Below are 72,089 nucleotides of genomic sequence, written 5' to 3' on the forward strand. Positions count from 1 at the left end.
CATTTACACTTACGACTAAAACCTCAGTCACAAACACGCAGAACAGCGGTCTGCACATGCCGACAGTTCATCAGGTCAGTGTTGGACTGTTCTCCTACAGCCCGGAGCTGCATAGAAATATGAACAAGTCCAGGTCGGACAGCTGCTGTAACAAGAGGAGAGGGGCACGACACTGGCTGCCGGTCCCTGACCTGTGCATGCCCTGTTATTTATGGCTCTACTGTCGTACAGTTTGTATTGTGTGTGCAGCCCCATCGCCAGGATGAAACGTTGGCAGTTAAAGTTCCTGCAAACCACAGACACGTCCATACGTACCTGTCATAGGCTGGGAACCGTGCTGACGTTTGTGAAAAACGTTCACAGTGCGTGTTTGTGACCTGAATTACATATCGGTGATGGTGTTTCGACATTTGTAAGGGTGACACCACTCGACACCTCAGGACAATTTCCAGTCGTGTTTGTGGCGATGGGAAGTCGGACATTTTGTGCCGAGTTTGTAGAGACACGTGGCGAAATGTACTTTGCCAACATCTATTCTTTCGATCGTGTGTCTCTTAACCATCAGGCTTTTATCTTTTTCTTTTCTGCCTTCATTATGCGGCTACAATTAGCTTTTCTTTCTCCCTCCGACTTCACCGTTGTCCTTTTTTATTCTCCTCCAGTCAGGAAAAAGACTCCCACACACTGTCCACTTCACTTGCAGTTAAGTTTACTGACAACAACGTTTTTGTCAATAAAAAGTGGACAGCGTGTGGGAGTCGTTTTCCTGATTTTGTCGGCCTTCGGTCTTCTCCTACGCACCTGTCGACCTTAAGGTGTGCAAAAGCTGCACTCTATTCTCTCTCCAGTAAATTTTGTTGAAGAGGCCACTTGTTTACTCGGACACTGTAGTGCGTATCACCCTTCAAATCTCATGTCCTCTGCATCTCGTCACCATTCTCTTTGCAGCCTTGACATTTAATCATTCCCTTTGTCCACCGACCACCGACCTCTTCTCCGATGCATCCTGTTAAAAAGGAATACATTAAATAAACACGCTGTATCTTATCTGATGATCGGCCACCAAATAACAATAGCAGAGGGTGGCCCGTTGAGATAGCATCAGCAAATCCTCACAAAGTGCGAATACGCCTTGCCTCCCAGGGCGTGCGGCATGCCAACGCTTGATCAACAGCCTTGCCGCTGCAAGTAAAGAAGCCAATTAACTTCCTCTGTCACCTTCCAGCTAAGTGGAGGCATCGCTGAAGGGTGTACAAATTGCAGCCAGGAATCTCATTTCAGATGAACTAACACCTCAGGCCCTCTAGAACAGCAAAAAATCCAATCTGGAGAAACATGATGACTTGCACTTGCTGCTCAGTGTTGGGTTTGGCCCATCAAAGCTGTGAGGGCTGGACAGCAGCAGCACCGGGGAGGATGGAGGTGTCAAGTCAAAGCAGGTACAGTAGTTTTAAAGGAACAGTTGGGCGTTTTTGGAAGATACACATCCTGTACAGAGGTTGGTGCGTAAAGTGTTTAGCTTAGCTTAGCATTCAACTCAAACCAGCAGCCTTAAAAGCAACACCTTCTCACAACACCTGTCTTACTTGCTAGCTAGCAGGCTAGGCTACTGTACATAAAGAATAAGTACCTACTGTTAAATATGAAGCTAGAGCCAGATGACAATTAGCGTAGCTTAACATAAAGATTGGAAGCAGCTAGCCTTGCTCTGTCCAAAGTTATTGCTAAGCTCGCTAATTAATACGCTAAGCTACATGTTTTTCTTACTCATATACAAACAGAAATGTAACACGAGTCTACAGACATGCTAGCACCTCTGAGAGATTATAGCTTAATTAGGCTAACTGGTGCTTGGAGCTAAACGCTATCACCAGCTTGCTAACACACTCACAATGACAACGCTAACATGCTGATGTTTACCACGTTCACCGCCTTAGTTTAGCATGTTGACACATGTTGAGCAAATGACACTGTTAGCCACACTTGCTAATTAGCACCGAACACAGAGTGACGCTAATGGTAATTGGAATGACATTATATTAGCAGGTTATAGCTTAAATATGTTACTTAAGTCTTAGACCAGTAAAAATACTGACTTGATGGTGGTGCAAGATATGGAAACAGCGCTGCTAGCATGGTTTACAATTAGCTAATACTGTTACTCAAGTACAATTTTGAGGTATTTGCATTTACTCCACTACATTTATTTGCTAACTTTAGCTACCAGCTCTCAAAATGCTGCAACCTTTAAGGACATCCTTTACTGCAGGAGGAGTTCAGAGGTGATCAGACAGTGATGCATCGTCAGTGTGCAACGCTCGTGGCATTTATTTTTACTGCATGTTTTTACTGCATGTTTTTACTGCGGCTAAGTAGCATCTGTCTGCTCTGACTCTGAAGGCCTCGCTAACTGACACCCTGACACAATGTCACTTTCTCCTCTGCAGCTGTCTCACTAATTTCTGCAGTGACACCAGGTCCTTCTCACCATTGCACTCATCTTCACCTCACCCTTGTCCTCGAGAGAACAAACCGACAGGAGCGGCGGATGACATCACTCTGACATTTCCGTTACTGTACAAGTGGGATGGAGAGCGCCGTGACATTCACACTTCCTCTCAAATCTAGACGGACGTCTCACGTGCGCTCTTTTGTCTCTCGATCTGAAATTGTCTGTCGGTGTGTCACTTTTTCCGCCGCCTTCGCCTTGTTTACATTCTGTCACTTCTCTCGGTTGCCCACTCGTCGCCTCGCCTCGCTCTATTTTTTACCTCGCAGCCGGTCGTCCTCTGCGCCTCCAGCACCTGTGCCCGCCTCCTGGAAACCCTGACAGCAGAGACAGGAGCTGCACGGGGCCAATTTCCTGAGTGCTGCTCACCACTGGCACTCATTTAATTACTGCAGAGACAGAGGTGGGAGGCTGGGCCTGTCAGAGCTTAAGCCTGGATCAGTGTGGTCCCTCTACTGCCGTCCTAGGGGATGGCGATGGGGGGGGAGGTTGGTACCTGTCATATTCTATAGCTTCTATACGGGCCTCAGCTGACAACCACAGATTAGCTTTCTTTGTTGCAGTCCTGAGAGGCTCGCCAGCCATATGGCCAGAATACTGGATGAAAAGCTTTGATTTTCAGTTTTTTTCTGTCTTTCTTTCATTGCACACACACAAACACACACACACAGACACACACACACACACACACACACACACACATCTGAACCTTTCTTGTGGACACCTACTGGGACTAAAAATGGAGTCAAAGAGGAAGCGAAACGTGTCTCAGTGGGAGTCGTGGCATCATGTGCAAAGCCTTTAGCGTCAACATGTGCAGGTAATTGATGGGCTCTGGATCCAAGTGGCTCTCTAATTTAACTATATTAAAACAAATTTAATTGGGAAAATGGCTGATTTATCCAGTTACGTGCAGTTTACCAGTGTTGTAGACTAAGACCAGAATGTTTTCCGAACCAAGACTTTGAGGGTTTGAGACCAAGTTGAGACAAAGACCAAGGCAGGACAAGACCAAAACCAGACTGAGACCCACAAAAACAACAATAACTAATCAAACAAACCAAAAAGGAAGTTTGATTGAGGGTCGTATTACAGTGAGACACTTACATATAAGTATAAATGTTGAAAATAAAAGACTTTGACGAATGTGGGTACTTTAAATACATGTTAAATGTACTTTTGATACTAAAGTACATTTATTACTAGATGATTACCTTTAATACTCACGTACATCTAATATCAGATACTTTAAGACTCAGTAATATTTTAACATGGCATCTTTTAGGTCCTTTTTACAACACTGCCTGTTACCATGGCAAACACCAGGTAAGTGACATGACGCACCTGAAGTCATAATTTCCGTCTGGGACCCCCACAGAGAAGATCTCCACGCTTTTCTCCTGCGAAGGACAATGAACCACTGATTCAGAATAAATTGAAAATAAGAAGAAAAAGCCCTCGACAGGGAGAGAGGGTTATTAAAAAAGCAGTTGTTTGGCTTTTTAAGATTTTCCAATCAACTTTTTTGGTCTCGGGGGCCACATGACATTCCCGGTAATGGCAGCACATCCTAATTGAGTCTTGTTGAGTCTGTACGTGATCGCGTCCGTCCCCCTCCGCGTGCTTTGATTCATCCCTCCCGCAGGAATCCTCTCTGGGACTTGTTTCCTGACGTCTGAATCGAAAACGCACGGCGACGGGATGGGAGCGGGACATCACCATGGCAACTGAGACCACGTGCAAACACAAAGTCTTCAAGCTGGTTGGTGTCGAGCAGTGGTTTGACAGTGAAACGACAGCCGCTGCCTTTTTTTTTTTCTCCCCCTAGTTTTTTGTTCAACCTTCAAACTTCAGCCTGACACCAAGAGTGGCCTGTTTTCCCTTAAACACGTCAGCCTGTCGAGTCTTCTCGGTGTCGCGTCCTGCTAAAAAAGTTCAGCAGATTGAAGGAACTTAAGAGCCATTAACGCCTCCCTCTGCAGACGCACACGCTGTCACCACGCACATTAAGCACACCTCGGAGACCCTGTTGGGCCGAGTCCCAGACTCAACTCAACGTGTCCGGACATAACTCAACCCAAACGTACCATCCTGTGAACTAGCCAGAGCACAGCTTGAACTTATGTTGGAGTTCAGCAACACACACACACACGCTCACATGGAAAATAAATCTATACGTATTACATTTTCCCATCTTCCTGAATCCTCTAATCTACACTTGTCAGAGTCGGCGATCACAGAGCGGTCGCAGCTCACAGAGGACGAATGTGAAACTTGAGCTGACTGGCTTTTATTCTTGTTCGCCGCCCACCACCCACTTCAACCCCAGCCATCACACAGACTAACCTCAACATGCCCTGGCACGTCTCCTGACACTGAGTCGAACCAGATATAGACCTAACTTTCATCTGGTGAAGCAGAATATGAAGTGTTTTGTTTTTTTTTGCCAAAGGGTTTGTTTTTACTTGGTAGGGAACCTCCATATATGGTGGCAGTGAAGCACAGTCAGCTTGTTTTGTTGATACTTTCATTATTTTTAGTTTACAAAGACGAAGCCGGCTCATGAAAAGACCAAAAACCAACAATGTCTGGTAAATACGTTCTGACCTTTCCTGTGACAGTCACCCCCAGAGTCCACTGGTCCATACTGAAGATGGAAATCTTTAAAGGGGCAGTGCGTAGCTTTGTAGAAATGCAAACACTATTAATGAGGTGAAAATACAAACTCAGAAATGTTTATTTTTTTCCCATACGCTGTTCTCAGAGGAAATTAAGGTCCCCAGAACTCTGTTTGAAGCTAGAAAGGTGGCAGGGTCAGCCACACATAAACAAAGTAAAACAGTATGAAGTAGTGTTGTCCTTTCAGGTCAGTTTGTTTATTCAGTCATGAAAACAAAGAGAGTTTGTTTATTTTTATTCCTTAACAAACTAAATAAACAAACAAAAAGAGAGTCTGTTTATTTAGTTTGTTAAGGAATAAAAATAAACAAAAAATCAGTCAGTTTCTTCCCCAAAACAACATAGTGCACCTTTAAAGGTAAACGTAGAATCAGTAGGATTTGTCCGAGCTATTCGTAAATGCACCAGAAAGATAATTTGTGGTTGAGTCTCATTCCCAGGACCTCAAATACCAACAATTTGGGTTGGTAAAGTGTTGTAAATAATTGATAATTCACCTCAAAAACTAAAATAATGAGCCCGTTTTGAAAAAGTTATATAGTACAGATATCTGAAAAATTACATTAACATTAGTCCATGGATCCATACTGAAAATGTAAGTATTTAAAATCAGAAAAACAACAAATATATACTTTGAGTGAACACAAAAAACTTCCCAAATTAGCTGAGCACTGTAGGTTTTAAGTAGAAAGATAATACTAGTTCTTTGGTCTTTTCCCTGCAATTGCTGACAGAAAAAGTATTATAACCCCCTAACTTATCCTCTAAGTGTCTGAGTAAGCAGTGGTTTCATGAGAGAAACAGTGACTCAGTCCTGGTTGTCCTTTCCCTGACAAAAGGTCAAGCTCTGACAAACCACCGCGGACACACACGGATCAACCCGGCATGAATGCACGTATCCTGTATCCTCCTGCATCACATACGTCTTATCGTGCGCCCAATGCTGACATCTGTACTTTCACTTCCTTGATCCGAGTTAATGTTTAGCCTCTCAGCTGGCTGGCAAAGGCCTGAGGGAAATACCGCAATCAATAACTGGTATTTCCTGTTTTTTTCCAAGCGCTCTCTGACATCTTGCAACAGGCGGCCGCTGACTTATCAGCCTGCCAGAGGGCCAAAAAGGTCACGTCTGAGTCAACCTGTGCAGTTTTAATAATATGCAGTCGCTAATTGTGGGTGAGGACGGCTAAATTACTCACTGATGATTTGTCTTTAGGTGCATTATATGACTCCTTTGTATTTTACGGTGTAGCTTCCACTAAATGACGAAAAGCGAATAAATAAAACTAATGACATATTTGAAAGTCTCTTTTTCAAACACAAAATGACGCTCATTTCAGCTTCCCACAGGTGAAACGCTGGATGACTTTGACTTTCTTCTTCCTGACCCGCTTCAATACCGGCTCCTATTTAAGTATAGACGTATTTTTTCATTGCTTTTTTCGTCAGGATAACAACAAAACACAGCGTTGTGAGCAGCAACATACAAAGAGAGGACACCACACCAGAGTTTGAAAAAAGGAAATGATTTTTATTTACAAAATCGACCAAAACTATGAGAGTTTGGAACAAAGGGATGAGGGGAAGTCTGGACGAGTCATGCTGCGGACTGTAGGACGCAGAATTTCCCTCTTTAAACTAAAATAGTCTTCATGAACTAGACTAACAAACAAAGCCGGGGAAACAGGACGAGCGACTTCCATCCTCAAAAGAAAAAACTAAAGATCTCTAAGATCTCCTGGGAGAACTCCTCCGTTAATGTATGGCAGGGCTATCCGCTTGAGTTTTCATCAGCAGTGGCAGTCGTTTAACAATGAAGACAACAACTCCCATCATCCCTTGCTGCTTACGACATGTGTTTTGATCGAGAGACCCCTAACGGCAGAAATTACATACTGTGTCTTTAACGTATGTTGTGAAAGACATTCCCCCGTATATATACAGTACTTATTCGACTTTTCCAACTTTTCCAGCAGAAGAAGGGAGAGAAACGTACAAAGTAAAATATGTTTGACTTATTGAAATCGTTACAAACTCTTATATATAAAACGTTAACAATATTTTCCTGGGAAAGTGTTCTGCATGCGTGACTGATCCTGTCTACAGACAAACAGGACGTCCATGACGGTAGCAGCACAGATACAGCGTGGAAAGTCTAACAAACCCGTAAGTCACATCGAGGCATCTCAGCTTCTGGTCACGACAGCCCCCGAATTCACGTTTGTAGACTCTATCTGTTCACATCTCGAAGCAGGGAGCTGCACACTTTGCGTTCAGCACGTCTACACTTATGGTCTTGCCCTGTGAAACTATAGCTTGTGTCATGAATAGCAGCTCGCAGCAGAAAATGACAGCTTGCGTGGGCCCGGACTGGATTTGATCCCGAGCTGTTTGAGGCTTTTTAAAGCGTGAGTCATGTCGAGGGCTTTAGGTAGCACAGTCACTGACTCTCGCTGACACATGTACACTCTTGCTTTCTCACTCTGTGTCTGTCTGACTATTTCATTTTAAAGCTCTGAGAGAGGGCGGATCCAGGTTGGCAATGTTCCCTTCAAGTTAAGACACGGTATACCGACGAGAGTCAGTGATAAAAACCTGTGTGTGTTCCTTCTTATCTACCTGAATGATAAGGTAATCATACACTTTCTATTGGTGTTTGAAGCTACACTGCGTGTAATCCGGTTATATGGCAGACAGATAGGCTTCTTCAGTACACAAGGGAGTGGAAAATGAACATGGCGACTGTGACTTAAGTTGATTTTGTTTTTCTACCCGCTCTTAAATGAGATTATTCGGGAAAAACAAGCAATATTCCTGAGAAAAAGCCAAACGAACACAGAAAACACGGCTCCTGATATATGACAATAAGCATAATGTCTGCTTTCATTTTAAAGGAATAGTTCAACATTATGGGAGATGTTTTTTGTTTGTTCTCCTGCTATGAGCTAAATGAGAAGACAGACGTCACTCTGGTGTTTGCACGGTAAACACAAGGATGCAGCCAGTTAGCTTGGCTTAGCTTAGCATATATGCTAGACATCTTGCCTGACTCTGTCTGCACTTCTACACCTTCATGCTTAAAGGTCATATTGATAACATTTTATGTAGGCGTTTAAAAAAACAAAAAACATCTACAGTATCTCTTCTCCTTAAAAACATTATTATGATTGTGAATTAGGCTAACAACTCTGACAGCTAGTTCCAGCTTCTAACAAGGTTTGTGAGCCAATAGTACAAGGCCCTAGGTATCACGTGGTATCCGTCAGCAATGTAAACGTTAGCTAGCTAGCATAATCAATGTCAATGTTTGCTAGCGTTAAGAATATTAACATGAGCCAGCATTAGCAACAATAACATTAGCTAACGTCAGCGATGTTTACAATAGCTAGTTTGCGTTAGCAATGTCATTTGCTAGAATTAACATGAACCAGCATTAGCAACATAAACGTCTAGGTAGCGTTAGCAATGTTAATGTTAACTAGCTAGCATAAGCAACGTTAGCTCGTGCACAACCTGGCAACCACTTGAGGGGGCAGATGATTTAAACAACAGCAGTGTTGTAGCATGAGTGCAATTTGATACATCTGTACAAAAAACACATTGTGTATTTATTTATTTACGAGGCTAATTTAGAGCCTCTATAATCATTTTTCACAGTCTTGTGTACTCAATAACGCAAGACTGTGTTCTGTCTTATGACAGTATTACTCACAGTGCAACTCGTGAGTGTATTTCCAAAGATGTCAAACTATTTCCTCATCGCATCGCACCATTTAGCTGCTATAGAAAGGTGTTGAAACCCTGATTCCTGTGGCCTCGATCTGAGCTATAGTATCCTTGAATACTGAATGCTCAACCTTTTCTCCCTGGCAGTCACTTTCTCTCTAAGTGTCCATTTCAGCAAAACAAAATAAAAACTAACAGCTCCCCTTTAACTAATCAGAATCAGATATTCACTCGGGGAATAATACAACATGGCATTAATCTGTGCTGAGCTGCAGCGCGCAGGATGCCACAGTCGAAATCCTCACACAGCAGAGTTACATTCAGTATGTGTGAAGACTCTGTCCCAGATAAAGCGAGAAGAACATGTATGTAATATTCATCGATTCATGTTACATATTTATAACTCACACAAATGTGCTGCAGTCAGACACTGTGCTCAGGCTGTGTGTGTGTGTGTGTGTGTATTAAGACTCGGCCGTGCTGCGTTGAAACTTTGCCATGCCACGAGGGAAAGTCAGAAAGTCACGGCACGAGACCAGCAACGTGCCACATGCAATATGCCACATACGCACCAGCCAGTCAGCGCGCGTCCTCTCTCTCTCTGCGCTGATCAAAACGCAACGTACACAACCTGCAGGACTTTGAAATTGGGTCACGTCTGTTAAAAGGGGGGAATAATTGGGCAGAAGATTGAATAAGTCACACAAAATGTGGTGCGAACAAAATGTGACTCATCCTGCCAGGAAGAAATGGAAATGTTCAATCTGATGGGAACGCTCCACCAAAAATCTGTCAGCCCCGCTAGCAGCTCTACGAGGCTTAATGTAGGCACAGTGGTGCTAACATGCTCACAGTGACAATGCTAACGTGTTGAGTAGCAGGTATAAAGTTTACGATATTCTCTATATTAGTTTAGCTGTTTGCTTGATTGTTCTGGTGGTACAGGAGCGACCCAATCAGCAGAAACAAGTTGGTTTTCAACTGAGTAAGGTCCGATTAGGTTTAGGCACAAAACCCACTTGGTTAGGGTTAGGAAAATATCGTGTTTTGGCTTGAAATACCTGATTTTGTTGCCACAAACATGGCCGGAAAGTGACCCTTTTCTTTTTCAAAATATCCATATTTGTTGCCAGGAAAACAGCTACAATGTGTCCCAGCATCTCCTTAAAAACACCACAAACAAGGCCTGAAAATGTGTCAGGTTTTGTCACTTCAAAGACAGCTGGAAGATGTCCTGAGGTCTTCTCAAAAATAAGCGCTTTTGTCACCACAAACATGGCTAGAAATGTCACACGTCTTTTTAAAAATGTCCATTCTTGTCGCTGCAAAGACAGCGGTAAGATGTCCCAACATCTTTTTTAAAAATACCCCCTACCTACACGACTGGAAAACGGCCCGATGTCTTCTTAAAAGTACTGGTTTTATCACTGCAAAGACAGCTGACGCCTCTTTAAAGATATCTGTTTTTGTCGGCACAAACAAGGCTGGGAAAAGTCCCAACTTCGCTTTAAAATATCTGTTTTTTTCTGCTGCAAAGACGGCCTGGACGTCGGTGTCGAACAGTGGTCTCTTCTGGCTGGCAGCCAGCTCATATACATGTAACCTGAACGTTATATTATATATATTGTATGATTGTTGATATGATACATACGACAACAAATCTAACGTATCTCTGGGTTGAAGAAATGTACAATGCCAACATTTTGTCCTGGGCCTTTTCTATTATGCAATGGCACAAGCTGAACATCCTTAAAAGGAGATGCAGGACCTCAGCAAATAAGTTATATGCAGCCAACGAGGTGTATCTTACATCATGATCTTGCAGTCTGGAGCCCAGACGACTGCAATACGGCAAGGTTTGAACATACGGTAACTCCTGGTAGGATCCTCATTACAGTACGTGTGAAAAGCTTCCCTCCGTGACGCGTTCACATACACTTTGTGGCTCATATTTGAAGGTTGAGAGTTTGAAATTCACTAATTCATCAGTTAAGCTGCTCAGTTCACCTGTAATTCACAAAAACAAGAAGGTGTTGAAGGGAACGTTCGGGAATCACCTTTCAAAAATGGACTGGTCTTGGCAGGCCCCTCGCTATCTCAAATGTCACCGCTATAAATACACACACAGAGGCATCAGCACACGCTATGTGGGGTTTATATTGTTCAAACTCATGGAGAGACAAGCGATGTACGAGCCCCTCTCTGATTACTGAGGAACTGAGTCACCTGGCCGTGGAGAGCTTCATGTGCGAGTGGAAAAAAAGGGGGGAACTGAATAATTTGCACATCAATATGTACGGCAGCGGACGGGTTTAATCCTTCCGACTTAAAGCTGGTTCGCGCTGCGTATTTTGTCTTGCCAAGCACAGAAACATGAATAACTCAAGATGTTTCTGGAGAGCTAGAAGAATAATGGATACTGTGGCTGCAGGAAAACAGCCATACAGTGCTTATTTCTCAGGGCAGCTTTGCTCGGGAGGATCCCATCTGGTTTTAAGCCGGAAAATGAATTAAGTAAACACAGAATGAAGTAGAAGTAGGAAAAAAAAACTATATTGCAGGAAAGCAATTGTAGAAAAAAAAAAAAAAGACGGTTTCCTGAGGCGCTCGGCGTGCACGTCGCTCCATTTTTTGTGAACGAGTCAAGGCCAAGCCACAGCGCACAGAGCGAGAGTCCAGCGGTGAGGGGAGGCCGGGGGAAGCTTCCTGCCTGATTTAACATCAGCACGGAGAGAGAGCGAGAGGGAGCGCATCATGGAAAGTTTGTGGTTTCCTCTGATGAGTCTCTTCCCGGTGACCGAGGATCAAAGTGGGCCGGGCGTCGAGAGTCTTTTCTCCCGACTTTGTTTTTCTGAAAAGGTGATTACCGCATCTGAGCCACACCCTTACACTCACGGTGACATCACTCGTCACGTTTCCATTTAGGCTTCAGGCGTTTTTGACAGTCTCGGATTGACAATCCACAACTTGTTCTGGGTGTTTTTCTTTTTATGTTGACTTTGTTAGGAAGCACATCATCAGACAGCTGCTCCCCCCGTAAACAAACAAGATTAGGCTGCTCCAGTGACAACATACAGTAATAATGTTTGCTATTGAGCTTATCTATCACTTAGAGATGGTCTTTTGTGCAGCGCTGTGGAAGAAAGTGTTTGCATTGCTTACTTTCAGTGAAGGTAGCAATAGAAAAACCTCATCCTGCCTCAGTCCTGCATTTAAAACACTGCCGAGTATTGTCAGGGGGAATGAAGTTAAAGTGTGACTTGTTAACTCTTGTGTAACAGCAGCCGCTGTGGTCATATGACAGTTATACAATAATGCTAAATGCTTAAACATTGTTTTAACAGTAGCGCAAGTGGGGGAGAGGCAGTTTGCTAATGTTAGCTAAAATTAGCCACCATAAACCACTGGTCATACCAAATGAGGCCATAATCCCTTGACCCAATAGTGTCAGTTACACAGCAACATAACTAAAGTTAGCTAATATTAGCTAACATTAGCCACCATAAAGTCCTGATTCAGTATTGATAGGCTACGACAACACTGACCTGGTTTGCAAATATTAGCTAACATTACATACCATTATAAAGTGCTGATTTAGTAGCTTAATTATACTACATCTACCATAAAGTTTGCTAACATAAGCTAACATTAGCCACCATAAAGTCCAGATTTAGTAGCCTAAGTATAACATCTACCCTAAAGTTAAATAATGTTAGCTACCACATAAGGTCCAGAGGCAGAAATGGTACAACATTGACCAATTTTGCGAATATTAGCGAACATTAGCCACCTTAAGTCCTGAATTTAGTAGCCTAATTACACTAAAACATCTACCTAAAGCTGGCTAATATTAGACACCATAAAGTCCTAATTTAGTAGCCTAATTATACAACAACATCGACCTAAAGTTTGCTAAATTTAGCAAACCTTAGCCACCATACGGTCCTGATTTAGGAGGCTAATTATACAACATCTACATAAAGTTTGCTAACTAACATTAGCCACCATAAAGTTCTGAACTAGTAGCATAATTATACTACAACATCTACCTAAAGTGGGCTAACATTAGCCAACATAAGTTCCTGAGTCTTAAACTGCAACATATCCTTTTCTAAAATTAGCTAACATTAGCCACCATAAGGTCTTGATTTAGTGATTGGCCTATACTACAACATCTAATTTTCTAAAATTAGCTATCATTAGCTACCACAAGGTCCTGATTCAGTACTGCCATTTACACTACAACATACCAAAGGTTGGCTAACTTTAACTAGCATTAGCCATCATAAAACCAGACAAGTTTCATTTGTCTGGCATGTTTCTTCAAGTATCCAATCAAAAGTAATGATGCACAACCTTAAAGCAGCATTTATTGTTGTACCTGGTCAGGTGGAGCTAATTTTAACTACTGTATAACTATAACATTGGGTAGTTTAATCTGTGAAAATGCCCCATAACACCTGAAATGCTCTTAGTTTCCTCCATTAGCCCAGTACAACTGATAGTCGAGGTACAATCAGGTCTCAGGTTTTACTACAGTGGACACAAACATGTCCCAGTGGGTCTGTTATTGAGAAATCCCAATTATTTTACTGTACAAAAGGGACACGCTTCAGCGACAATGAACCTGCGCTGGTATGATAAGCCGGCTCCTGTCCAAAAAGACAGATAATTATCTGTGGATGTTTGGGAACGTTACTCAGATCTGTGTGTGTTTATGTGTGTGCTGGGAACCTCAGGGGCGTTGTTTTGTCTCGTGTCTGGACGAACACAGCCTCTGTTGGTTTAGCTTTTGTGTGACCCGCAGATGTTTGGTGTCTTTGCTGGAGTGCGTGTGTGCGTGTGTGTGTGTGTCTGTCTTTGTACCCTCATGCAGGCCGGCGTCCAAGTATGTACGTATACAAGCGTGTGTGTTCGCCGCCGTGAAAATAAGGACGTGTTTGGAAAAAACTCTGCCCACGCTAGCGAGCAGCCAGAGTCTCTCTCTTCATAGCCCGACCTGACATTCTTTCCTGCAGTTCACGTGCGGTTTCGAGATAAAAGCCTCCATTCATTAGCCTAACTGAGGGCCCGACGTAACGACAGGATACCCCACCCTTGTCTGGCAACAACCGGGGCCGTGTTTTACCCGGTGCTACATCGAAAACAACCAGCAGTACGGGACGTTTTCTGCTCTCTGTGTGGGTCTGTTTCAGGTGCACAGGAGTTCTTGCACTTTGACTATATCAAGTAGTAGCAGGGAGGTTCGGGGGCTTTCCAAGTCTAATTACTTGTCACAAGCTCGCTCTGTTGCTGCAAGTACTTTCTTTCTCTTTCTCTTTTATCCTATTTGACTTTTATCTCCGCTGCAGCCAAATCATAACCACACACCCCCACCCCCCCCACGCGCTGTCAGTAATGAGGCATTTGCCTGTCCACAGTTGTGTGTGCGGTACAGATGTGCGCTGTCGTGCTCGCTTGCAAATCTCCTGCTCGCTCCACTGCTGCTGCTGCTGCTGCTGCTGCTGTACTCCCAGGAGGACGATCCTGCCGGGGAAACGGGGACAGAGGCCGACTTCCTTCAGCAGCTACGACTGTGTGGTGTATGTAAATCACAGCCACACACGGGTGCCAACTTGTGTCACCTGGACATATTGCGGTAAAGGCGATATTACACTCAAAATACAAGTTAAGAGCGAGCAGCTGTCGGGGTCGAAACGTGCACAAGAAGCTTCTCAAACCACCTCTGCAGCATAATTAACGTACCCGCAGTCCCTCCCTGTCCCAAGTATTTAGTTTTACCCCCGAACACAACAAGACAAAAGGTTTTTCCAGCAGCCGTAAATACTCTCTCGTTGGTGAGCCCGACGAACGCGCCCCCGGCCCTTTAATTTGCCATCTGAGGCTCTGATTGGCTCTCGGGTGCCTCGCTAAAACAGTTATTTCTTCTATAAACAATACAAGCTAGCTACTAATGAGCTTCACAGATTTGCGGGTGCGGATAATGATCGAGATTATTGTGCCGTTACTAGAAGCCAAACTCTGGCAAAAAATGTCAAGATTGAGAACGTTTTTATGGCTTTTTTTCCCATCGTGGAGCTGTTTCTTTTTTATATTTTGGTTTGTGTCTAAAAACAATATAAAACAAACATAATGGAAATATAGCATCTCTAAAATAACTCATCTCTTAAAGGAAAGTCCAACTTTGGTGCAGTCTTTCACATTGACGGCCGATTTAGTGGCTTTAACACTGAAATTAACAGACTTTTAGTGACTTTTTGTCTTTGGATTGGAGTCAAATATACACAAATCGTTAATTATAGAAGTAATTGGTGAATAAGTATATGTGGACTTCTGCACTCTCTACACTCCCTCACCTGCTCTGAGCATCTAATACTGCCTGAGATGAGTTTACATCGGAGTTGATTTAAAGTCTTCTGGGTCTCAAACAGACACTGAAGAATATCTCAGGCGTCTGTATGAGTTGCCGAGGGGCGTGACGAAATGTCTGGCGAGCTGGGAATGAGATGGGCCTGTTATTTTTCAAACGCAACTACCAGAAAAATAAAAAATCCAGCAACTTCCCGAGCCTCTGGGAAAATGTTAAACTCTTCAATCCTCATACTTCATATGTTGTTCCCAACTTTATTTATACAGCACTTTAAACACAACACAGTTGATCCAGTGCTTTACAGCACGAGAGAGACACAAAATAAAAGAAAGGAGACAAACAATAGAAAAAACTAAAATATAAACACGACCTGACGCTCCGCTCTCGTACGGCAGCTGAACGTTACGGCGTACTGGGTCAGCAATACCTTCCCTGTGTGAAAAGTCGCAGCCTGCGTAGATGTGAAGATCTCTAGATGAAGTTAAAGAGATGTGATTTGTGGAAAATGAAATTATCAGCTGTGCTAAACCACAGCGTGAGCAAATGTTACGCATGGTGGTGTGTGTGTGTGTGTTAGCTTGCACGGGAAGAAATAGAAATGACCAGGCGCTTGTGTGACACACCGAAACTCACCACTGTTTCATGAAATAGCACAGCGGTGTGTAACTGTGGGCGAAACTGTGAATGCGAGGAGGGGTTGGGGGTTTACACATGTGAGGACTTGTATGGACATGCCTGTGTTAAAGAGGAGACCTATATTTGACAAGAGAGGGAAGCGAGTCTGCCAGACATTTAAACTCAAAATACTCTCAAGACAGCTGAGGTGGTCAGTATCAAGATGGCCGTGTGATTAAACCACCAATCACTAATCATTCCCTGTGTTTTGCATTTGTTTCTTTACACCTCCAGGTCAGCGGTTAAGCCAATCAGTGTGGTCCAGGTCCGTCTGATTGCATCACGATCGGAGCACTCAGCAGGTCATCGTCGGCTGTGTCTCCAACAAACAAAGCAAACAGCAGCCTGTACTTTTCCACTGATTTTAATAAGCACGTAGGGACCGGGGCCTCTGAAAAGACAGCAGATTTCACTGCTTCCTGTTCACCGCGTCGCCTCCTTGGTGTTAAACAGGGTCGCACCAGAGGGGGCCCTTTCAGTCGACGGAGAGGCTCGAGAGTCCTTCCTGTTTTCTACGTGAAGAAAACAATCGCAGATCGCACGAACGCCGAGAAAAAGAAAAGCGGCGGAGATAAGCAGGCGCTGAGGTGACACACTGAGTGAAGGCAGTGTAAACAGCCTGTCTTTGCACACACACACACACACACCTGCTCTCTGGCCTCACCGAACCTGAACACAAGCAGCAATAAAGTCCCGACTTTGAACGCACCGTACCATAAACAATGGAGCAACGTGTGGGGAACAAATGTTGTTTACAAACAGACGTTTTAGCTCCGAGCGAGATCTTGCAGAAAATGTGCACCACTTTCAACAAAAAATTACATTCGGGCCTTTATTTAACGTGTTTCATGAATTTGTGATATGCATCGTCACAAGGCTGAAAACCTGGCTGCCTTTCTCAGCTCATGACCGGCTGATGTTTTGGAGACAGCGACACGAACGTGTGGCTTTTGAATTATTGAAGTCTACTTTGATTTTTTACCCCCACTGCCCCTAAAGGGGGATAACTCAGACTACTAAAGCATCACATTAGCTAGACTGTGTGATGTGCTTTCTATTTTTATGTGTTTTGGGGGCCTTTATTATGGAGATCCAGCAGGAGACAGTAGATCTGAGATAAGATGGTGTGAGAGAGACGGGGGATGACATGAAACAAAAGGGTCAGCGTGGTGAATCATCAGGGCGCCAGGACGACCTGTTGAAAGGCTACTGCAACCTAGAAGTATTCTTTAATATGTAAAGAAAGAGAGTTTAACAATCAAGATAGATCTTTAAAATTCAAAACCTGTCCTAGAGCGCTATTTAGATGATTAATTACTAATTCTTCACTTTTATCTGTATGTTATTGCAGATTTTAGGCAAGCCAGTTAAAGGAAACTTCTTTCTAAGATGCCAAAATGTGACATTATTGCTTATCTTATCCGTATCGGCCTTGAGAAGCAGGTCATTAGCAGTCATTGGATTCAGCTGGGGAAAAAAAAATCCATATTGTGCATTCCTATTTCATAAAAATATGTCAACTTCAAATTTTAAAAACAGAAAAATGAATACTAGATAGGTAAAGATTATGTAAAAGTTGTAACGATGCACATTTCAGGATCGGTTTAAAGCTGCAGAGAACATAAAAAAAGACCTTATCTGGATTCATGAGCGCCAGCGTTGGAGTAAATCTGGTTTATTCTGAGACTTTATTACAGCTAGTAAGTAAATGTTATAAAAATAAAAATAAATCAAAAATATATGGCGGACCCTGCCACCCTTCTAGCTTCAAACAGTGTTCTGGGGACCTTTTGTGAATGCTGCTTCTGTGTCATTAGTTTGCACCCTGGAAACACTGCCAGTTGTTCCCAAACCACTGAGCGACTGGATTTTTTTGGATAATTAAACTAAATGTGACTTCATAAGCCTGTAGTACTGCGTTTTCTCCTCGTTTAATATACTGAAGTTGCATAGTTTTGGTCGTATTTCTACAACTAGTTGCTGCTCCAACTTCTTCGACCTCGACCGAGTGAGTTTTTTTTTCTCTCTTTGTTGACGTTTGGCTTTGTTTCCAGTCCCTTTTTTTTCTCCCTGCCCCCCGTATTTCCGACGGGCAGTGAAGGCAGCGCGGTTTCATGCTGTGCACCTCTGTTTATTTTCAGAGCGGTGACGTGAACGCCGCACTCCTCCTATATGTGGCTCGTCAGACGGACGCCGGCTCCTGATTGGTCAGCCGTTGTTGCTGTAGCAGCTCGTCTCGAGGCTGTGGGGGATGGGGGGGCGGGGGGAGGGGGCGCTATAAAAGCCCGCTCCGCCGCTCCGAGAGCCTCACTCTGGAGGAGGAAAGTGAACAGGGCGGGTTGGTCAACGTGGCACCAAAGGACCCCCCCTCCGACCCCCTGTATTTACCAATAACAGGCGTCTGTTTCCCAGCACTGAACCGTCCTGGCACACGGACTCCGACAAAAACAACAACTTCCCTCTACCTCGACTTAAATAAATGCCAAGAGAAACACCAACACAAGCGCCAACAGATACGGATCGACCAGAAGTGGAGACGAACGGTCGGACGGCAAACACGTAAAAAACAAGAAGAAAAAAAAAAGCAAGAAACGAGCGCGGATCGTCGCCGTTGCCTTTTCTCAATGCATACCCTTTGTGCCCGGGGAACGATGAAACCAGAGATCACCGCCGCCGTCGGATTTCTGTCGAGATTTCTGAGGGTAAAAGGACACGTAAACGATCGACAGGTCCAAACATTCAGCCAAAGCTTACAGGACATTTTGGCAGGTAAGAAAACCACCAAAACCCTCTTTTCACACCACTCGCACCGCAAACGACACGTTCACGATTTGAGTTTGGGGTTTATTTTAGCGTAAAATGGCGAAATTGGGCTTTTAATCGGCCTGAGAACGGGTCAGAAGAAGCCTTTCTTTGTTCTCCCCCAACTATCACTATCAGCGATACCGACGCGCACCGCTGTTCGCGCACGTCAGCGAGGAGGGAGGGGGGGGAGGAAAAAACCATCAACGTATAAACACGACGAGCGCTTAAAAAAGGGCGATTAAAGGGATAAAATTGGATGTATTTTCGATTAAAAAAAAGCTGAATTAGACGGCTAAGGTGAGCTACTTTTGTTTGGTAGGAGACGAGGAAGAAGGGGGGGAGGGGGTGGAAAAGGGACGCTTGGCTCGAACAAGGAAGTGCGCCCTCGGTCGATGAAGCTCTCGGAGAAGTGAGCAAAACAGCCCCCAGTGAGCTCAATTACGTAATGCGGCTTGATAATGAAGAGATGTGCAATTTTTTTTAGGGCAACCTTCAGCGATTGCGCCACAAATCTAACCGTGTTTTTCTTATTTTTTGTACGTGTGTGCCTAAATGAAAAAAAACCCCCATGAAATTGTGAATTAATGATCTTCTTACACAATCTTTTGTAAACATGTAGCTGAGAAGATAAAACGCATTTTGCCACATTTCCCTTTGATTTTTAATGGCAGATGCTCAACACATTAACTCGTTTAGATTAATAGAAATGCATTTGCATAGATGCGCTATGTAGTATAGGTGAAGGAGTTTTAATCTAAAGTGAAAGATCCTCATTGATTACTATTTTTATTTATTTTTTTTATACCTAAGAAAAGTAAATAAACAACCTCTTTGTTTTCATGACTGAGTAAACAACCTTTGGCGGACCCTGCCACCATTCTGGCTGCAGCTTGTTTATCCAGTAATGGCAAAAAAACATGTTATACATCTAATTAATATTAAAGTAATGACTTTGAATTTCTACATACTGCCCCTTTTTTTTTTAAACTTATAGTGTTTTTACGGGCACAGTGCTGCTCGGAGCTCGCTGCTGTAAACACATTCCAGTCTTGGGCCTCTAAAGCTGCCATACATCTGCCTGCCTCCATCTCCCGGGCACATACAGCAGCAGATGACCTACATTTCCTACATAAGGAGCTCACTTATGTAAAAGCGTGTCTTTAGTTTGCAGGCCGTTTCAGCAACGTGTCGAAATGTCCAGCAAAACAAAGCAGCTAGCCAGCGCTAGCATGCTAAATTGTGTGTTTTTTCAAAGGGAAAATCTTCGCGCTAACGATCCCCAAAGCCCAATTCGACGTCGTGTTTGTAAACAGACAAAAGTTGGAGCTGAATGGCTGCACAGGGCCCCGAGTGTGGGGGAGGGGATGTTTTGGTGGGAGCCTATAGGAGGACATTAAAGGCGGAGGAGGCAGCGCAGGGTAGTCGGGGAGGAAATGAAGGGGAAGTCCAGTGAAACAAAGCCTAACCCACCCTGTATTTAGACAACATAAACATGAATTATATCGAATTAATGTGAATTATGAGGTTTAATCTGCCACGTGCAAGACTCGATTGTGAAACTGCTGTCGTTAACAAAACTACACGATTGATTCTGATATCATTTAAAAGCAAAAAAAATGTTTAATGTATGTGTGGAAACGACATTGAGTACCCCGTGGGGCTTCCTGCTACCAAACTAGGCCAGCCCAGAGCTCTTTTGTGCCTGGAAACGCCACAATCACTCACTATTGTGTCTGCCTCCTGAAAAGCCCCACTCCTCTTGTTTGTGCCGAGAGCAAGGGAAGTGGAGGGAGATCAGATTGAAATCGTAGTTTTGTAGTTGTACTGAACAGGGTTTTTGATGCTTTCGGGTTTATTAGCAGCAGATTTACGCTTCCAGGAAATGGCTTCGAATGGAAAAACACCCATGTAACAGTGGTGTTAAAGGTCAGCTACAGTGAACAACAACCCAGTTTCATTAAACTCTTAAGGCTAAGCGCAAACTCGTCTGCTTGCTTTTTCCGTTTCCCATTTCCTCTCCCCCTCCTCTTCCTCCCGTGTGCCCTCGTTTTTAAGAATAGGCCCCGCTGAGCTGATCCTTTCCCAGCTGCTCCAGGGTTAGTCGGTGGCTGCCTTTGTGGCTCCGTCCGAGGCTGAAAGATCATCCAGCCCCTTGTGTTCTTTCGCGAGTGCCAGCCCCCTCCATTACTGATAAGACATGGGGGGAGGGAAGGGAAGGGGTGTTATTATCCTGTGAATGCATACAGGTGGCCTCTGGGCCCCAGCCTGAATGCTGGCCCACTTCACTTACCCTGTTTTTCACTGGCCACAATGAAATTAGCATGAATGGGAATTCAATATGGACAAGCCATGTCAGAGTAAACGAACAGAACAAAAACAGATTTTGAATTTCAACGTAAGAGGCTTTTTTTTTTAATATCCCAAAAAGTGAATTCTCCTGGAAAGAGTGAGCCATATTTTACTTCCTCACACACCCAAAAAAAAAATCAGGCAGCCAGGAGTCGATTTTCCTCTCATCATCTCGACCACGAAAATGCCTGAAGCGTTCAGAGAGTGGCGTCACTCTGAATCACCAGTTTCACTGCGTTTAGTAAACTTCCACACAGACAAGAAAAATAGGATCCTCTCCCTTTAAGAGGAGGTGGAGCCCGGCGTCCCAGATGGCTGGCTGGGACTTCGACACTTTCGGTGTGTTTTTGTTCAGCCAGTCATGGGAGACTTTGTGACACTGACGACGGCGAGGGGAGGGATTGGGCAATTCAATGGGCCTCTTTTTGTCACGTAAGCCCAGGGTGCCGCTGGCCGCCTGTTTATGGCCGCTTATCAGGGCTGTAACAGGTGGTGATGTTTTTCTTTCCTTTCTTATTCCCTCTGCACACAACTACACCCTGTACTTTAGACTTAATAGGTACAATACAGTGATTGTTTTTTTTTTTTTTAAAGGTATAGGCTTATTTGACATTTGTAAAACATCCACAGGAACAGGCAGTTATTAAAAAAAATACATAAAAGGATTATGAAGTGTTTCTTTAGCAGATTTTTTTCATTTTCATTCAGTCTGAGTTTGTTGTCTTTTTAAGGTCAGTCTGTTTATTCAGTCATGAAAACATAGCTTGTTTATTTAGTTTAGGTATAAAAAACAGCCAATGAAGATCTTTCTCTTCTTGCCCATAACTACACAGTGCACCTTTTTTATGTTGCCTCGTGACAAAAAAAGCAATACGTGTTATTAAGAACACCAGGCAGTAATGTTTTGTTTGAGATTAGATTTATCTTAGCCTTCAGATTGATTTTATTAAAAGAGAATATAATAAACAAGGATCTCGCATATTAAACCTTCATAAACACATTTGGTTTTTATTACTTTTTATGATGTTCCCATCTTGACAAACAGTTTTGATGGCCAGATTACAGTATGTTTATGAAGTCACGTGGACTCATCAATGTTTCAACCTTTGTTCAGACGTCTATAGTCCACAGTGTTTCTGCTACTCAGCTCTTTAGTAATATATTTCTATTTGTCCACTCTTGTCTGGGTCTTCATGACACATTACTAGATCATCACTCCAAAGCTAAACTCTCCCTCCATCCTCTTTTTTTTGTCTTTGCAGAGCAATATAAGCACCACTGGTTCCCAGACAGACCCTGCAAGGGTTCAGGTTACCGCTGCATCCGCATCAACCACAAGATGGACCCACTGGTGGGGCAGGCGGGCCAGCGCATCGGCCTGACCATCCAGCAACTCTACCTGCTGCTGCCCAGCGAGCTCACGCTGTGGGTGGACCCCTTCGAGGTGTCCTACCGCATCGGCGAGGACGGCTCCATCTGCGTCCTGTACGAGTCGCAGCCCTGCCCCCCAGGAGTACCGGCCGCCGCCATGGCCGGCTCCCCCTCAGGAAACAGCGGGCCGATGAGCCCCATGGTGGACAGTCACATCAGCTGCAAGGAGGAACTGATGGTGCTGGGCAGAACCAGTCCCTCCAAAGCCTACAATATGATGACTGTGTCCAGTTAAAGAGGCACACCGTCACCCCCGGCCTACTTTTTTTTTTGTTCAGGGTCACGTCATGGCTGGTCAGATCATGTGGCCAGGTCAGGGTGAGCCTTTTTAAAGCTAAGAATATGAAATGAAATAGTGAAAGAAGAAAAAAGCAAAAGAGAAAAAAAAGCAGAGGATGTGGCCTATCGTCCAGGTGATGGAAACCTTGTAGGTTTGATATTTTTTACCCTCTCTCCCCATTATCATCTGTTCTGTTGTGTCATTGGATCAGCTGGGCACTCCGTTTTTTCGAGGAGAGGCTTTGTGGAAATGGAACTGTTGGGGCAGCTAAACCAACCAACCAGGAACCCCTATGGAGACTGGCTCCGCCTACCCTCCCCCTCCCCCCTCTCGACTGTAAACAACATGGTGATCAGCTCCATCTCTGAGGGGGCTCTCATGGACTTTGCACTTTTCTTACTTGTGGTTACTATGGGTACATGTTCAACACCGCAAAAACACCTAAATTGTAAGGAATTTTTACCAGGAACTACCCCTCGAATTTCAAAATCCAGAGGTTTATTATGTGTTTTTGTTTCCTGGGTTTGATTGGGGGAGTCGAAGTGTAAGACTGAGCATTTTCGCAATCCAAGCTCAAGGTAAAGAAACGCCCAATGACAGCATCTCTATTTTCTATATAAAAACACCTTTTTGGACCACAGGGAATTTTCTTTATCTTGTAGCTGGAAAATAAAAACAGAGCTTTCAGTCTTAACTTCTGCTCCTCCCTCGTCTACCATCAGCACCGAGCTTCAGAAAACCCTCATCTCGACCTTCTCGCGGCCTGTATGTAAGTGCAAGTGGAATGTGTTGTGACACCTGTTACCTATGGATACCAGTGTGTCCTGTTGCACTGTCGCCCTCCCATCACCCATGTATGTGTAGCTTTCCGGGGCGGGGGGAGGAGGGAAGCGGGGACCCGTCTCCTCACACCTTTCCCTCAGTTAATGAATGTTGTTGAAATTCACAATCAAGTTCCCGTGTTTTTTTTTTTTTTTTTTTTTGTCCCCTTTCCCTTCCACCACTTCGTCATCTCCTGCATCACCAAAATTCAAAGTGTAGCATAAAGGGGGGGCCTCTGTAACCCACTTTTCGGTCATGTGGCCCTGTTAGAATTGACATTGAATGCACTTTGACGTTAGATTGTGTGGGATGTGTACTTTTTTTTTTTTTTTTTTTTTTTTTTTTGTAGAGAAAATCGCCTGCATTCCATCCATTCGAATGTCACCTTTTCACACCGTTTTTATTGCCCTCCTCATTTTTTTTTAGCCGTTTTGTTCATACTGTAGCTCCCACGTTGAGATGGACTGATGTCTATTGAATCGGGAGCGTGCAACTCTGGATTTCAAAAACCCTTATTTTTACACTGTATTTGAACATTTCAGAGCTGTTTTGACTTTTAAGTGGAGAGTATTTTCTTGGTGGTATGTTGGAAAACGTTCTGTCATCCGTTCATATGGCACTGTTCGCTCTGGCAGGATGCGGAGCTAAGCTGTTTTCCCCCCTCAGACACACAGACGGTGATTTGTGTTGCTGATAGAGGAAAGAAAGTTAGCCTGAAAGGTCTGGACTAAGTGATGACTGTGTGAGGCTTTGGCCAGAGGGAGGTCTGGAGCGCCGACTGTTCAGAGATCAATTTTAACTTGAATTCACAAACACCAGGCCTTGTCAGCCTTCTATTTTCATTTAGCTATTTCCAAGGTCTTGCAGAAGGGAGAGACTTCTCCTCATGTGTGCATTGGAGGTGCATTGCCTTACGGAAGACCTCATTGTCATGAATTATGAGCCATTTGTGATTTTAAACGTAATATCAGGCTTACGTGAGCCTGCCTGGTTTCAACCTGCTGCCCAGACCCTCGCTGGAGGCGTCCCCTTTTCCAGCCTGGCAGCTTCAAATCCTCCCCCCCATCACCTCTACTGGGGTTCGGGGGGGGGGTTAGAGTGCCTCAAGTGCCACATATCACCCCTCAGCTCAGACCTCCTGTTCAGCCAAGCCAGCATGCTGCTAGCTGACCCCCTGTGGATGCAGGTAGACTTAATGTGACACATATCATCATCCATCACCGTGGGGAGCTGGGTAAGGAAGGCAGGGACGGGGGGGGAGCTGGTGTGAGAGAGGAGAGGGGGGCCAGGGCCGGACTCTTTTGTCCAGGGCAGCTAAAATCCCTCCAGCCCCCCCACCTCTGGACTTATTCAACATCCCCCACCCTGACCAGAAGCCCTGAACGCTCCCTCAGCAGTGATGGATTTAAAATAAAACAAAACCAGCACACGCGCTTGGCGTGCTCAAGCTGCACTAGGGGGGCTAGTGAGAGATGTGGAAACATGGATCACAGATGAAGAATTGAGGGTACGAGGCCATTGTTTTCTGTTTTTCATCTCACTGGATCGCGCTGCGCCTGATTACTGAGTTTGAGTGGCGACTTTGTTTACATGCATATGAAAGGATGTGATGGCTGTCTGACGTACCCCCAACTCCACTCCAGGTGCGGCGGCTGAGCGGTGAACAGCGAGCCGGTAGCAGATGCTGGGGCGGCTTCGGGTGTCGCTCGGGCCTTAGCCGCTGGCCAAATCTGTCACGGCAGGCTGGTTCACCGCTCATCTACCAGACCTATGGGTGTTTAAGCTCCCCTAAGCCTGAGAGGATCATGGGTAATAGAGCTATAGCCTTTGACGCACTGCAACCCCCTAACCCCCCTCCCCTGCTCTCTGCTGATACTCCCTTCAGCAATCTGTGAAAAGCAGTGATTCCACGTTGGCCAGATGGAGAGGAGCTCGCTGGGACGGGAGCCCAGAGCTTTGGTTTCCACAGTGGACACCAGTTTTTAAAATCTCGCTGCTCCATTATAGCTTTTTATGTCATGAGATTTCATGAGATTGGTCTATATTTCGGTCACGAGCGGATCGTCTCGTCTCATCTCACTCTTCTCTCGATGTATTTTATGGTCACACTGGTAGATTTTCTCATATTTCCACTCTGCCATCCCCATTTTCTCCTCTTCATCCTCTTTTTAAGAGGATTTTTTTTTTTAGTCTGGTGATCTAACCCACTTTTAACAGACCTTGTTTTTAGAGCTCCCAAAAAAAGTTTTAAAAAATTAAAACCCAAATCCCTTTTTTCGACACCTTCTCAACTGAACTACCACCACCCGAAAAATGGTTTCTCAGTAATGTCGATTATTTAAATGGCATCCATTCAGCTTGTGCGCACATAGGTTACAGAATTGAGAGTGCTTTTGAGTAGTCAGAGGTAAAATAGCACATTAAAATGCACTAAATATGTCAAGTTGAAGTCGTGACATTTTTTTTTGAGACGCGAGGAGTCTCTCCTGGAATGTATTGCCAAACTCAGGCCTCGGACATTCAATAAATACCCTTGTGGAAAAGTTGTGCATGTTAAGACATGAAGCAGGAAGGGAACAGCAGTTTTGTTGTTGTTGTTGTCGTCAAAAGTTGTCATTGATTAGTTGAATTATTGCCACTTTCACATTTGAGGTGTTTTTACATATTGTAGAATGTATTGTAACTGTACAACAAATGGTAGAGTACATAACATTACACATGGGAAGTGCCAATAATTGCTATCCAGAGGTGTTTTTAGATGTATTCCTTTTTTGTATTTCATCTTTTAACATGGATAACGCTTTTTCGTAAGTGAAGCCATTTTGTGATGGGAGTGTTGGCAAGGACCAAAGTTGTTTTGGTAAAAAAAAAAAATTAGTTTCCATGATCTGTAAGTGTAGACGTATCCTTTGTTTTTTCTTTCTTTTACTTTTTTCTGTTATTTTTTTCCTTTTTATTTTTTTTTTCTATTTACCTACAAAACCAGAAAAAAAATAGACAAAAAAATCCGAGCTTACCCAAGAAGAAAAGCTGTCTATCTTGTGATCTCATGTCAGTACATCTTTATCGTGTTCAGTTTCTTTTCCTTGGGTATGTTGTGATGAACTGCTGTAAATTTGTACAGTTCATGTAAATTGATTGTGCGGAAGTTGTACAGATTTCTATATTTTGGAAGAAAAGTTTTTTTTCTCTGTAATAAAAGATTTCCTATCTTGGCATCATATCCACGGTGAGCTGTGTCATTATTTACTCAGTGATTTACAAATCTTAAGCAAAGAGACGCATTAAAGGTGCATTGTGTAGTTTTTTTTTGAAGAATTTCAAAGTCAGGATTATAATATTTACAGTATTAATGAGGTTTTTTCATATTTATTTCTTCCATAACTGAATAAACAAGCTGTTCTTAGATGAATATAAGGTCCCCAGGACACTTGTTTGCAGAGATTAAGGTGGCAGGGTCCGCCAAATATAAACAAAGTAAAACAGTATGAAGTTGTGTTGTTCTTTAAGGTCAGTTTATTTAGTTTAAATCATGAAAACAAAGCTTTAGGCGTGAAAAAACAGCCAATTCCTGTCCTGACCTCTGACTTGAGGTGTACCTGCAGGTTGATCCGACACTGTATCTTTAACATTAAAGCCTCTCTACACTCTGCTGTGGCTCCACCGGGGCCCAGACTGGAATTTGACCTCCAAGCCTTTGAGAACCATCTGTGCCAAAAAGGCCTTGCGAGGAGATCAAGTCAGCACTTCTTCCTGCCTCTTGGGACGGTACACTGCACTTTATGTATAAAGGGATTTTTAGGTCACATAAGCACATTAACCCTCCGCACAGCTGACTCCAGCTCTGTTTTCTCATAATTCGATAAAGAAATGGTGCCATAGTTTGTGTCTGCTTCGCTGACGTGTTGGATGACTGTCGGTAATGTTGATGTAGCTCCATATTTTTGGGAGTAACTGTGGAACATTTCGTAAGCCCGGTTCTGCTTCTCCTTAAAAGGCCTGTCGACTGCCCCTGATTGGCAAATCCAATCACTTCCAGTCCAAATGCACATGATGTTTTCAGACATTTGGAATAAATCTCTGCATACCGCTCTCCGACCAAATGGAGAGCTGCCTCGCGCTTCCACCTCTTTTAATGACAGGAAGCGACAGATGGTACCGTTAGCAAGGACTCTCTTTAAAAAAAAAAAAAAAAAAGTGCTAACTCTGCCAGGGCACCGATATGCACAATACCGCTGCACTCGGAACCAGCTGACTCTGCAAAACCCAGAGTTTGGATTAAGACTGCAATCCTTTGCAGCACTCTGAATCCCCCAGGTTGCTTAGCAGCAGGCGGAAAAAGAAAAACATTTGGCTCGTTTTGACACGCGGACAAAGGAGGGAACGAGATGAGCTGGTTTAGCAGGAGCCGAGGGCGCGGAGGGCACCGGGAGGGAAGGTGACTGCCGTTCAAGTCGGGTTTTACCTCTCCAAACACTGGCCTCAGCAGCTGGGGAGTGTGGGTATTGTAGTCTGTCGGTGCCACAGGCATGTTCGGCCTCGGTGGAAGCAGGTCAAAAATTCCCAGGGTGTGTCTGACTATATGGCGCAGCGTGGTTTCTTCTGAGTGAAAATATCATCTGGGGGGAAGAAGTGAATAAGAGAAGCATCCAACAATAACACAAAAGCACAAATGATCCAGATTTAACAGGATTTTGCAATCCTCCCTGGACGGGGTTTTGCAATGACTCATTTGAGCAAGTTGTTTTGACACGCATTTGCAGAAGTGGATCGCAGAGTGTGTGCTCGAGAGGTTTTCACATAAAGCAAGGCTGGATGTATGCAGGCCTGATGATGGAGCTTCATTTTAATTGTATGTAAATTAAGAGATATAAGACATCGGCGTATGATTCAGATACTATTGCAGCGTGTGTCAGAACGTTATCAAAGAGTTGCACTGGAGTTTCAGGCCGGCACTGATGAAACAGCAGTGTAATCTGCCCTCCCCTCGCTCTCACATAGCAACACAGGTCACCGTGTAGAGATGGTTCAGTTAGGTGGAAAGATCTGGAAGGTATGGCAGATTACCACTGAAAGACAAGAGAATGACTGTAGTCTGATGCTAAGATAATTGCGATGTTGGGTAATAGTGAATGTTGTGGAATGATAAACAAAGCAAAGTCATTTTTCCACTGAAGGGTTCGGCTCAGCCTGAATCGACTCGCTTCTTCGTACCAGGTACTGAAATCTAGGGTGCTTTCCACTGCGAATGGTAGACTTTCCCTTTTTCAGCAGGTTGGAAACAACATGCAGGAGATTTAGTTTGTTCTAGGCTGGGTCTTTAAAGGATAAGTTCACACAAAAATAAAAAAAATTCAGCCATTATCTACTCAATCTCACGCCGATGGAATGTCAGGTGAAGTTTTGTAGTCCACAAAACATTTCTGGAGCTTCACAGCAAATTAGAGTTGCAGCGTTCTCCTCAACAACTGAAGTAGCTGGAGACTTAAAACTTAAAACATTAAATGTTTCCTTACAGCTTGTCAAATGTAATCCAAGCCCGAGGATCCCTCGTGTGACCTCTTAAGACAGGGTGTGCGCTAACGCTTTTAGCTTAGCAGCTACAGTGAAGATTTCTAATTTCTAAATGTCTTTTTTAAAATCAATTTGGGTCTCTGGAGACTACAAACGAGTTGTATGGAGCCATTTTATGTTTTATTTCAGTTGTTTTTTTACGTTTTAAAACAAGTCCCCATCTACTTCAGTTGTTAAAGAGAATGCTGCGACGCCATTTTGCTCCGAAGCTCCAGAAATGTTTAGCGGACTACGAAACTTTATCTGACTTTCCATCAGGATGAGGGCGAGCAGATAATGACTGATGTTTCATTAACCTAGGATGTACATTTCCTCCAGATGATATCAATGGGATGGTATTTTTGATATGTCTGCACATGGCGTGGTTTTGCAGGTTGCCATTTTCAAAAGTCTGGGTCAAGTGAGTACGAAAATTGCGGTCGCTAATGAAGATAAAGTTACGATTCTCTGAACGATCAGCGATCTGCAGTGTAAGTCTGAAGTCGCCTCGTAGTATCGGCTCAACACGCTTGGAAACTTGACCGCGGCGATACCAAAAAACACAGCAGGTACTATAAACAAAGGAAAAAGAAAGCAAGAGGAGTCGAGCTGCGCCACACGGTGGAAACGCTACTTCACTGACCTGAATTCACTGACGTTAACAACTGACTCGATTCCTACCGAAGCGTCGCATATTCGCATGTTTTGACAAAGCGCAAACACGTCAGCTTACTCTCTCCTCTGCGTCTGCGGCAGCAATAATGTACACCGAGTCTGAATGTCGTGTACGAGCGATATGTTGCTGTCTGAGAACAAAGCCGTGGTGAGTGACAGTGCGAGCTGGTGTGTCTGCTAACGGGGGGGGAGGCAGGCAGACATCTGGGACCCGCTTTACTGCCAGCAAGATGACAGGCTAGACCTCCTGCAGAGCGTGTGTGTGTTTATGCTCCCCTGCTTAAAGGACAAAAGCTACGCCGCAGCTGCATAAGTCACACAGCCCTCTTTTTTTGCGAGTGTAATGCGCCTCGCACTCCTCACACTGAGGGCTTTGTGTGTATTTTTAGGGGTGTAACTACTTCACAAAAGTCAGGTGCAGAGGTGAAGAGCGTTGCCAGGCGTCCCCCGGGACAAAGAAAGTTTGATTTAGCTGCTTTACTAAAAAAAAGTCCAACAGCTGAACGCTTTCCCTGTGAGTGAGTGAGGACAAACTGGAAAGAACTTATCAAACGTGTGTCCGTGGGCAAATATTTTATGATCTGGAGAACCACAGCTGTGTTTTTCCACTCGATTTGTATCCTTGTGCGCCCTTTGGAGAGCGAGTGCGTCATTCAGGAGCCAAGGACAAGTTGATTCCTCTTTGAAACAGATCCCTGCCCTGCCTTTGCGTGGGTCTCCAGGGTATATAGGCTGTACCAGCTATTGCTCCCCGTTTCCCCCTCGGGGCACTATTCATCCTCAGCGCTGACATCTGCTTTGCCCCTGCCGCACACGCCCTTCCCACCAGCATCCATGCGGGGACAATGAAACGAAAAACAGGAGACAGTGAGGACAAAGACTTCCAGCTCGGGCCGGCAATGTTACTAAAGCTTGGGTGGACTGACGGAGGGAGGGAGGGGTGTTACGGGAAGAGGTTAGGATAGTGTGACAGCTAAACAGAGGAAAGCTTTTGTGCCGGTGTCAAATAGTGACTTTTGTTTCTTCCTGTAATCCAATCAAAGCTGGGACACACTTATCTGGCATCTGTAAATGCTGTTTTCTGCATATGTTCTGCCTATACACAGTGCCAGCGTGAATAAATAAGCTACTTCTGGCGTATGAAATCTATATGATGGACTGGTGTTCAGGGTTCAACTTTGGTGACCTTGTCTCGACAGGGTTAGGGTTAGGCTAAGCGCTAGGCTAAGAGTTTAATTAATAATTAATAATTTAGCCCCTTTTCACACACATTGTTAACCCAGGGTTAGCCTTAAACCAAAACTATACCATTCACACTGCGTTTCTGCTTGCCCTGGGTTAAATATCCGTTGAAACACACAGCTAATGCTAACATTTGTGTTACTACTCTTACTCTTACAATAGCACCTTTTATTTTTAATTTCAGAGGCTAACGCTGCTCCAGAGGCTAAAGTCATGGTTAGCCAACTTTGCAATAGACTTTATTCACACGGCGGCCATTTTACCCCAACATAACGCTCATTCGGCCATATTTATAGACAAAAACAACATATGTCGTAACTCGTTAGCTAACGTTAGCGTTCAACAACTTCATAGCTAACAGTCCCATGTGATTTCAATGTGTGTGTTTCACTTCCAGGTTTAGATAAATGTCTCTGAGACGTGCGTTGATATTTCTGAATTAATTTACGCCCGTCTCAACTTATTGTCCTGTTAGCAACTGGGTTGACGAGCTTGCTAACAGTTAGCAAACTGCCAGGTAGCATCCTACGTCAGAGCGCTTTCTTTTCCCCCTTCAGTAACTTTTTATTTGATTAAATGTACAATCTGGAGAGGTAAGTAAACAGAGGCTTGGAGAGCAGCTGTGACTGACTAGCACTAGCATGTTTTTGAGGCTTTGCTAGCGTGATAGCTCGCCAGCTACAGCAGCTATTTCGTAATGTGTGTTTTACAGCTGTCACTGGGCTTCTGTATGTCTTTCTGTAGGCTAACAGTCAGCTGATTTACCGTCTTATGTGGGTAAAGATGTCTTTTTATGGCAACTGAGAGAAAGAGGTAAAGTAACAGCGCGTGATTTGATCTCTTCAAGGTCTATCTTCAGCAACCCTGTACTCCTTCATGCAAAAATAGATTAGCTCATTACTCACCCCCCTTATCTCCCTCTCTGGTAATGTCCTCTCTTTTTGTCCAGATTCTTCTCATATCACTTCTTCACCCCCCTCCACTCCTTCCTACCCTCTCCACCACCACCACCTCGCCCCTCCATCTATCTTTATCCCTCCTTCTCCAGGCTGGCGGTGTCACCTGTCAGCTCACACTCCCACTGCAGAGGAATTCATTCCAGCGTCTGGCACCAGGCCTTATTGGGGTAAGGTGAGGGGGGCTCAGCGGGAAATCATGCGTCTCTTGTGTTTGCACGTTAGCCCGTCTGAGTGACGATAAATGAGAGGAAAAAGCAGCGATCTGCGTAGGCGTAGCGCTGAAAGAGTTGTTTCCATGTGACCAATTGTTGGAGCCGCTCTCGGTTCAATCATCAGCAGATGCTTTTGAGAATATCAGGTTCTTTATCTGTGTACGGAAAAACTTACTAAAACGAGAAGTCGCTATGGCTCCCAATGAGCATTTCATCCAACTTAATACTTTGCTGCACACTGGCAGCAGTTCAAAACCGGATGAAAGTTCACTTTCATATTCTTGTTCAATTTTGGATGAATTCAGGAATTATGGTAAGCTGTTTTCAGGCAAATTGCATCAGAAAGTTGTTTTTCTTTTGCAGCAGCTCTGATTTGCACTTCTGACTGTGTTCTTGTCCATTGAAGTTCAAGGGAAGTAAACGTTTAAAGCAATCTGTCACACAAACTGGCAAAAAAAACACAGTTTCTAAGAAATGCAGCTGAAATAACTGAGTTTACACTTATAACTTAAATCTGTGGCATCAGTGAAGATTTATTAAAGGGGCTCTGCAGAATATCTGTGTTGTGCTTGAAGCCAGCTGTTTATTATTGTTTAGCGGACTCCAGTTCTGTAGCTGGAAAGCTAGCCATTAACTCACTAGCCAGCTAGCGCTAATCAGTCACAATAGCTCCCATAGTTTTCCATTGTACTATTTCATTGAGTAAAAAGAGAGGAAATAAAGCTCTTCAAATGTCAGTTAGCAGACTCTTTAGCGTGTTAGCTAAACTAGGTGGCTAATGGATTATAAATTCTTTTAAAGAGGCTTTGTGGAACTTCAGTGTTTTGCTGGAAGGCCGTCGTTAGTTTATGTTAGCGGGGTTAGCTAACAGTTGGCCTTTTACTCATGAAGCACACATACAGTAACATTAGCATTAAGTTTGAGTGATGTTTTTAGCCTCATAAATCTCTGCTCTGGTGTAGACCTACATCTCAGGAAAATATTGGTCACATTAGCAGCTAAATGCTAGCTAGCAGCAGCAGTTAGCTGTGCAGCATAAACTGGATTTTACAGGAACATTTTTCACAAATAAAAAGGATTCTGAGGTTGGAAGCAAAGAAAAGAAAGAGCTAGACCAAAACAGTAAGGTTGTGGGCATTAAAACCAAAACAATTAGCTGAAAGATGCTACACAACAAAGTTAAGCAATGATACTCTGGCTGAGATATTTTTCTATGGCATTTTTAATTTTAATTATCCAAGACGCTCCAATGTTTCTGTGTAGATGAAAATTGAGAATACCATTAAAGCTGCTGAAACAAACGGGGCGGCATATCAAGGGTAACAGCTAACATTAGCTGCAGTTAGCTTCGTTAGCCGTGCATCTGGACTGGTAGGTGAGTCTCGCTGTTTATACCACTAGCACAGAAATGTAGGACAGGGATGGGCTGTTGCTAGCTGGTTAGCATGCTAACCTTAGTAGATACCTCCGCAACACTGAGAATTTACATACATGTTGCACCTTTAAAAGACAACTTTCCAGCAGCTCTTCCTCCTTTACAACCCTGAAACGGTGTTTATGTTGTCACAGTCTGTCCCACATTGTGTTTGTAGCCGGCAGCAGTGATACCAACGAGCTCTGCGTACCTAATGATAAGCTAACATGCTAACCACCGCTGATGTCTTCATCCGTTTTGTAGTCTCCCATATGTGGTTATCTGAAAGTCGGCGGTCAGACATGGAGGCAACATATTCCTGCGGTCGGCCTCTCCCAACCAGCAAGCAATGCTCTCGACCACGCCGAGGGAGAGAAAGAGAGAGAAAACCAGCCGTCTAAATATAGCCTAGCCTTGGGGTGCATCGAGAGGCCCGCTGCAGGAGGTCCGGCCACACACACGGAGGTGCGAGTGTGTATATAGCGTACATATGCTGGCTTATTTCATGTAGTCTGAACTCCCCCGTATAGAGGCAGCAGATGCACAATCAATCACACGGAGCCATCAGTAGCCATTTCACCTGACAAGGAGAAAAATTCCCCAGTGAGAGGCCTCGGGCCAGCAGCCATTTTACAAAAACACGAGCTTCTACGTCCTCAGAGTCTGCACCTAAGCTGCTGTTGCATTACAGAGATCTATTTTTGAACAGTGTTGTTCTGATGGAGATGATGAGGGTTTCGGCTTAATCGCTTGAAAATCATTTCACAGCTCAGCAGCAGAAGAGGAAAGGAGGGGGAAAAAAAAAAAGCCATTTTACGCCGTTTTACCCTCAAAGCACGTGTTCATTTAAAGCCCTCACTGCTTGTAAACACGACGCAGCCCGCTAACCTCCAACCACATGATCAGGCCTGCTGTGCCCGACTCGTTTCGGTGTGCGCTCGGTGCAGAGGTTGGCTCGGTTTCAGGCAGTTTGGTTAAGTCTTCTGAGAAACTGACAGGGGAAAAAAAAAAGACAAGAGAGCACAGCGCCTCAGCTGTTTCCTGTTTGTGTTGACGCGAAGATGTAATTTACGAGCGAGCGGGCGACACCGAGCGATGAGGAGATACAATGAGGGAGATAAAGGAGGATTTAGCGAAGGGAATCGGGGAAGGATGAGATCAGGAATTAAGAGCGAATTAGAGATAAGACGCAGAAATAAATTGGGAGATCGAGAAACCGAGGGGGGAGTAGAGAGGAGGTACTCGAGAGTTTGATTGAGAGCTGACTGGAAATATACTGAGAATGCAAAAGAGAAAACAGCTGACAGGAAGATCCGTTCCTCCCCTTCTCCACCGCTATGAACACAGCTGTGCGAAAACACACACACACACACACACACTCGCAAAACACTTTGTCAAACGGCTTCAAAACACCCACAGTGAAGACGCAACAGTCAGCAGCGTTCGAGTGTTAGCACAAACACACAGGCGTAAAATGTACAGAACAAACTGTGCCCAGATAAAAAGGGAACGTAACTTAATTACATCTACAAATCTACATCTACATGCACAGAGGCACGTACACACTCATTTTGGCAAGCGCGCACGTTTGGCCTTGCAGCTCTAGCACAACAAAGAGATAGTCAAATAGCAGGTTCAGGCTCATGCAGAAGGCCCTGGAGTCAAAACACTCGCATCTTATTAGCACCTATTTCCCATCAGCGGCTCACACAAGAACTCACTCACACGTATGTTATGGATTATTTAATTTTCAAAAGTTTTAAACAATGAGCCACCTCGTTACCAGCAGGGGACGTGAAAAACGAGAGAAAATGATGACAGTTACAACCAAACATCCCAAACTAATTTGTTTTGAGTTTAACTGCCGCACACCGAGCTTGTTTGTGTCTCTGGGTGATATTGTGACTCCTGTGTTAGTGAGATATGGGTGATAAAGCAGCAGCAAAACATTTAACGTGCAAGAACAGTCATGACCTACATAAGACGGGGCGGCTTAATGAGTAACTGTAGCGGACTAATTTCCCTATGGGACTAATGTGTTACTCATTACCCGTATAACACCGTGAAAGGTACACAACCTAGAACTGGATACATAACAAAGGTTACGCACGGTGTCCCTAAGAGTACATCTTGAGCTCTGCAGTGAGACTTTTTCCAGTGTGCATGCACTTTTTTAGCCAAACCCGGATGCTCCAGGATTCCACTTTTTGCCAAGAGGGATTTATCAAGTATGATCTTGTCTCCACCGTTAGCTTCTGATGCTGCCAACTTTTTAAAGGTCATATTACAACAACTGAATGTAGACAAATCATTTTTTTTTTATCTGCAGAGCTTGTAGAATAAAGATAAACATTATTATGGCTGTGAATTAATCATTTTCAAAAGATGTGTCGGGTCCAAAATGATTGTTGTCTGCGTAAGAATTCTTTAAACAGGGTTTAGCATCAGTTTTTTATCCTTTTTAAGATGATGAAGTGCTCAAATGTTACTGGTGATCCTTAAAAACACTTGAATTTTGGATAAAGTGCTTGAAACTGCCTCAAGTTGTAGGCCTAACTGCATTTCTCTCATAATAAACGGTTCTGTATCGGCTTAGTCAGGTTAAATGTCATGCTAAGTCTACTCACAGACAGGTGACGCCTTATGAAACAATTGCAAAACATCATTTTGGTTGTTTATGTCAAAAATAACATCTGATTTAAAGGCGCAATACGTAAGAATTTATACTCCCAACAAACAGGGGCAGCATGTACCCAAAGTAAATGCTAACTGCTGCCAACTCTTTTCTGTTTATACATCCATGACTGTAGCTACTTTTAGCTTGTTAGCTCAATTAGCTGTGTAGCTAGCCGGACTACCAGGGGGGGTTGTTGGTGTTTACAACACTAGCACAGGAGCTTCGGACTGTTGGTAGAAAGAGGTTGTCGGGCCCCAGGCTAGCTGGTTAGCATGCTAACTTCAGTAGAAAAGCACTATTTTAGTTAATTTTTGAATGTTCTGAACTAAAAAGGTTACATATTGCACCTTTATTGTGACGAAGTGCAATAATCATTTTGAGTATTTATATATATATGTAAATAAATGTGTGATTTAAGAGCAGATGTTGCTGGAAATGCTTGAAAACTGGTGGGGAAAAGGTGAAGGAACCCTGTACCAGCTAGTAGTAGCAACCCATGCAGCTTCGAACATGTATGGCTGATACTGCAGTTTAATTTCAGCTTTCCAGAAAGACTGATGATAGAATCTATATATAAGAAAATATTGAGCGGTGTAAGCCAGAAGTGGGGTGGGACTGAGTCCCATGCGGCCCGCATGTGTGAAATTGCCAACACGGAGAATAAAACTGTGGGTTATCTCACAGTTATATGTGGGGCAGCATGGAGAAGAGAAGGACACTGAGAGTGGGTTAATAGAGGGAAGGTTTTAAGTGTGCCGGGGGATGCAGATAGAAGAAAGTGTATTTCATGTTGCTGCATACAGTCCATTATCTTCTCCTCCTGCTATGTTGGACCTTCAGCGGCGACCGTAAAAACCATTTGCAGCGTTGCCAGCTCAGAGTTATAGAGCTTTTCCAGACATACCTGGAAACAGACGGAGCAGCTGGAGGACACTGGCTGCAAATCAGACAAAAAAGAAAAGACGGTGTGGGAAAAAAAATATGATAAAGAGAAACAGCGGAGGAGCCACAGGCAGGGGACTTCTCCCTTTATTCATTTTAACAGTGGGAGATATTGGAGACACCCACTCCTTTTTACTGATGTTCTCCAGCGAGGTGGATCCATTATCCCTTATTGATCTCACTTATTAAAATTATATCACAGAGGGGGGGATGCAGAGACGGAGAAGAAGAATCAGAGCAGGACTCATAACATATGATAAATGGAGCTGCGGCTCGACATTAAGAGGAATTCTGTAATGTTTTCTACATTCCTCGTTGCTAATGTTTCTTCCAGCTTTCAACCCCGAGTTATGGGCGATACATCAGTGACTGCTGCTGAGGAGGACTCACACATGCATGCTCCACCACCCCCGTTGCAGCTGTTGGGGGTGTGGTGTGGGGGTAGATGCGAGCCACAAGCCCCCCGCCTGCATTCAGATCAGTTCTAGTAGGATTTAGAGCAGCCTCGGCTGGAATGGGTTGGATCCGTGCCACGCATTCCTGCGCCGCCGTTTGCTCTCTGTTGGCCTACTTGTGTCGAGGGGGGAGGAGGAGGAGGATGGCGGAGGGCGATCCAGCGAGAGGCCATCTTGCTGTTCCTCGCTCAGACTGTAAATAAAGGCTCGAGAGGAGAAATCACACGCAGCTTTATTTTGAAAATCTTGAACTCTACACACACTTGCACATGTGGATAGAGAGCACACACAAGCGACACACACATAGACGTTGCACGCTTGCGTAATGTAAGTAACCGCAGTACAGAGTGTGCTCTACTGGCCTATATCACAGCGCACACATGACTGAGAATGTGCGAGTCGAAGGGTTCAACTCTTAATAACTTTCATACGGGAAACATCTGCTACCCTTCACATCCGTGTCCTCCCCTGTTCTTCTTTTTTAATCTCCCTCAATGTCTCTCCTCCTCTGTGAAGTTGTTTCTCTCATCTTTTTTTCTTCCTTTTTTTCCCTCCGTCCTCTCTCTCTCTCGCAGTGTGCCCCCAGCTCTTGGCTCCTCGATGGCTCTCCACCACAGCTGGGGTTGTTTTTGAACCGCCGAGTGCATCAGCAACCAAAAACAACTGTGCCGCATTTCTGTGAAAAGCCACTTCGCTCCCTGTAAAGAAGTGCTGACCTCTCCGAAAAAGCACAAGTTTCTCCCTCCGTCTTCTTGTTTCGCTCTGTCTTTCTATTTCTTGCGCGAGTGTCAGTACCGAAATTCACAGTCGGGCTAAAACAGCTGCGGTTCACATCGGACATCCTGCCATAGCTCGCTTTGCCAAAACACAGAAGTCCACAGAAATGACCCAGAAAAGGAGACGACGGATTTTGGTCTTCTTGGAAATGTCAAACACAGCCGGCTGTGACCATCTGAGAGGGCCGACAGAGGCGACAAGCTGCTAGATGCATGACAAGACTAGAATAGTGCTCAGTATAGTGCATACCTCCGCCAAGGCCCAGCAGTCGACTTTGATTCAATCAAGTCTAATCACCATTGGTACCTGAACTCCCATTATCTCAGCTGCACCAACCAACCAAACAACCAACCACAGAAGACAAACAAACAACCACCAACCAACCAGACAAACAAACAACCAACCAGACAAACAAACAACCACCAACCAACCAACCAACCAACCAGACAAACAAACAAACAAACAAACAAACAACCAACCAACCAACCAACCAACCAGACAAACAACCAACCAACCAACCAACCAACCAACCAGACAAACAAACAACCAACCAACCAACCAGACAAACAAACAACCAACCAACTAACCAGACAAACAAACAACCACCAACCAACCAGACAAACAAACAACCACCAACCAACCAGACAAACAACCAACCAACCAACCAACCAACCAGACAAACAAACAACCAACCAACCAACCAGACAAACAAACAAACAAACAAACAACCAACCAACCAACCAGACAAACAAACAACCAACCAACCAACCAGACAAACAAACAAACAAACAAACAAACAACCACCAACCAGACAAACAACCAACCAACCAACCAACCAGACAAACAAACAAACAAAAAACAAACAACCAGCCAACCACAAACAACTAACCAACAACCAACTCCTTAGTGGAGCTAATTAGGTTATAGTTCGGTCATCCAGTTTAATTGGCTTTAAATAAATAAATGTCTTATCTTTGACATGTTAGCATATTTTCTATCTACTCAGAAATAACCACCACCTCGGCCTGGTCTTCACGTTGAGCGAGAATATAAAAGCTCCTCTTCCCTCCTGTTTGTCTCCGTTTCCCTTCCCGTCCTCGTCCCTCCATAAGGATAAAAATGCTAATTTTACACTGTGTAGATCCACCATGTAAACCGCAGCGGCAATTCAGGAACATGAAAGCGGTCTTTGACAGTGGCTGCATACGCTTGGCCTACTTTTTGATTCCATTAAATTATTGGGTGGGTGGGAGGAAAAGGCTGCGGCGTCTTTTAAGTATTAGCAAACTGGATGTCAGATGGTATATGTGTGCTTGTGTGTGTGTGTGTTGCCTCAGTCAGTGCAAACAGAGGCGCAGATGCTGTTTATGCGTGCTTGATTACAGGACTGTGTGTGCTATAGCATAATATGTGTTTATTATGATTAACTTAAGTCCTTGACTCCATATCACGCAGCGTTTGTTACTATGTCAAAGTGCATTTACACGTTCACGCTTCTTCTATATGACCTATATGTGTTTTGCACATGACCAACAGATCTGAACTTCACGCAGCGTGTCCGTCAACATCATGTAAACAAACTCGAGCAAAACAGAGTCATCAGATTCGTTCGAAGCAGTGAAACCAGAGGCAGCATGTGAGCGACTGACTGTGGACTCTGCAGCTTTGTTGTTCGATTCTGCTCTTTGTAGCAACGGCCATTCAGTGTATTTGCATTCTGCGAGCGCTCCTTTATTTGCACGTTTCCACCGGTTCTGCCAACATTCTTGGCAAAATATGCTAATTGAATGCATACACAAGATGATGCATGTCAAAATCAGATGAGAGGAATTGTGGCCTATTTTCCTTTTTTTTCTTTTTTAGCAGTTAGGCAGTTGGCTAACTGATGGTTTATCTCCTGTAAATGAAAAACACAGTAGCCACTCAGTGAATGTTTGGAGGTGTAGCTAAAGTAGAGTAACTCTGCCTGTCGCACCTCATAGTGCACATTTTACTTTACTTTTTGTTGCATTCGTTGTTATTTATGAAAATGCAAATGCGATTTTGTAAAAATTTAAAATCCTGCATTGTTTGCATCCACGTTTGCTAGCTTACAGCCTTCTTCACCGCCTTTGTAGATTAACGGTGCCAGTGTTTCTTTCCAAAAACGTATTTACGACCTGTAATGTAAATCCAGCAGCTTGCAGTATTTTCCTTCCCTGCTTTTGCTGGTGCATTGCAGCATATGTTGCCGTGTTACTGCCACCTGTGGATCAGTGGAATAGTGTGACGCCACTGAAGCATGCGCAGATAAACAAAATGCTGACCCTACTCCTACAAAAAGCACTCCTAGACGTCTGAAACCATTTGAAGTGTATTCATTTGTTAGCTTTGTCCAACACTTAAACGGAGAGGACGTGAGGACTCGGATTGTTTTGTTTAACATGTCAAAGTTTCCCCCATTTAATGACTAATGTGACTACAGAACTGGCTGATGAATGACCTTTATTGTCTCGGGAACAAGATCAGATACATCTGCCCGCATTTGTGCCTGTCTGTCAGGAAAGGGAACCAACGTGACCCAGAGCATGTTTGTCTGCAAGTGTTTAATATTTCACAATAAGCTTGTGTGAGTAAGACAGCGTTTGTGCACACGTGCTAAGTATCACGTTGGATGTGTTTGCGCACATCACTTTCTCCTGGGAGCCACAGTCTGCACTTATCCAGGCGTCTTTAATTTGCCAGCATGGAACAAACCTGCTCAAGTGATTGCAGCCGAGGTATCCGCAGCGAGGGTGTTTTTACAAGTTTTTTTCTTTTTCTTTATACTTCACAGAATTCAGTATGGGAGCCAAACAAAGGAAGACCCACATGGTTCCTGCCAACAACAAAACCTGTTCAAAGAGAAAGACTAAACCTTCCTCTCCCGCATCCCCGCACCTCACCAAGGACATCTTTGATGTCATCCAAAACAATGTTTATCTTCCCTCTGTGTGCCACAGCTTTGTTTATGAGTTGTCACTATATGCTGCGCTGATAGGTGCCTGGGTGTGAGAGCCACAGGGAAGGCAGGAGACAGCAGTCTGCAGACAATAACATGCAGGCTATATGTTGTTTTTGTTTCTTACCTGGTGGTGTGTTCGGGGAGTTGTGGCTCGGTCCCTTTCAAAATAATGTGATTGAAAAGAAATGTTTCAATAGCTTTTAGTAGTTTGACATTTGGGGAAATACACTCATTTACTTATTGCTGAGAGGCCTAGATGAGAGGATCTATACACACTGTCATATCTGGGCAATAAGTATGAAACTCAAGGAGCGTCATGATTAGCTTAGCCTAGCTAGCCTAAAGACTGGGAGCAGGGGGAAACAGATAATCTGGGAACAGTTTGCTAAGAGACAGGTTGGTAAAAACCTAAACATTTTTATATATGTATGGATTGAACAAATGAGATACAACATGCTAATTTGTTAGCCTTAGAGGTGCTAGTAGGTGGACTTATAACTTTAGGGAGAACCAGGCTGACGCTGTCATCCTACATACTTCCAGTCTTTTATGCTAGGCTAGGCTAACTGCTAAGCTAAGCTTTTACATTTAACAGACACAACAGTGATATTGATCTTCTTATCTAACAAATGTCAAAAATAATGATATTTTCCAAACGTGGAGAAGGGATGAGCCGAGCTTAGCTTAGCTCAGCTTAAGTTATCCTAGCTAGCAGAAGGGAACAGATTACCTGACCAGTTTCTTGTGATAGGCTGGTAAAACCTCAATATTTTTATGTATTGATTTGACAAACACGATATGACATGCTAATTTGTATTAGCATCGTCTTGATTTTTTTATTTAACGATTGTCGAGTGAACAAATGAGCACATTTCCTGGAATGTGAAACTGTTTTATTACTCTTTCATTCTCTTTGTCTGCACTGCAATTATTTATGCATGTCCTTTTTTATTCATTTCATTTTTATCTCTGCTCATTTGGTTTTATTTTATCTTTGTGTTAGTCTTGTGCTGCCAGTAACGATCATTTGCCTTAATTCTTACAAGGCATAATTTAATCCATAACATGTAAAATATAAAAGTATAAAACCATCAAAACAGCCCTGAAGCCTGTTGAGACATCCTCAAATTAATTCCACATTTATTAAATTGATCGCAGATTCTCAAATCCTCAAAATTTAAGAGCCTTGAACCATCAAACATTTAGCCGTTTGATTATCCTCTGTAATTTGTTTTCTATCCGTCAGCTAATCAATCACGCAACATTTTTCAGCGCAAATTAAGGGCACGATGCCCCAAACATGTCTCAGCCATCTGATGCGTATCAATGTGTTTATAGTTGATGCCGGCAGATGCTCACAGTCTGCGCGAGTGTATACATTCTGGACGAGCAGGCAACTGTGCACATACGTGTGTTGTGTATGCGAACAATGCCACCAGTTGCTGAGGGGTGGAAGCCCCCCTGGTCATCTGCCAGCCTGCGGGGCAGAGACTGACCACGGTACAATGGAGGGTGTGAGCTGACGGCGGGGGGAGGGAAGCACAGGAGGAGGAGGTGGAGGAGGAGGCGGAGGAGGCGAGGCCGGGGGGGTTGTAAGCAGAGATAAAGCCAGACAGATGGGGCAGACAATGAGGCATAGACACCCACCCTGCATGTCAACAACACCCCCCTGGCCTCCTCACAACTTTAGCTACTCCTTTATCTCTCCCCATGTGCCCCGAGTTTCTTCACATTCCTGCTTTTGTGCAACTTCTCTGCCAGTTTTGCTCCATTTTTCATCTCACGGTTGATTAAAATAGAATTTATGCAATGAGATTTATGTCTTTATACCACAGGAACTTTATGTTCCTATTCTCCAAACAACTTAAAGTTTCTTCCTCCTTCTGTTTTGTTCGCCGACCCTCCTCCTTTTCCCTCTCCGTTTCCTTATTGTTCCCTCATCTGATAAGAAGAACGCTCGATACAGCTGCGAAGGGGAGAGGCGGAGGGAAGGGAAAAAAAGGAGAGCGAGCGAGATTATATAGATAGTACGGACAGGCGTAGCTGTCACCTGTTGTGCCGAAACCCCCTTGTTTGGAAAGCTGATCCCATCTCCTGTTTCTCGGGTTTCCGCAAACAACCTCAGCTGTCGGAGGGCCGCGGAGCTCTCTGTCTCCTTCCATCCGTCTCTCATCCGTCTCTCACGGCCCCTCGGTCACAAAGAAAGGTCGGCTTTCGTCGGCTTATTCTCCGTTCAGGCCTCAGCGGCTTTGAACACCTCTTTGGAGACTGTTTTCATTTAGACATCTGCACGAACGCGGACAAGCCAACGAACTGGTTACGTAAAAAAAAAAAGGAATTCACACCCATTTCTTATTAAAACCCAGAAGAATAATGTTGTTGTGAGTTATATAATCAACACTTGCCAAATGACTGTTTTCCCCCTTGAGATGGCCTTGGAAATGCTCTGGTGTTTGCAGTAAAACACAGCATCAAAGGAAAAAAAAGCACTAAAGGACTCCAGGTGAGCGCGTCGTCCTTGCGTTTGTGAACTTCCCTTAATGATCGATAATGACTTGATTAAAATGATTGCCGATTAAAGTGATGAACACGCCGTAATAATCACCGCACATGTGATCCTGCACGACAATAGCCGGGAATAATTTCAAAAAACTCTCCCCAACACACCCACAAACAATCTAGAGCAGCTCATGAATGCTCGTCTCATCTCAGGGAGTGTTTCTGTGACATGTGCAAGCATGAACGGTACCAGCGGGTGCTTTGCATATATGGCTATACTGCCACATCTGTGAAAAGGTCAGACGCACAGCGCGACGCTGTGAGACAGGAAGCTCCGGGTGTTCGCGATGTCATTCCACGTGAACGGAGCGCTGATCCCAGAGCAGAGAAAGGATGAGGCCTTTATCTATCAGTGTGACCTCTGACCTGCTACTGGAACAACCAGCTGTGTCGGGGGGAAAAAGACAGAGGGAGTAGACTCCACTGGTTGCAAAAAGAAGTCCAATTGTATGGAAGATTATGAGAAAATGACCCCCACTTGATTTATTACCCTAGTAAACAGTTTCTTAATGAGATTATGATCTCAATCTGTAGTTTCAAGCCTCAGTTTGTAAATTAAGAGTAAAACAGATGATAAAGCAGGGTATGATGAAGGGTGTATCCTACATCACATCCTCCCCAGCTCCACACTCTCGTCACTTCTGGCTCCAACGAAACAAAATGGCGACAGGTGTGGAGCCAAATGCAAGGTAGTCCACAAACCAATGAGTGCAGAGGAGCTTTGTTTTTGTTTCCAACTGTAATCCTGTAATCCAGGGACATAGAAACGAGTACAACAAAGATCCTCTCCTCCACATTCCAACATTCATCCACTGCAGGAAAACACTAAACTTCCTTTTTTCACTGATGAATTGGTTTTTTTTTTGCCCAAGGTTGAACATTTTCACAGCCTTTTAGTGTTTTTTGTTCCTTTTTTCATATTTTAATTAATGAAATTCTTACAAACCAAACAGCTGTCAAAAAAGTAGATAAAAGGTACCTTTTAATAATTAAAAAAGATAGAAAAAAGGTTTCAGAATAAGTTTAGAGTCACTCCTCACATTGGAAATAGTAACTGGCAAAATAATCCTAACTTAAAGTTCACTTTTTGGCTTCTCTCCAGAGCTTTTAACTCATCTGTTGGAAAGACAGTCACTCTCACTCCAGCTGGTTGATGATGACGGCCATGAGTGCCATAAAACGTGGAAATGGAACCTGAGTTCAGATGATTGTGTATACAGTATATTACATTACACGTACGTAACTTCTCCATCATCCAAAGTCTCTGTTTGTTCCTTATCTTTACTGTCATGACAACCGCTTTCACATCTCACCTCCTGTCGTGGTGTAAGTGTCTTACGTTAGCCGTGACTCAAGTCCAGTCATACCCTGCTGACGCCTATGGACAGGCCGGGACCTTCCACACATTGCAATGTATTGCAAAATACATGTGCAGTGTTACAGTGCAGTCAGTTGTCGAAGGTAAAGACTATATACAGTCATATGTTTAATTCTAGGCTGTGAATAAGTAGAGTTGATTCACACCTGCTGCTCGGTAATGGAAAATGTGTGTATTTAATTTGTACACGTGTGCAGATGAGTAAACTATGATATGACCTGACAAACACCTGGTTACTATGACCTCAGTGTGTGTGTGTGTGTGTGTGTGTGTGTGTGTGTGTGCGCGTGTGTGTCTGGCATTTTCGTGGGGCGTGTAACTGACAGGGCGTGATGCGGGCATGATGCAACATCTGTATCCTGTCCCATCTTATGTAATGGCAAAGTTTACGACGACGATGGCAAGGTTTCCCAGCGTGCCCTGAAGTGGCCTCCCCCACAGCAACAGGTGTTGGTGTGTGTGACAAGTGTGTACGTGCCTGTGTGTATTATATGTGTGTGTGTGTGTGCACAAGCGCTACTGTTTAGTCTATTTTCATCATTTACTGCCACAGATATAGAGCCAACGCCGAGACAAGGGCGACCATATATGGTGATACGGCCCGGCGTGGTGATTGATCACCGATCGCTGATTCCTCACTGGATCTATATTTAGTCTGCTTCTTTATGTTCTCCATTTTAAGTAGAACCACAATTATTTTAACCTAGTTTATTCACTTTATTTGTTGTTTAATTTAATTTTACAGCAACACAATGGAGAAAAAGTGCTTTTAACTCGCGCAGCTGACAGTAACGCAGCGGTGCAGTGGTGGGTGTATTGTGTCACTGTGTCATGGCTGCAAATAGACTCTGTCGGCATGTCACTCCAAAACAGGAGTACACGCAAGTGGTACTGATATCTTTTAGTTTAATAAAAGCAGCATAGGGGGGTTAGAATACATTTTAATCAGAAGACAAAGATCTTGTTTGTTTATTTTCAACGTGCTCTTAAAGGGTGTCTTTGAGTGCTTTGAAAGGCGTCTATAAATAAAATGTATTTTTATTATCAGAAGTAATTTTCTGGCAATTAACTACGTGTATATGTACAACTAGAAGTACAAGTAAAAGTACACATGCTGTGTACTGTGGGTCGACTGATTATCGGCCACATATTCAACGTTTTTAGACTGATCAGAACCATTTTTATTATTTATTTAGTAGTTTATTAACTAGTAACTTAAGTTATCAAATACATGTCTTGGAGTAAAAAGTGCAATATTTGCCTCCAAAATGTCGTGGAAGTAGCAGACAATGGAAATCCTCAAGAAAAGTAGAAGTACTTCGAAATTGTACTTGAGTACAGTACTTCAGTAAATGTACTTAGTTACATTTCATCACTGCTGGATATGTAAAGTAACTTATATGCTAACTAAAGGGGTCCAATTACTGTAGCGGAGTAAGGGGTACAATATTCGCCTCTGAATTATACTTAAATACTCACAGTACAAGTACCTCAAAATAGAGTAAATGTATTGAGTTACTTTGCATCGATTAACAGGCATTAACATTTCTACTTCTAACTATACACCCTAATAAATGGCCACCGCATCATCTATTCAAGATAAGTCAAGCACAGCTGGACGAGGAGAGCTGGACTCTGTGTTTGTAACATCGATGCTTGGTGCTCACAAACAGCCCAGAGTTGATGCACAGTGTTTCCCAGATGTCGAACTGTTGATATGAAGATCCCGACCACATATTTGTATATAAATAACTATATATACTGTACGTTCTGTAGTTTGTGTCACATGAAGGTGTTAAGGAAGAATAAATGACCTTGTACCTTGCCTGTTAATAACAAGGAACGACAAAAAGACAAATAAATACAACTTTTTTGCCATTTCTTCAAGAATGCAGTGAGATATAGTTGTACTGTAGTACAGATTATATGAGTATCACATCTGTTATGGCTTCAGGATATTGAGCCTAATATCAAAGACCTTTATTGCAGGTTGTGCGAGAAGAAAAAAAAAAAAGTCATTATTACCGTAATAAAGATCAATGTTATTTCAGTGCTTGAGTCGATAATTTGCAGCTTAGCGAGATGAGACTCGCAGGGAAGGCTGTGGAACCGGTTCGGAGCCTTTATGGGAAGGTTGTGATTTCTTTTTACAGCTAATAGTGCGGTAGGAGAGCTACAAATCAATTGTGACAGCCGAGCGTGGGGCACTCCCTGGAATGAAAAAAGGCAAATAACCAGAGAGGAGGCGAAAAAAGAAAAAAGTCTGAGAGGGACGCCGCAGTGACCTCATCCAAGCATACGTTCACACGCATTTCCCCTGGTTTCTCCTCAGTAATCAGCACACTTCCCCCTCCATAATCAACACTTAATGATAGCTTTAAAGTGCGACATATATTGTGCGACTGATCCAATAATTCAGCAGCCTCTCCGCTCTCTCTCGCTGCTATGTGTGTGTTTTCTGAAGCCATTACTTGTAATCACAGATCACCTATAATCACTGACCAATACGTTCGCTGCAATTTCTTCCGCCACTGCATTTATCTTCCCCCAGGTGATTATCTGTCATTACGGCCCCCGAGACGCGGCATCAGAGAGGCGGGGACGGTGATGATGAAGAATGCTGAAGAAGCGAGAGGTCCAATTAGTCACTGAGGTCATAGGAAGTCGCTTTCTTGTTGTTTATCGAGCAAACAGAAGGAGGAGGGAGGCGGGTGAAAAGCTCGGTTTTGGCGTCTTGCTTTCCAAGAGGAGTCTGCCAGGTGACGACGGTGCTGCGGGCCAATCCGACGCTGGGATATGCTGTAGGTGTTGGGTCAAAGGTGAAGAGGTCGGGAGATCATGAGTCGGCAGGCTAGCCAGACACGTTCACATGTACGCACTGATCCTCGGATGCATCGTTGACTCATTCAGCGGCGTCAGTGCAGATGTGAGTGAACAGGTGGGCCTGGCCTGCTGAAAGAGGATTAAGAGGCAAGATTTGTGTGTGTGTGTGTGTGTGTGTCCAGGCCTGTGTGTGTGTGTGTGTGTGTGTGTGTGTGTGTGTGTGTGTGTGTGTGTGTGAGACCTCGTCCTGAGCTCCAGCCATGGCAGGAAAACAGCTCGGCTGAAAAGAATTGGAGGAAGTACACAATACACTCCCCACAGACACACACACGCACGCACAAAGACATGGTGTGAGAGGATTATACACACACACACACTACACACTACACACTCCCTGCATACGCACAGGCCGGACACAATGCTCCGCGTGCCTGTGACAACTTGAATCATCCCGCTTGTCAGTCAGAAAGTGGACGTACGCACGCGCGCGCGGACACATTCGGTGTTACAAACGCAGCTTCAGACGTCCAAAGTAGGCCATCACTCACTCAAGGGCGTCACACACAGCAGGAGAGCTTTCGACGAAAAGTGCTGCGCAATTACCGCCAAAGAAACAGCCTCCACAGACGTCCACTTTTGTCTTCCTGCGCACCGACCTGTTCCCCCAGACGCACTGAAGGGTCATTATCGGTGCACGGACGGAGATGACGCCACCCGCAGCCACCGGAGGCTGAAATACCCTGCCAGTTACCTCCGGGAGGGGCGGTTGCATCACCCCGCTGAAGGGGAACATTACCGGCTATATTTACCGTCTAAAATGGAAGAGCTATCAGATGTTCTGCTGAAAAGTGGCCAATTTGGGGACGGAGTCATTGTGTTCAGAGGTGGACGTGTGAAACACCGTCGGAGACTCTGAGTTCAATTATCGTGACGAGTCTGTCCGTCGTTCATAAGAGCTGTTAAGTGAAATATTTGGTAATACTTGTTTATATTAAAGTCTTTGTTTTTGTCTTTGTTGTGCATATGCAAATAGATTGACCTGGTTTTATTTGCACAAAATAACTACAAGATGGCTGCCTGAAGTTTTGTTTTTTCTTCTCAGGCACAGAGCGCTTAGCTTTGAGCTAAATGCTAACATCACCGTACTGACAATGGCAACACTGACAGGCTGATGTTTGGCAGGTATAATGTTTAGCACGCTAACACGCTGAAACACGATGTGCTAAACGTTACACCTGACAAACATCAGCATGTCAGTGTTGCCGTTGTCAGTACGGCGATGTTAGCATGTAGCTCGAAGCTAAGCCGTCTGTGCAGGAACAAAAACACTTGAATTAGATTGAAAAGCCTCAGATTTGTGACTGTATTGTTTAATATCATTACAATTATAGCTGATCGTGCTAACTAAGAACAGTTGTTGACTGTGAGGAGAATGCAGGTAGTTGATTGCTGAGGAAGCTCATTTACTTTCCTGACTGGAGGCCTTGACTGGTTACTGCTGATACCACATGAACTGATCTGCTGCACAATCGACAGATGCTGAACAGAAACAAGTCAAATTTCTCCACATGATTAGCATCCTAAGGGTTTATAATTAAGTTTTGATGTTACCACCAGGGCTTAATCTGTGCCGGATCTCCTAAATTCCCAAATTTGATAGGATCCCGCACCTCCTTCGTCACTATCACATAAATGTTGTATAATATTAACGTGATCCACCCCGTCCTTCTTTGATTTCCCCACTGAAGTCTCCCCCAAAACCGCTCGTGTGTCTGTTTTGCAGGCGTTTTGACTCCGATCTTAAAAATAGATGGTCATGCCACGCGAGCTCTGAGTTTCGTGCCCGAAACGTGAGCTAAGATGGCGTGCGGTTTATGCTTTTTAGCGTCTAAACATTTTTGGCACGTCATCACTGTAAACCTCACGAGCGAGTGGGCGTAGGTGCGAGTGTGCGGCGCTCTCCACAGTACGATGTTTAGTTTCTTAGCCTTGTTTGTAGATCTTTCAGCCTTAAATCCATTTCCCCAACGTTGTAGCAGTCCAGAGGAAGAGGAGAGAGAGCGTGTGCAAACAGTAACGTTAATCGGATGTTGTTATGCACCTCTACCTGCTGGTTTAGAGTTACTATTGTGAATGCTCTGATTAATAAATGTAAATAAATAATGCTTTTACAGTTTTGGCCTCCAGGTGTTGTCCGATGTGCTGCAGGCCCTGTGGGTTTGTGATGTGTTCCCTCACTTTTTCGCTCCACGGCACCACAAATAAAGCACCACTAAACTATAACATGAATGTTTAAGACACTTACACAAAGTTTCCTTTATTAAATCTACCAAGAAATGAGAGTGACACAAAGAGAACCAGATGCAAGTTTGAACTCTCTAACCTCCATCGAACTAATATGAGCTATTTTAACCGTGGCCGTCTCCGACACGGGCTCGGATGCTGTCGACGAGTCGCGTGAGCGTGTTAATGCGAGAGGTGTTTTTTCCCAAACGCTCGGCTCCCGACCAAAAGCCTTTTTCAGACTGTCGGGAGGGAGCACGAACAAAGAGCAGCGAAACAACAACAACAAAAGAGAAAGCAAAGAAATAGTGTGAGGGAGGATACCAACACCTGCGTTTCTGTGCCTTTGGAAAGTACCCCCTCCTACACACACACACACACACGAACACACACACGAACACACACTCCTGTGAAGAAAAGTGTTATGTTCTTTCACTCTCATCACCATAGATACCCGGCAGAAGTTCTCCAAAGGGCCCTCGCAACCCACAGAGTAGCCAAATCCTCGCCATTCTGCCTAACCGCCGGCAACAATACATACACTTGTTTGGCCGATTGGTTTTGTAGGTCCCCTTTGTGTATTAGGATGAAGAGGGGAGAGGAGGAGGGGAGGTGGGCGGGGGGAGGCGGAGGGGTACCGGGGTGTTTTCCAAATGCCGGTTTTGGACACTTTTCTCGGGGGCAGCGTGGGCAAAGACGGAGGGGGCGCGTCTGAAGCCGAGCCAGGAAGAAGCCTCGAGCAAACAGCCAGTGTGTGTTTCGTGTGCGCGTGAGTCTGGATGTGTCTCTCCGGTGTGTGTGTACCTGTGTTGCGTTTGTTTGGGTTGGTAATCGCGGCCTCCCTCATCTGCTCTTTTATTTGGCTCCTTTTTTCTTTTTCTCCATCTCACTCCAATCCCATGTCTTTTCTCTCTTTGGCCTGACCTATAATCCCCCTATCCTTCAATACCCCACTGGCCCATTGTCCCAGACGCCAGGAAAACTGAACAACACACACACACACACACACACACACACCAGCCTTGCAGCCTGCCTCATTGTCCTGCCACTGCTGGCCTACGTCCTAATGCCGCATTGGACCCATGCCCATGTAAACAAGCTCCTGTCTGTCTGTCTGTCTGTCCGTCTTTCTGCGTCTCTCTTCACGTGACGGTGATCACTCTTTTCACTTTATTACTCTCCATCTCGCCTCCTCCTCCGTCTTTATGTCCCCGCTCCTCTCTCCGTTCGTGCCGTTGTGCTCTCTAAGCCGGGCTGAGCAATTAGTTAATGTACCCTCCACCCCAGGGGTGATTCTGGCACCGCCGATCCGACCGAGTGCTGGTCCGCGTGAGTGTGTGAGCGTGCGTGTGTGTGTGGCGCTGGCACCGCCGCCGAGTAGGGGTTGCTGGGCTAACGGCGGCCCGTCCAGAGTGTTTTTGGCCCCGGCAGCGTTTTGGACAGCCCTCACCTCTTCTCTCTTTGCACGTCCACTCAACCATAGTAGCCAGCCCCTCTGTCTGGGGCTCTAGTAAACAGCCTTTTAATTACCATGGGGGAAAGACCCAAACGTCTAAGAGATCAGTTCATTCCAGCGATACACATTTTTGCCCGGTGCTGATTTGATTGTAAAGTGTGTGCTCATTGTCAGACATTGGTGCCCGGTCTAACTGGCCTCCGTGTGCGAGGGGATATTTAAGCCCATCTGAGAAAAACAAATGTAGGATCAGACTAGATTCATAAAGACCACAGTGGTGTTTTCTCTACAGTAAGTCCTCAGGGCTTCTTCCACAGCAGTTATAAGTCGACTGTAATGGGAAAACATCATGCAGCGACAGCAGTGGTGGAAGAAGTATTCAAACCATTTGCTTAAAGTGGCAACAGACGACTTTCTCCCCCCCCGGGCGTTTCAAAGTGGTATTAATGTCGGCGCCGCTGTTGCAAAGTCAACTGGATCGTTTAAGTTTTCCCCCAAAGTCGCAAATAACGACGGCACAAAACAAAATGTGAGTTTATTCAATTCGTTTAATCTTTAATAGAAATGTGAAAGCAGATAGAAACGGTGCCGACCTGACTGGATCGCCAGTAAACCTTCCTGTAAACGCTGATGGTTTCATTCATCTATATCTTTTACAGTGTACAGTTAAAGTAAAAGTAGCAGTACCACAGTAGAAAAGTACTACTGGGGTTATTATACTTTACTTGAGTATTTCCCTTTTCTGCTACTTTATACTTTCAATCCACTTTTATATACATATTGTACTTTTTACTCCACTACATTTACTTGATATCTTTAGTTACTAATTACTTAGTAATCCCCTGCAATCAGTCATGAGAGAAAATCAGCCCGAACAAAGACAAATAGCGAGTCAAACAATCGGACTGCTACAATCTGTTCTTTCAAATCTTATATGTATCCTGTCATTGTCCTCGTCTGCATTGTAGTGATCCTGCCGCTGCTCTCCACACGTGTCTCCTGCTGCAAGTTTCTTCATCTTGAAAGAGGAATCTCTCCTCTTTCGCTCCTCCTCGTTTCCACCTTTGTTCCTCATCAGCGTTTCCTCTCTCGACTTGATTCGAGGGTCTAAAGATAGATGGTGTCGATGCAGTAAACGGTGTAAAGACTTCTGGGACAAACATGGTTTTTTTGGGCTATATAAAAGAACAACACACCAATAAATGAGGCAAAGAACTGACGAAAGAAAAAGGGTTTATAGTCTCATATATCCCAATAGAAATATACCTGTACCTCTACCCTTTAATTTCATGGTATAAACATGCATACGTTTATTCCTGAATCTGCCTATTAATCGCTTATAAAACAAAAACACTCTTCACAAAACCCAGCTGAGTCGACGCTCCGTGCAGCAGTTTCATCTCACCCCCGCTTCGGTGCCTTTCAAGCCGCGTCCGGCCCTGCGAGGGTGTTAAAGGGCAGGCAGGCGCCTCGCTGGACACCTCTGTACTTCTCTAAAGGCCTTGAAGGACGGCCCAGCATGCATATCCACTCGGTGCGAACAACAAAGGGAACGGCTGCGTCACAAAGGGACACCAGGGAGGAGAGAGTGGAGATGCTTGCGTGTGTGTTCGTTTGTGTGCGCACATGATTGATTGTCAGCTGAATCCCATTAACAGGCATCGGACCGATCGGGCATCTTGGAGTTTATTGGACGCAATTCAATATACGTGGGGGCTCGGCGTAATAACTGCACAAGTGAGGCTTGTGATGCAAAGTTCAGCCCCTCGGCCCTCTTGTTTACTACGCGGGCGCCGGCTTTAACCTCTTTTTTGTGTGTGTGTGTTTTGCATTGACTGCATTAGGTCATGGCTGCGCACAATACACGCAGACAGTTAATGGCCGATGGCTAGGTCAAGAAGGGGGATACGAGAGCGCAACAGCGCATGTGTGTGCGTCTGCGTGTGCGCATTGTAACGATTAGCGTGTGCGCGGTTGTCTGAAATGTAATGCGAGCGGGCATAGCCAGAAGGACAAAAGACGAGACAGCAGCTCCACCTCTTCACCTCCCCACCCCCCATCCACACACACACGCACACACACACACACACACACACACACACACACACACACACACACACACACACATAAATGTTTACTTGCCAGCACTTCCCCTAATTCACCCATTTCATGATGTGCATGGCCTGAAAAACAGCGATGTGTTTTCCAGCCCCCTCGCTGTGTTACTACATTTGTGCAGACAGACAGACAGACAGACAGACAGACAGACAGTGGGATGATTCTGAGTGATATTTATATATTTCTGTTGTTATTCTCCTGCCCCATAGAGAGATGACCCACTTCCACTGCTCAGTCTGTGTGTCTGTCTCGTAGTGCGAGCTCAACAGAGATGTTTCGGTGTGTTTGTGTTTGTGTGTTCCTGGTTAGCAGGATTCTCTCCTCACCTCTGCACAACCAGTCTGCACTTCTGCAGCTTTTGCTGCGGTGCCATGCCACAAACTCGAGGATTTGTAGAAAGCAAACACGAACGAACCTCTGCATCTGTTCATATCATACCTTAAGAAGACTGTCAAACCAGTAACAACGAATAAATGTCGAATTATCGGAACGTTCAGTGTTAAATTGATGTTTTTTATTGTTGTGTATCCCTACTTTGCTGCTGTAAAAATGCAAATTTCCCCATTGAGAGACTCATGAAAAAAAAAAGTCTTACCACGTATATTTGATTTCTAGTCAAAAACGTCTCATTACGAAATTCAGACTCAGAATTCTAATATTTACAATATTAATGAGGTAATAATACAAACTCTTTCCATGACTGGATAAACAAGCTGTTCTCAGAGGAAAATAGGGTCCCAGAACACTGTTTGAAGCTAGTCAGGTGGCAGGGTCCGCCACATATAAACAAAAGTAAAACAGTATGAAACTGTGTTGTCCTTTAAGGTCAGGTTGTTTATTTAGTTTAAAGAGAAGAAGTGAACTATTGTCCTGTTTCTAGCAGTGAGTTGGTTACATTTTAATCTCATCTTACATTGATTAAAGTAATTAATTAATCAATTAAGGTGCAATGTGTAAGAATTTTAGTTTAAAACCTTCAAAAATTACACCTAACAGCAGCTACGGTTAGCAGCAGTAAGTGGTTGTGGACAGGTTCTTACATATTGCACCTTTAATTGCATGCTATTCCATGTAAGAATATGTGATGATGACAAAAAGGCGTATTCATTCACTCATCACCTTCCTGGTATTTATGTACATCTCCCAACAGCATCGCTAGTTTGCCGTGGCCGTTCTGAATGAGCATGCAGCTCAGTGCACAGCCGAGGGGAGTTTCAGCTCGTTTCTGAGGAAAACAGAATCGCGACCACAGCAAAAACTGGCCAGCACGTCAGTGTCCTGACACAAGTGTTGTCATTTTGATACATGGCACTGTGATCATGTTGTTTCTCTCGTGCTATCCTGTGGCTTAAAGTTACCTCGCAAAGTCTGTTCGACCTGTTTGACCTTTTCCTCTGGCTGGATTGCATGCAGCAGTAGAAAAGAGTTCAAATAAGTGATAATGTTTTTGCCACTTTCTTGCCGGGCCTCCGGCACACATGCCTGTTTCTGTGTGTGTTTCCGTATTAGTGTGTGTTATCTTTCCCTCCATCCGTGCCCGATGTGGCATCTGCTCTGGTCCAGGAGGTGACGGAGAGGTAGCAGCAACCTGAGCCAGGCTGGCTGATGGCCGTCTCTGTGTCCATATGCCCGCTCCGAGGACACACACTCTGCTGGCAGGATTCACTCCCACACACTGGACGCTTCGTTACCTCACTCACACACACACACACACACACACACACACGAGAGCAAAACTGCAGTCGAAAAACACTGACGAACAAACACTGGAGCAACGCCGCGTGCGCGGTGCCACATCATCCGTGCAGGAGTGTGAAGGGAGCGAAAGGTGTAGCGGAGGTAACGGTGTGTGCGCTGCCAAATCACCACATAATGGACCGTTCCGGGACGATCCAACCTGCCGGCCATATGGGCTCAACACATCAGTGGAGCGACTGGGCCCGATACTCACATAACATACGCACCTACAAGCACAAAGTATGCACTCATGTAACATCTTCGACCCCTTAGGCCCATGCTACATAAGTTAAAATAGTGATGTTGTACATGTAATGAGTTTTTTTTATGGCGATCCAGGTATTTTCATACCCGGGAAGTTTTGGCTTCAAAACACCACTTAGCAGCTTTCATAGGAATGAACGGGGCTCCGCCTCCAACGCTGTGTCACTGTAATAAAACGTCCTTGAATAGACCACATCCCAAATTCCCTCCTTATTTACGCGCCACCACCGGATGTTGATAACTGACATCACTTACCCCGGTCTTACGTTTAGATCAAAGCCGAGCCGAGGTGATAAAAACCCGGGTCTACTGCAGAGTCAATTGACCCGGGTGTAAATGCCGAGTTGACACATTGCCATTGCACACCAGTTGGACCAGTGTAAAAGGGGTTTTAGCAAAACTCCATGTCTAAACTTACATTAAGTACTGTTGCTCTCTGTTAGCGGAGCAGAGAGAGGCACTGAGACGAGGCACGTACATTAAATCACATCCATTGGACTGTCGTGGCAAAATCGAACCGGGGTCCTTCAAATAAAAATCAAACGTCCATCAAAGTTAAATAACTTAAACAAATCGTCCACAGGCTTGTGTAGGAAACCTGAGAGAGTCGTGGAAGGTCTCATTATTCGCATCACGTTACAATCTGCTCACATACCGCCACTAAAAAAGTGATTAATACATGCAAATAGCACTGAATCGTTACCTGGGCGCCTTTGAAAGACGCCCAGTAGTTTATTTACTTGTTAACAGCCTGCATAGGGGAACTTTAAGATGCAATAATTCCTGAACTTTACGATATGGCGCAGAGTTGGATTACAGACTTGAAGTGTTGCAGTGCTTTACAACAGCCGAACAATATCTAACGGAGTGTTGTTATCTGTATGCACAATCCAGTTGAAACAGGTGTCCCTACCATTGTCCTTTCATCGCTGACAGCCTTTGTTCTGCTGGTGGTATCATCTGTGGAGGCAGAGTTGCGTCTCCTGGTAATGTGTTTCATCAGCTACAGCTGTATCGGACGCTCTCCATTGGTGTGGAAATGAGGGTCGTCAAGTCGCCAAGTAGCTCCTTCATCCATATTAGAGAGACAGGGAGGAGGGGGGCTGCTCATTTATTCTGGCTCAGGTGTGAAAAGCGTGTGTGTGTGTGTGTGTGAGGCAGGGAAGTTTTTCCCCCTCAAGTAACACTATGAGGATGGATGGCCCCATTATGGAGGGTTTTAACCCCCTGACTGAGAGATTGAACCATCACGGTGCCAAAATGCCACAGAGATATAAGAAAATACTCATCATTGGTGTAGAGGTTGCGTGGTGTGAGATGGTGAGTTGCACTTTGTGTTCAGCCCCAAGTCGCAAATGTTAGCATGCTAAAATGCTAAACTAAGATTGCGAACGTGGTAACGTTGGCATGCTGATTTCAGCATTTAGCTCAATGCACCACTGAGCCAAATGGCGTCAAACCCAAGTTGACTGCGTTCTAGTAGCCTATCGGTTAATAACAATGCACATACAAACACAGAAACAACATGTGCACAGACAGAAGTTAGAAGGTAATGTGTAAGGCTTATTTAATCAGACATAAATAAGACACAAGTGCTGATAATGTACTCAAGTTCTTCAGTAATTAGGAATATTTTCAAGTTCTAGAGGAAAAATAAGGGTATAGTAACAAAGTGACGTTCACTTATTTAGACTATGTGAAATAAGTAGTCCTAAAACCATGATGATGTAGTGAATACTAGCAGGGCTAGTTGGTGAACTGCTGTAGCTGTTGAGCTGGCAATTAGCTTACTAGCTAACCAGTTACACTGGCTCCCATGGTTTCCCATCAGCACATGCTCACTTTATCTTTGCGTGGTAGAAGAAATTTTCATTATTAAAGTTCTACTCTCATACTTAAGCTGATTCCCTAAACAGTTTAATCCATTATAACAAATATAATACTCGTGCATAAGTAAAGGTTTCTCGTGCAACCCCTTCCTCCACTCAAGTTGCTACAAACACAACTACTAAACTACTCTGGCTGAATTGTTCTGCTGCTTTCAGAAAAAATCTATAAGCTTTTAAGATTGAATATGAGATTAAATGATTATGATTTATTTGCGGCGTGTTGTACTGTATGTGTTTTGGAGGAGGACCACCTAATCCTTCAACCTGATGGGTTTAACATAAGATGTTTTGGGATGGATGATGTTACCAGCAGCTCCTCTTTTGTCTTCAAATCCCTCATCCCGCCGACAGACTGGCCCCGAACGGCTCAGTGTTTACTTTGAAAACCCCCCTCAGTATTTCTGAACTTGTGTCTTTCGGCACAAACATAATTCTACAGGACTGAAAGCTCACGGCGGAGAGTTGTTTTTGCAGACAAGCGCATGTAAAAAAACGCAATACTGCTTGTGCATTATTTGTATGCTGATGTCTTTGACGTTCAACCCCCTGTCTATTTTCGGCCCCGTTTTCGTATCGCTTGAATTCCTCCGACTGCTGAAAAGTGCTGAGGTTCACAAATAGAACAAGAGATGGAATTTAAATGCCCTCTATACATAATCACAGCGCAGATTGAAGTGTGCACACTCCTCGCTGTTTGTTCCTTTCACGCGCTGACAATGCTGCGGCAGGCGGGCAAAACAAAAAAAAACCTTCCGGCGATGCAAAATAATAAATTCTGCGGGAAGGAAGTGGAAAAAACAGATGATGGAGTATCATAAACACGCGGTGATTCGGTGTATCCTTCAATAACGGATGCTGCTGAGGGGGCTTAGCATGTAGGTAGCATGTCCTGCATCGAGCAGGTGTGTGTCTTGTGACCTTGTCTATCTGCTGGCACATCTGTATCCACAGCGTATAGCCTTCACCGCCTATAGAGATATAAATCTTTCATAAGCCACCCCCCCTCCCCTGCACATATAGGACATCCCACCACATGCACCGTAGCATTTTATCTGAATGGCACGTGTGATTGATGATGAGTGCATCCTTGAATTATTCTGTCCCTCTATAATTACTCAGTGGTTACAGTTATCTACCTCATAAATCTCTAAGCATGTTGAGCCTAACGCGAGAAGGCAGCGGAGTACACTCTAGTTGGCACGTTAAATGAAAAACAGGGGAGAAGTACAAGCTTCAGTATGTGATTCAGTGGACCTGCAGGCAAACGTGTCCTGTGGGGTTAACTTCAGGTGTCAAATCAACCAAACCTCCTTCAAAAAACAAGCAAAATAAGGAAAAATAGAGCGACAGAAAGGGCAGTGCAGGGATGTTTTTTCCTCAAGTGATCTGGTCATGAAGGACCTTTGACCCTCAGCTTTTATGCCAGTAGACATAATTTTATTCTTCAGGTGCTGCAAAAATGAGAACATCAAACTTCATCTTCTGTCACAGCGAAGCCTCCAGGATGAAACGTTGGCAGGTAACATTTCTGCAGACCACTCGTATGTCCACATTTGTATGCGTCGTTGGCTGTATACCATATCGACATCTCTACAAAATAAGTCGTATCACGTTCGTCTATGACCTGACTTTCATTTAGAGGTGGAAGGGACGGTGGAGTCACAGGTGAGAAGGCTTGCAAGCCATCGACCACAGTTCAAGACTGTGTTTCAACATTTGTATGGAGAAATCAGGACAATTCTCCAGCTGAGTTTGTGGCGACCAAAAGTATTTTAAGCCTGAACATGATGTTTTCCTCGCCCTAACTAAGTGGTTTTGGTGCCTAAACCTACCCAGAGCATAGGTACAACATTGTCACAAGATAAAATAGAAAATCTGACCTGAAGAAACGTAAAGTTTCAACACATCTGTGGTTTGCAGAAATGCACATTGCTGACATTTACGGTGGCGACTTGGTTGCGCTTCTGTCAAGGGATAAAACCTGACGTTGGACTGTAAATCAAACTCTAAAAGACACCAGCAGGGACTCACCATCACAAATAATTTACTCAATTTGAAGTCACAATAACAAAAAACGTACATCGCCAAAATAAACCACAAAAAATATACAGAAAAAGGAAGAACTGTGTTTATTTTTAGAAATATGTGTTTATGGAAATGTTTACTCACACAAAAACAGCCATTCCCAAAAGGCGGGGGGAAGCAGCAGGGCTTTGTGACTCACATTAACAAAAGCTGATGAGCACCTTGGGCTGAAAGCCAGTTTTTCAAGGTATAGTGTCTGAGGGGAACAAAAAAGAGGGGAGACGCAGCCTCCCTGGGGGGCTTTTTCATGTGCTAACACCGCGACATTAAAGCCTCCGGAGGGGATTCGGGTATCGGATGCATTCGCGGCTGAGAACCATGCGACACCCATCAGGGACTGTATTGTTTCTGACGGCGGGTGTGAAAAAAACATTGGCATATTATCACCTTTTAAAAATTCTTCCATCACCTGAGGGAAATATCCGGCTCCTCAGCAGATAGACGATCCGCTGTGTTAACCAGCTTTAGTTGATGACTTCGGCCGTAACCACACGTACGCAGACATTTTTCCAAATGGACTTGAAACTGGAAAATATGAACATTCAGCTGCTGCCAACCCTCAGTTTGTCTCCCCTGTTGTCTCCGTGCATCATGCTTAGCTGTTATTTACAGTTTGAAGCAACTGCTCCTGTGTTCAGCATTATGTAATAGCAGACTCCAGTGGAGGCTGCCATTTGATAGACTTATGTAAACAGCTCTCCTGCCGTTCTCTCGGTGACTCATTCCTCCTCAAACCTGCGCTTTGTGGGCGGCGGTGTGTTATTTAGTGTGTTCTTATGTCATGATTGCACCAAACGGCCTTGGATGACACTCACGCAAACTTACAAATCGTCTATGTGCGTCCTGTGTAACCCCGACATGGCAAACACACGTGTGCGCAGGCAGAGACCCGTGACCTCTGGTGTAATTGGTTCCTCAGCGGAGATAAGATCCAGATAAGGTCAAGAGCAGGACAAGGTTGCCTTAAATTCCCCGTTCGACGCTCATCGTCCCACAACAAAAGACTTTGAAATAACACATCTCTGTATTTTTTTCTCTGCGTCCCTCGGCCCTCTGCTCCCCCTCCTCTCCATTCGTCTTTGTCCCTGTGCTTATGTAACTCCGTCCTCAAGCTGCGGTGACCATGTTCTCATTTATGAGGAGGAGATGTGACTATTAAAGGAGTCGTATGGTGGGTGTACAGAACGTTCAGCTGCTCCCGACCGGCCAGAAAACTCAATTAAAGCAGGTTTATTTTGCATAATCATAAAGTGGTTAAAAGGCTGTGATGGGGAGGAAGGAGTATTGAAATCAGATCGGCTGTTTGAATTGTCAGCTAGTTTTTATGACAAATTTTAGCCCGTTGTCATGTTATTTAACCTTTATTTCAACTCTGTTTTTATTTCTGCTGGTTGGCCTCCAAAACAAAATCAGACATTAGGACAGTACGAGCCCTGCCACCCTGACCTTTGGCCAATGTCGGGTTGTCGTCAGAGTCTGTGGCTCTGGTTTTGCACTTTGTCCGCACTAGCTGGCCCTTGTTGGCGGTGTTTTGGCCAACTGAGCATGTTAATCAGAGGTGGAGCCCACTAGCAGTGGGGCACCAGCGCGTGACGTGACATATTTATACTGAAGAGACAGTACTTCACCATGTTTTCTCCACTGGAAGAGCATTCAGGAGGGCACTTTTGAGCCATTTTTTCAGACATAGGGGCCCTTCACCCCCCTGAGAGGTGTCGACTGGTGGGAGAATACAGGCTACTGCCACCACAGAACGTAAAAGCTAGTTGCCCGTCAGCAGAAGTCCTTGCGGTGTGTTCAAGAGCAGGTTTTTGGCTGAGATACGGTCGACTTGATTGCAATCAGTTTGTTGTGTCTGGGCCCTAAAACTGGCCAGATTAACTGAACTACTTTATCGATCGGTTGGTTTGTGGCCAGGATGACACAAAAACTAATGAACGGATTTCCACCAAACTTGGATGGAGGGTGAGTCTTGGCCCAGAATAGACCCCTTTAACTTTTGGTGGAGATCCGGATAAAGGGACGGATTAGGCATTTTTCGACATGCATGGATCTTGATGAAGAAAATCAGGCGTATTCGTTCATGATTCATCCATTCTATGCTGCTCACTAACAGAGTTCAATACTTTTACCCTTTGCCTTTGTTTTCTCTGCTAAATAATTTTGCTTAGCATGTTTTACACCTGTGTGATTCTCTAATTGCTCACGTTTCCTGCCCTGGTGGACTTATTATGGTTATTATTACCAAAGGGAATGATGGAACAAATGTAGGTCATGTTTTGCAAACTGGGGCTTCTGTATGTTACGGACAAGACCTGCTGTAGATCGAGATTTTGTCAAGACATGTCTGGCATTTGAGGAAAAAGACATCTTTCTTCAGAAAAAGCCACACCTGTACAACACCTCAGTGCAACAGCATCCATCTTATGACCTGATTTCTATCATGTCAGCAGCCATTTTGTAAGATGCTGCTGCTGTTTGTATGACCAGACAGGCCACAGATGTCACTATTGTGCAATTGTGTTAATTGCTTTAATTACTGTCTGCAACACACGTGTGCACATTTACACACCACAAACACACCGCCTCTGATTAGTTCTGGTTCATCCAATACGACCGAGCCCTAATGGATCTTCTCGCCATCTTTAATCTCAGCGCTTTCTCTCTGCATGAACACACACGCGCCGTCACCTAAAGTGTGTAACTGACAGCCCCTGCGATTACAGCACATTGCATCAGACTGCTGTTTATGCGGCGCTCTACAATTCATAGACATCTCCACTTTCTCCCTCCGTGCCACGCTGTTATTGAATCGCTCCACATACTCACCAGCACTCACAGTCCTGTCCGATGATATCAGCAGTCAAGAGGCCACTTTCCCCCCTCAGACTGATGGAAGAATAACATGTATGTTTCGTGGAAAAAAAAAAAACCGCTCAGGGGAATGAATCCGAGCGTAGATGCCATCTTTAATATGCATTGGGTTTATGTGATGCTTATCGAAGCGGAGAGATCCATCATTTGGACAAAATGACATGGAGTCTGATGGAATGATTGATAAGATGAAATCAGAAGCAGCTCCCAGTGAAGATCTGGAAAGATTGCCAAAATAATCGCGCTGTACCAGATAAGGCCGTCAATTATTGAGGGTATTAGTTGTATTCTTATTCTGTACAGCTCAGTTGAAGGAATAGTTTGCTCTTGCAGAGGATTCAACACAATTCACAGAATAAATACTGGCAGCGTATGTTTCTGCAAACCACCGATATGTTGAACTTTACGCGTCTTTATGTTGAATGTGCTGTGCCTATGCTCTGGTTAGGTTTAGGCACAAAAACCACTCGGCTAGGGTTAGGAAAACATCATGTTTCGGCTTAAAATACCTGTTTTGGTGGCTAAAAACACAGCTGGAGATGTGGTGTCTCACTTACAGATGTTGAAACACAGGCTTAAACTGCCATCACTGGCCTGTCAGCCTTCTCTCCTGTAACTCTATCTATGTCAATATGGTTCATACAAATTGGTTTGCAGAAGGCGAGGAGGATAAGAGCAAAAGACCGACACTACTCTCATGTCTGAGCACTAAATATGAAGCTGCTAGATGGCAATTAGCTTAGCTTAGCATAAAGACAACGTCCTCGAGAATGAGCACAAAGTCGCAGATTATCCGACTACGGTCCGGCAGCGTTAAACACCTCAAACAAATTGTCCACAGGCTTGTAATAGTAAACCGAGAGAGACGGGGAAGGTCTCACTTTTCACATCATGTTACGTATGGCCACTAAAAAAGTGATAAATACATGTAAATTGCTAAAAATTGTAACATAGAGCCCCTTTAAATGACGTCCTTACTGATGTTGAGATGAGGATGAAAGCACTGTATGAACTTTGTCGTCAGCTCAGTGGCTAAATGTTCATTTTTCTTGGCGAGCTACAAATTTAAACCATGTATTTACCAGTTTGTGCAAACACCGAACTCTTAAATACCAAACCACCATCTCTCTCTCTAAACGAGGGTGTGCGCTGCGCTGTGTACGCCCACGTTCGGTCCCCTACCCTGAAGTGTGAGCAGACAGACAGACAGACGGAGGAAACAGAGTGGTAGTGGCTGATCATTGCATTATTCATGCTCGTGCGATGGCCCCGAGCTCAGTCCGTATGGCAGCTCGACCATGCAGCATTGTAATGGGGTAACTTAGCCATACAAAGACTGTGTTCCACATCTCGAATGGCAGTCTGAGATATTTCCCTCTACCTGTCTTGTTCCTGAGGATTCGCACGCAGGAAACCATATGCACACTCCTCTCCCACTGTCAGCCACAATCCAGCGACTCCTCTTGCCTCCTTACATCAGCACATCCCACTCATGTCCCCGTCTTTCTTCCCCCCCTCGATATTTTTTTCTCCCTCCTTCACTCCACTGAGCTTTTGAAGCACTTTCCCTTTTCATTTCCATCCCTCCTCCTCCTCCACCTCCTCCTCCTCCTCTTCTTCTCCTTCTAGCCCTGAAAGGTTGATCTGTGACTGAGCTTGTTGCGTCTTTTATCGGCGTCTCGCAGCAGCCCGGGGACAAAGGGCAGCTGAAATGCCACAATGTCTCTATATTCCTGCCTGTGCGCAGATGCAAAACGCCTGAAAAGAGGCTGACATTCAATCATCTGCGCTGAAAAAGCTGGAATACAGTTGAGGATGGATGGAGGCAGACGAAGAGGACGGAGGAGGAGGAGGAGGAGGCGGAAGGGGGCTCGTTTTGTAATTGATTATACTAAATCCCGAGCTAAACGAGAGGCTAGACAGAGGATAACCGGGGGGACAGACTGAACCCTCTTCGGAGTCTGTTTGTCCTTGATTTGTTTCTTTTCACACAAGGCAAACATTTTAAAGCGTCTTTCAGTTCATATCTCCACTCCTTCCTTTGCAATCTAGTCTTAGCTTAAAAGGCCAAAGGTCAGTTAGCCGCAGCATCTCAAATCCACTGTATGTGTGTGTTTGATGACATGTGTATGTGTGTGACAGTGTGTGTTAATCCTGTATCCGTATCTACAGATCTGTCTCTGCTGCCTGTCTGATCCCTGACTCCCAACACGTCTAATCTCGCCGCCCCTCTGCCCAACAAACACCCCGCGAGGATGCGGACGTGTTTGTGTTTTTCTGGATTAATGCGCCAAAATATCGCTCAAAGCAATGAGCTCCATACGCTGAATGTGTGTTTCATCCATTCACGATAGATTAGTGCTAATCTGGCTCTCCCAGCGCCGCTGTCCCCTTAAAAGGGTTAACACGGGCTCGTTTTAAAGTACAAATCGATACGCCGATGAGCCTCCGAGGACATTCCGCCATTACTGTACAACGACCTCTGTCTCTCTTTGGGAAATTACTCTTAACTTTGTTTTATGTCACGATGAAGGACACTTTCAAACAAAAATCGATAAACTAATGCGGCCTTCAATCAAAGGAAATCCTGAATACAAAAGAAGAGATTCTTTGAACATGACTAAGGCCGTTTCACACACGCACCGCCACCATGAAACTGTCCTTACGTTACCCAGAGGAGCTGTATGTGTCAATGCAAATGTCCGATCATAAAGTCTGTGTAATGTTCGATAGAGCCCATATGTGAATACAGCAGCTCATTGTCCGGTGAGCGACTGGTGCTAGTTTATGACGTGCAGCTGCATCGTACTCTCTTCTGCTTGCCTGTATATTGTAACAACTCTTTTGTTTATATTGCTGATATGTGCAAATACATGCAGTATTAATGTCAACACAAAGGCAGTCATTATCACGGACAACTCCTTCCGCAAACCACTGGTACGTTCACATTTGTACGTCACATATTGTTCATATTACATCTTTTTGGCCTGGCTGTCATATCTGGAGGTGGACAAGATGGTGGTGGAGCTGCAGGTGCCAAGCCAGTGACCACAGTTTGAGACTTTCAGCGAGAGTCTCAGCACTTGATAGTTTTTGACGTGGGACCACAGCGTTTCACCGTTTGTCAGCGGGACATCGATGGAAAGTTTTTAAGGAAACCACAGGACAGTTTCCAGCAAGTTTGTGGCGACAAAAAACTGATGTTTCAGGACATCTACAGCTGTGCCTGTCGTGACCACAGCAGGTATTTTAAACCAAAACATGATGTTTTCCGAACCAAGTGGTTTTTGTACCGAAACCTAACCGGCTCATAAGCACAGTGTTGTTACGACATCGTCCAATAGAAAAGTGGAGCTAAAGGAACGGAAAGTTTTGACATAAAGACAAAACAAAGTTTTAAAATATCCAAACAGATTATTTCCAGTAAGTGAGAGCATTGAGAACAACTGGACATCGTCTGGTGTTCACATGTGAAAACATCTTGCGGGTCGACAGCAGTTATGTGAGGCTGTATTTAAGCATATTGGTGCAATGAGCTAAATGCTAACACGCTGATGTTTAGAAGGTGAAATCATCATCATGTTGACCATTTTGTTTAGTATGTTAGCATGCTAACGACTGCTAAATAGCACTAAACACATATCATAACTGAGGCTCATTAGTTTTGTAGATATTTGGTCGAAAACCAATTTAACACATTCGAACTTTGACCTCATGATGCACTAAAGAGAGAAAGTAAGGGGATAACCAAAGTGACCCATGAACCATGAATGTCTGTGTTTATTCATGACAACGTTGACCTGCTAGTGGCACCAGATAAAAGTCAGGCGATCACCAAAGTCAACAGGATTCATCCTCTGGACTTCTGTACCAAATTTCATGGCAAACAGATGGATTAAACCAGAACATGGGAGCCACAAAGACACACTGAGGGGAAACATAAGGGGTCGATCTCTGGGGACCACAAATGTCTGCACAAAATGTACTGACAAACATGTCAACAGCTTTTGAAATATTTATGTCTGGATCAAAATCGGCGGACTGAACGCCCAACATTTCCATCTGAAGAGCCAAAAAACTCTCCAGGAAAAGGTCATCTTGTTTCCAGAAAAAGCCACATTTTCCTGACTGGAAACAAAGCAGATGCAACTGTAAATGTAAAATCTCTCAGTTCCCTTAACTCCATTCATCTCTCCCCTGTTTTTTCCAGCCAACTTCATTTACAAGTCCCATTTTAGTTACAAAGAAAGACATCGGCCTTCTTCTTTCTAATTGGAAGAAGGAGGTATTTTGAATAAACGTGGGACACAAAATCAATGGAGCTTTGATCAGGCTGCGGCTCGAGCCGGGCGAATGCTAATGTCACACGACTCACCCGCTCGCTGCTATGGAAACTAAAGGGCGTATGAAGGTCGCCTCACTTCAAGGAAGCACTAATACATGCATGCAGTGGGCTGTAGTAGGCCCACCTGGAGATGAAAGGAGGCGAACAGGAGGAGATCGAGATGGAGGGAAAAGGAGCGACGGGGCAGATGGATGCGGCGTGCTCGCTCGCACAATATCCCCGAGAGGCTCACAGCCTCCCACGCCGGGGTTTTTGTGGAATCAGTGAGCGTGTCCCCTAAAAGACGATCCCATCTTTTAGGCCCGGCTACGCCCACACCTCTGCTCATCCTCTGTCTGGAGCGAAAAGAAGATTTGAATACTCTCAACTCAGCATGCAGGGATTTTGTTTTCTTAATCCCGATACCCGTGGCGGAGAAGCCGGAGGACCCCGGATCAGCCCGTGGAGCGCAATAAGATGCTGGAGGGATTGTAAGGCGCAATCAAAGAAAACTGTCAAGTAGCAGTAATTCTTGGAGATCCATGAGAAGCAAAGATATCGGTTGTGGGGAAAAAACAATATAAATCAACATACAGGTGTGCACTGTTTTGGAGAAGAAGAAGAAAAAGGAAAAGGCAGGTGGCAGGGTCCGCCACATGTAAACAAAGTAAAACAGTATGAAATTGTGTTTATTCAGTTTATTTAAGCATTAAAAAAGAAATCAGTCAATGAAGATCTTTCTCTTCTGATTAAAATGTCTTCCATAAAACTACGTAGTGCACCTTTAAGAGTGAAGAAATCAAGTCTTGCCTGTAACACATTTAAACAACACACACAGACACACACATTTTATTAACTCTGGCTCTTTTGACCCTTTCTATCTCCATCACCATGAATATTGAAGGAGAGACTGAAGCACTCTGCCCATTCAATACATTCCAGACATTTACGGTGGCATGCATGCTTTATTAAGATATATCGGTCGCCGTCTGCGCTTGCGAGTGTGCGTCTCTGTGTGTGTGTATACGAGTGTGTGTATACGCTGTTACGAGGCTCATAGGTGCCGTACCTCCGCATCCGTTATTTATGCATGCATCCGAGCACTGAATCAATCTATCTGCATTGTGTCGTGTACAAATGTAAAATGAAAATGGATCCGACCCTGAGGTCCTATTGTCCCGCCGCTGCCTTTACACGCCCTTGACTAAAACGGTTCACTAAATCACGAGCACAGACGCCGTAACGCTCCCCGAGGGAGACGAGCGGGGGGAAAGTTTTCACTGTCCGGGCGAATTCTGTGCAAACGGAAAGAAAATTATTTTTCTGTTTCCATCAGATAGGCAGGATTCCTGAAAGAATAATTCAGATTTGATTAGTTTTTTTGCAAAGGTTATTATTCTTTTGTAACGATAAAAAAGGATTTTCTTGTAATAGCACGCCACACAATCCTAATGAAGCCTTTTATATTGGAGCAAACTTTACACAATCACTCCCTTGTTTGCTTTCAACATAACAAACTGGTTAAACACCGGTGGAGTCGAAAATTAAGTTGAAAAGTTGAAATGAGTTTTGGATTCGTATCTTTGAATGTGAAGCTTCACGTTTATAAGTTTCATTGTAGGATTTGTGGCGTAAATGCTGTGAGCACCACGGCTGTCAGCCTTTCAGAAAATTAAGCCAGAACAAATTTAAAAGTAATTCATTGAAATGAATAGGAAGAACCCAGTCCTAAACTACTGTATATGTACACCATGAAAACCAAACAATACAACATAGGGAAACTTTACAGTATGTATCATTAAAAGAGAAGGACGCCGACACAGAACCAGAGCGACCGAGTTCGACAAAGGCAGGCTGTCCTTTTCCCTCCGTCTGCATACTCCCCCACAGCACCCATAAGACCCATACTTTTCTGTCACCGTCTTTAATTACTAATTAATTTGTCTCTCTGTCTGTCTGTCTGTCTGTCTGTCTCAGGACACCTCTCCTCATCTTCCCGCCTCTGCTCCGGCAGGCAAGGACGGGGCGAGGACGATGGGATCCTGTGGTCCGCGCAGGGATTTCATTATGGCTTCCTTCCAGAGGAATGAACCGGCAGCTAAACAAGGACTTACACAAGGACAAACAACATAACAGGCCGCGATGGAGTTTTTCACGCTGTATTTTCTGGAGGTGGCAACAGGCTGCCGGGGGGTGGGGGGGGGGGGGTGGGGGGGTGGATACTACTGCAAAATACCTTTTTCGGATTACAATGTGTGCGCGCGTGTGCCATTATGTCGGTCGCGTGGGACCCCCAGACTGAGCCCCATCACTAATGTATGTCTGTCTGCAGCCTCCCCCACTTACACACACCCTCGCACTGAAATGAGGTCAGATAGTGTCATGAACGTCTCTGCTGCGTGTCCTCTGCTGTACTCTGCGCGTGTGTGTGAGCATGTGTGTGTGTGTCTTACACCCATTCTGGCTGAGTTTGGTGGTGGGCATCAGCGCGTGTGCGCCTGCGAGGTTACCGCCGGGGCATGGGTGGTCACCGCAGCGTGTTGTCTGATTGGCCGATCGGTGGAGTTGTTTACATTGTATCCGTGTGCCCAGTGAAGAGGAACAGACCCCCTGCAGACTGTAGCCTCCACACCAGACAGTCATCTCACACACACACACACACACACACACAGACCATTATTCCCCATGCTTTGGCAAGCCTTGTTACTATGCAGACACACTCCCGCTCTCCCACTTTGGCAGGCTCACTTCCCGGACAGAAGTATGGTGTTCTTAACAAGTTGACAGATGTAGGGCGCGACGGGGGCAGCTGCCCCAACAAATTGAAATATTATGCCAATAACTTTACGTTGGTTTTGCACCAGGCTCATAAATTTATAAATCACCTGTGACCTGTATTTTTTTCCCCCCCATCAATTCGCTTCCACTTCTCAGCTTTCAGGCTTTCAAAAAGCTTTTTGTGTCAATGCAAATTCCTCAGAAGGGACAGGCTTTCAGGTTATAAAGTTTCAGATGTGCTCGCGAAAATCTCATGAGAACGCCGCAGAAATATTTACACATGCGAGAAATATTCAGGATAACCATGACAGTAGCGTGCAGACATGAGCACAGGGGACTGTCGCACAAAAATACCCAGAAAACCAGAAAGCGAAGCAACGGATGCGTGTAAAAGAAAGGCGCGTGAATAATCTTGTTTGGGTGCCATCGCTGCCGTGTCCGGGCAGAGAAGTGTGTGCGAGAACTGGGGGCCCATTTGCATGCATGCAGGCATGTAAATAAGCGTTGGATTCCACTTGTGAATACAAGAGGAGGCTGCGCTTCGTGTCGAGGTGCCACACTTTGATTTGAATTGTGTGATCATGCATGCATAACATATATTTCTACTATGCATCGCAGGACGCGTGCAACAGCGCTCCATGTTCTCGGTATGTGGCAGAGTAAATGCGGAAAGTCTGTTTGTGTCGTTCACGAGGGCGAGTACATCCTCCCTCTGCGGCCGGGATGATGTGATGATTACTGTTTTGTTTGTATGACGCGTACGGGCGTGCACGTTTAAGGGAAATGCCTCTCGTGTTTAAAGGCACGTGAGAGACTGTTTTAATCGGACGTGTTCCCTGGCAACAGTGTCATTGCAAGCTCAGAAACAATTCCCAGCATGCACAAAGTTGAAGGTCTGAAAGTTTGAGTGTGTATTTAACTATTTTAAAGCCGTGTCGACACATGGGTAGTTCTTAAAAGAAAGCTTTTTCTGTGTTTACGGTTGCTGAAAACAGACCTTTTGGTGAATATATTCAGAAACTCCACAGCCAGTGTTTACGTCTCGATGGGCAGGAACAGATTTTTGGGAACATGAGAGCATGTGTTATGATATTGCAGTGTCTGAGTCTGTACATTGAAGGATTGGGCGTTATATTGTTTGTATTTAGAGAGACACAAAAGGACATTGATACTACAGTGACAGAAACAAAAACGGCTGGTTACAAATGACCCAGGAAACAAGACACTAAGGCAGGCAGGAAGGTGTAACAGAAAGAAAGCTTTATTACCGTAAAGCTGAATACACCCAAAAAGAAAGAAAAGGAAAAAAAAGTCAAAGACAAGCAACAAAACTGACAATAACAAGCTGGGGAAAATCCATAAGACTAAAGAGAAATACAAAACTAAATAGCCCACTTCCTGTTGAGTTTAGGTCATGGCGACGGGAGACTTTTTTGTAGGTCAGGGCGCAATACACATGTGTACCAAATGTCATACATCTAGGTTAAAGTATCTGCAGGGGCTGGCCTTCAGGGGAAATTTTGCCCCAGCCATAAAACAGGTACATTTTTACCACATGTGCAAGGTTTAATGAGTTTTCGAGCATCTTTAGCCCCTAAAAAATACAAGTTGTGTCGGGGAAAGAAAGAAAGAAAGAATAATTCCTTGCATTTCAAGAGGGTCCTTCCAACATTCGGTCACTCAGGCCCTAATGAAGTACAGACCAGGATGAAGCTTACCGAAAACACAAGGAGCAAACACAGTGACACCAGGAACAACACAGACGAACTGAGAAAGAGAGAAGGGAAAAAGACTTAAATACACGAAACACACGGAAAATAGTTTGGGAAAAAGACAAAGACAGGAAGTGGAAAGTCACAACACATGAGGATGAGTTTCACAAAATAAAACGGGAAACATTTAAGCTAAAAAATTTATTAAATCCAATATGATTCAATCTCTCACCAGGTGTATCAGCTCTGTGCACACTGCAGATAATAGCACATC

At 44.4% G+C, this 72,089-nt stretch overlaps 1 protein-coding gene across 1 annotated transcript; it reads left to right on the forward strand.

Moving 5' to 3' along the window:
- The first annotated feature begins 18,271 nt into the window (after positions 1–18,271).
- Positions 18,272–26,869, forward strand: btg1 (B-cell translocation gene 1, anti-proliferative). The gene is made up of 2 exons (XM_073480203.1): positions 18,272–18,728; positions 22,376–26,869. Exons 1-2 carry the CDS (start codon positions 18,584–18,586, stop codon positions 22,777–22,779), a joined length of 549 nt encoding a protein of 182 aa, XP_073336304.1. The 5' UTR covers positions 18,272–18,583; the 3' UTR covers positions 22,780–26,869.
- Positions 26,870–72,089: the final 45,220 nt, after the last annotated feature.

The sequence above is a fragment of the Pagrus major genome, chromosome 14 (genome assembly GCF_040436345.1).
Source record: "Pagrus major chromosome 14, Pma_NU_1.0".
Classification (NCBI taxonomy): Eukaryota; Metazoa; Chordata; class Actinopteri; order Spariformes; family Sparidae; genus Pagrus; species Pagrus major.

Coding starts and splice junctions, on each gene's coding strand:
- btg1 (XM_073480203.1), top strand. CDS start 18,584: ATGCATACCCTTTGTGCCCGGGGAACGATGAAACCAGAGATCACCGCC. Junction 18,729..22,375: donor CTTACAGGACATTTTGGCAG/GTAAGAAAACCA, acceptor TTGTCTTTGCAG/AGCAATATAAGCACCACTGG.